The 72,089-nt window shown below is 35.1% G+C and overlaps 6 protein-coding genes across 7 annotated transcripts; 4 read left to right on the plus strand and 2 right to left on the minus strand.

The window, feature by feature from the left end:
* The first annotated feature begins 20,832 nt into the window (after positions 1-20,832).
* On the plus strand, positions 20,833-40,410 carry LOC123557993 (protocadherin-9-like). 2 transcript variants are annotated; one of them, XM_045349843.2, is made up of 7 exons: positions 20,833-20,989; positions 21,157-24,089; positions 32,087-32,263; positions 37,394-37,532; positions 38,442-38,862; positions 39,307-39,400; positions 40,082-40,410. In XM_045349843.2, exons 2-5 carry the CDS (start codon positions 21,390-21,392, stop codon positions 38,843-38,845), a joined length of 3,420 nt encoding a protein of 1,139 aa, XP_045205778.2. In that variant the 5' UTR covers positions 20,833-20,989; positions 21,157-21,389; the 3' UTR covers positions 38,846-38,862; positions 39,307-39,400; positions 40,082-40,410. The 2 variants fall into 2 exon arrangements, with proteins under 2 accessions (XP_045205778.2, XP_045205781.2); XM_045349846.2 differs by lacking the exons at positions 37,394-37,532; positions 39,307-39,400; positions 40,082-40,410 and having other exon boundaries at positions 38,442-38,583.
* Positions 40,411-46,982: 6,572 nt separating this feature from the next.
* On the minus strand, positions 46,983-48,460 carry LOC123559248 (uncharacterized). The gene has a single exon (XM_045351048.2). The coding sequence runs from the start codon at positions 48,373-48,375 to the stop codon at positions 47,491-47,493; it is 885 nt and encodes a 294-aa protein (XP_045206983.2). The 5' UTR covers positions 48,376-48,460; the 3' UTR covers positions 46,983-47,490.
* Positions 48,461-50,054: 1,594 nt separating this feature from the next.
* On the plus strand, positions 50,055-51,494 carry LOC128557521 (uncharacterized). The gene has a single exon (XM_053544913.1). It carries the CDS (start codon positions 50,230-50,232, stop codon positions 51,082-51,084), a length of 855 nt encoding a protein of 284 aa, XP_053400888.1. The 5' UTR covers positions 50,055-50,229; the 3' UTR covers positions 51,085-51,494.
* Positions 51,495-61,819: 10,325 nt separating this feature from the next.
* Positions 61,820-63,014, minus strand: LOC123559249 (uncharacterized). The gene has a single exon (XM_045351049.2). The coding sequence runs from the start codon at positions 62,903-62,905 to the stop codon at positions 62,039-62,041; it is 867 nt and encodes a 288-aa protein (XP_045206984.2). The 5' UTR covers positions 62,906-63,014; the 3' UTR covers positions 61,820-62,038.
* A 457-nt stretch (positions 63,015-63,471) lies between these two features.
* On the plus strand, positions 63,472-66,145 carry LOC123559250 (uncharacterized). The gene has a single exon (XM_045351050.2). It carries the CDS (start codon positions 63,688-63,690, stop codon positions 64,522-64,524), a length of 837 nt encoding a protein of 278 aa, XP_045206985.2. The 5' UTR covers positions 63,472-63,687; the 3' UTR covers positions 64,525-66,145.
* Positions 66,146-68,751: 2,606 nt separating this feature from the next.
* LOC123559251 (EMILIN-1-like) lies at positions 68,752-70,217 on the plus strand. The gene has a single exon (XM_045351051.2). It carries the CDS (start codon positions 68,874-68,876, stop codon positions 69,690-69,692), a length of 819 nt encoding a protein of 272 aa, XP_045206986.2. The 5' UTR covers positions 68,752-68,873; the 3' UTR covers positions 69,693-70,217.
* Positions 70,218-72,089: the final 1,872 nt, after the last annotated feature.

Below are 72,089 nucleotides of genomic sequence, written 5' to 3' on the forward strand. Positions count from 1 at the left end.
GAGTAACCCTCGCGGGTCGCGCCTTTGAAGTGGTGCGGTGGTAACCCTGGCGGAACTCCAATCCGTAATTTCTGGGAAGTATGGATATGTTTTATTAAACACGGCAACTTATGAATGTACTAAATATCCTAAAGAGAATATTCTACATGTAGATTTGTACATGTAGTTATACTGCATTACGGCTCTTTGCCGAAAACTGGTGAACTCATTAAATGTTATGTACGACACTAAATCGACTTACAATGTTAGAAAGACACATTTGTTCATCAACTGTGGTGAAACTATTCACTGTTATTTTCTAGTAGATTAAAAGACAAGCTGGCTCTGATCAATTATTACGTGTTTGTCATAACTTTGCCTTTCTGGCAGCCAACATGTGTTAGTCTGAGGAATTTACGACATTAGTCAAGCATTTCTTTATTGTGCTCAAAGAAAAATAAATATAAAAAATACGCTATTAACTAAGATCATCAGCAGGAGGGAAACATGACATTTTTCCCTCAGCTAAATACAAAACACATCTAAAACAGACTTCATTAACTTAGCTATGCCCCTCGGCAAAGGCAGGTATTCGTAGAATTTCGGCAAGTACATGGGCGGTTCTTGGAAATATGTACGGATCGCGGAATAACAAAAAGCCTGACGCGAATTCTGCGGGGTATGATTTCAACGCCACAAAACTTAATGTCAGTGCATTATTTTAATTGAGACAATTTATTTGGCAGGAATTCAGTATAGAAATAACGGTTCCCACGCTACAGGAGCGAAGTGGAATTTTAATTTGGTATCGCAGTGTTGATTAATACACTATTCTGCTTGGTAGGTCTATATGACACTACATATCAAAGAGTTTGGAAATGAACATGTATTTTATACGAAAGTAGCATTTTTATTGATATTTGTTAATTATAAACTTATTTATACTTTATTATATTTTAATGAAACTTAAGTTTTTTTATATTACACTCTAGTTCCCTCCCTTTGGCAGATGTCAATTACATGCTGACGTTACCAAGCGGGGTTCGAACCAGATTTTCCAAATTAAAATGACACCCATTTACCTCCTTTTTAACCCTGATTTGTCTCTTTGTACTCTTTTGTTCTAAAATTTTCAGCGTATAAACTGATTTTCGTGTGTATCCCTCAATAGTTCACAAGAAACTGGTGGAGTTTTTAGGTTTCTGCATAAATCAAATTTCAATTCATTATCGCTCATTATCTGTGGAAAGAGATCATACATAAAGATAATATTTTCACACTGCAGCTGTCTTTAAATTAAAAATAAATGTGAAAATAAATTCACTTAAACAAGTCTCGGTCTTTAAGTCTGTCATTAAACATTTTAAACGGTAAAATGCATACAAAAATTTCAACTGCGCGGAATGCTCGCGCATGCTGGTCACGTGACAAATTTCTGAGGAAATCTATTATCTTCACTTTGATGGGATAATTGGAGCGATTTAAAAAGTTTTAAAACGTCTTAAATAAGGCATGGGGGGAAATTACTGAGATTAGAGCTCTTGAAGATGGATGCTTGATGGCAGTAATCTTGGTTGATTGACAATTTGTGGACAGCGGTAATGAACAATGAAATGACAGTAATACTCACTTAAAGCTTCGGCGCGAAACGTGCTAATTTCCAATGGTATAATCGTATGTGGTGACAGAATAATGATAAAAACGGTCCATGTCAACTTGATAAGGCATTACTTGAATGATACAAAAATAGTACAACATAACAAAAGAGCTTTAAGTTTCCTGTCGGGCTGCCCAGTTTCTTTCGCTAAGTTTCAGGTTGTTTTTGCTGATAAAAGTGCTTCCAAAGAAACAATGCTATTTTCCAAATGAATAATTTTCACAAGCACAGTGATAAAATTTACTCTCACGATGCCAGCTGCAGTTTCTAGCCTTTAAACATGATTTTTTTTTCTTTTTTTTTTTCATTTACAATTTATAATAAGAGCATGGTGGCAGTGTATTTCCCTTGCCCATCGTAGATGATCGAACCGCAAACTTCAGAATATACTGGCTTTTGACTTGTACAAAATGACACTATATATTAAAAAAGTAATATATATTATAAATTTAAACTTTTGTGGTAATATCGTTCAAGATCTTCAAACGAGGAGAACCATTATGTTTTTAGAATGGGCATCTGACACACTGTGTAGTTAATAGCTATTTTAAGGAGAATTTTTATTTATTTATTTTTGTGAGCAGAAAACTGTCTGTTACAGATTTTGATAATTTTCAGTTACAGTTTATTCAAACAATGGCCATTGTTCTGTTTTATAAAAACAATATACAAATAATAGCAGACTGCTCTAGTAGAACGCATATCAATGTCAGTCTTATAGGCGTGTTTGTATATTTAAGACAAAGAGTTCCTCAAGGAATGACAGTGTTTTGTATACACAGTCATTATAAAGATTCCTTAGTACAGCTGCACTCATTAAAAATACACACTAACTGTCAGCATGCACATTTGTCTGCAATATCAAAAGCTGCAAGTGATGCTGTATGCACATTTGTTGGTAACACTCACAAGTTTCAAGTTGATACGCAGACGACACATTGTGCGTTTTGTTATCAGACGAAATATTCATGCACTTCGTGAATGCGTAATAAAATTTTATCCTGGGCGTTGTTATTGCATGTGTGGGAGTCTCTGGTAAAAGCTAATATTCTATACTGTATTGTTTTCTTTTCTCAGAAACTATTTTTGTATATTTCAACTTGGCAAATATTGCTTACAGTATACAAAATGTATATGTGACGAAGGCGAGGCAGCAATTCGTCTAGAAATGGCGGACTATTTTGGCCGCCGTGGTACCTTCCTGAACCCTAATGGGCCAGTTTATCTTTATCATCTGAAATTTCTTGTTTCATACCAATGATTAAAGACTAAAAAACGTTGTACAAAATCAATATCATATATAGGATATAGTCGTTTATCTATTGAAAAAAAAAACAAAATAAAAACACAAAATGTCAGCGACCCGGGTTTGATTCCCGTTTGCAGTTGATATCATGGCTAGTGTAGGAGCCCAGTAATAGGTGGTTACCTGAACTAATATTGTTTCCAGTAGTATCGGTTTAGATTGAATGCTGGGAAAGCAAATATAGTAGCGGCACCTGCCCTGAGTCCTATATCCTCTTTCAGCATTCATGTTGACTTACATAACCTCTCCGCCAGAACCCAGAGCGATATGGAACGAATTCCCTAAAATCCTCAAAGAAAATCTGCACGTACCCAGATAAACTTTAGATATTGTCTACGTTAATAAAACGTTTTTCTTCGCAGAGGCTTGTTAGTCATGATAGCAAATTGAGCTCTTTAAGATACGACGAAAAGTGATACAATTCGATATAATGAGATGCCTATCTTTAAGATATACTATACTTGATATATCAGATTTTATGCATTTTCTGATAAGATTAAGACATTCTCACAAACGAGTGTTTATGTATTTCTTTATAGGCTTGTTGAACTGTAAGCCCGTAATTCTGTTAACAAGTTGTCATACAAACCAATGAGTTTATATTTTATTTTTCTGGTAAAAAAACTTCCTTATTTACTTATTTAACCAAATTAAGATTATTTTGCGTAACTTCACCCAGCACAAAAGCCTGCATGATTAAGCAAGATACTTTGGTCGCTAAAATGTATACATATTTATGTGTACAAATGTACATATTTTCAATGATCTTATTTTTCAGTCAGTAAACAACTGGTCTAAGATTCCAGTATAGACTAGTTACCATACATTTCCTTTTATTTCATATTTTCTTGTCTTGATTGTTTGTGATGGGTGTTCCGTATTTTCTGAACAGCGTGATTTACGTTGTGTCACAGAGGTCCTGTTAGATTATTATTAAAATATCAGAAAATCCATCCCTGTCTCAAAATAGAAACCCACAGAAACACCAATAACAAAATCCTCGCAGTGTATTTTGACACAATCTAATCGCGTATTTTAAACCGTACATAACATTAAAGTCACGTGGTGTTTTTTCGTTGTTTTCTTTTTTCTTTTCTTTTTTTGGCAAAATCAAACGATATTTTTTCACATAGATTTTACAGTTGATGGAAAAAACGTGCACAATTGATTAATCGGATTAAATTTAGCTACTTTATTCTGCAAATATCTTCAGATACCGTTCGTATTTTTGTCTTTTTCTAATTATTCTCAAACGTTTCAACATATCAGTGAATGTCAAGCAAATTAAAATAAATTGAAATGCCATTTTAATGTATTGGAACCATCTGCGAGCGGCCTATAACCAACTTTGTTGCACGGAAGCCATGACCCCTGTATCTTATCATGTCAATTATTTACTAGAAATGATCTACGACTGCTACTGGTCGTAGTAATTCCTCACTGCAATATCTACTGGCGTTTCCACTCTACTCCCAGCTGTCTGTTTTGTTCAGACTTCATCTTGAATCACCGTTTACATTGCTGAGAAATTGGCTTCCCGCGATTTTCTTACGGTGTCCAGTTTCATATTTAGCGCATTGTATTCTATTGTGGGCGTCCTTTTTTGAAATTTGACCCATGTAGGCAACCGCAGTGCTGAAATCAACTGCAAAAAAGTATTAATGAAATAAGTTCTTCTCAGATTCCACTGTTTTTGAGTTTCAAGACACTCCTTTGTTGTTTAGATAAGTCCTTTGTTTAGGAAAATCAAGGTTTCTTGTAAGCAACGGTAGAAAATACAGAAGTTTAGTTCCAAAGGGATTACTAGTAATTGTCAAACCTACCAATTCCTATGCCCTCGTGTTCTTCATTTGCAATCATTTATACAAGCATGGAGACACTTTTTCCCCAACACGTCGAATCCTTGAATACATAGATAATTTTTTTTTTTATGTTTTCAGCAATGTTAAAAGTTGTTTGTAACCTAGCATCTACAATATTTGTCACTTTCAGGTTGGTGTCCTTCTATAAACAGACGTGTCTTTAATTTTCAAGATAAAATCTACTGTTGACAATGAACGTACCGACATTCGACTTGTCACATGAAGTTTAGAAAATAATTCTGTTTGTGCTAATTCAGGCTACTTTGATTGATTCATCTTAGGAATTGACAGAGCTCAGCAGTCACGTGATATATACACAAGGTCATAAAATAACTGTTATTATACTGTAAGTAAATGTTTTTTAGATAGTATTTTTCCCTTGTTTCTAAATCATTAGTCGTAAATTACATTTAATATATTGCACCGGCTCGACCGTGTCAGGTTTACCCCGAGTGTCTGCTAAAAATTCTGACACCTTTCATACATTATGTTTCCTTTAGCAGCTCCATAGGAAGTGTTGTTAATTACTAAAAAAAAATAATAAAGCACAAGAAAGGAAAAAAAAAGAAACAGAAATTTAACAAGTAATATCTTCTTGTAAAATTTAAGACAACCTGATTAATTAACGAAAATAAATATAAACTAGGTAACGCACCTGGTTTGGTTGATCAGACGAAATACAGTGACATTTGATAAAAACGGAAAAAACAACATCATTATGATTAATGCTGCAATAAAACAACACAGAGGCTTGGTCGTTCCGTCTTATTTCCTCTTTTTTGTTGTTTTTCTCCCGTATTATTTTTAGTTATTATATAAGATAAAAATGCCACGCACGTGCGTTACAGAAGTTGTCTTGTGAGAATATTGATAAGTCACACAGCCAGTTAACATTTATGATTGAGTAATTAATGATTCATTTATCTCAAAGTAAATAAGGCAACATGTTACACGGCTTGTTTGTATTGATGTTATCAGGTCCGGAATATTGCGAACGTGTTTTTCTTTCAGTGCATTAATTGAACGAAACACATGAGGAATGAGATGTGTGTTCAAATGAACGTCCTAGTACGTAGCAAGGTAGATCTCTGTGTAACCGATCGTAGTATTTCAAAAGAAAAATCGTTAATTCGTTTGTCTGCCATATTTGTCTCTGGGGACTCTGAATGGTGTTTGCTATAAGAAATCATGTTTTTCTCTATCATGTTTGACTCTGGGCAGTGAGAACATGTGTCCCGAAGATCGATGGAACATACGTTATTACAATCGTTTTCTGCATGATTTGATTACGGGTCAATAGTGTTATATGAGACATACATTGTTGAGTGTAAAAGTTTCTAACGCAGTGCCACATTAAAAAATAAAATGCGTTCAAAATGCGTAAAAATAAAATGTTTCTTAAGGCAGACCAGTTAAAAGTCGTTTAAAACATAGTAAACACTAAAAGATGTTGGTTTTTCGTTTGGGGAGAGGGGGGCGGGGGCGCACTTTGTGTTGTCCTTGCCTGTCCTGTTTTTGACATAGAACGCACGGTTTCTGACTTGATTGGATGAGTTCATCCCTGTATGATAAGACACATTTTAGGGCCTACTCGAGTTTATGTCATATGTAAGTGATGTTTTACAGGATAATAGTTTGTAAACCAGTAAGATACCTTTTGTATACCATATTAACGTTTCTATTATTGGAATCATATAAGATACCATTTCCTAGCTTGTTCTTCCTACAGACTGAAAAATTACCACGTCCCATACCCAATTACCTCCGTGTCACAACAATATGTCATTTCAAACGTACGCGGGACGAAAATCAAACGCACCTTGCAGTTACAATGTTTTGGCAACCTTGACGTAAATAACACAACATCTTGGCAGCAAATTTTCTCATTCCCTGTGCTCACAGTGCGTTTAATGGCGGGTCCTTGACATAATGTACTTGTAACTGTCAAACATCATCAGCGAATATAATGATTACATCATAACTATACATTACTGTGGTTAGGCTACAGATTCCTGATAAGCCCAATAGGCTTTGTTCTGCTAGGGAAAGGAATTTACTTTGTTTCAAGTTGAACTGGTACCTCAAGATGTACGAGATAGTCATTTAGTGTGTTTTACCAGTACAATACTAGTAGCTTACTTTACCTGTCTCATTTATATCATTAAAATCAAGACTCAGTGTCTATTTCTCCCGTGGCGGAATCTTTTATTGTTTGATAAACACTTAATGTGAAATATTACCTCAATTATATAACAATACCACTAACTTCTGTGAGTAGATTGTACTAACTGTATGATGTAAGGAATAATTTTAGACAACATGTCTTTTTGTATTAATTTTTACTAAATGGTTGCTATATCAACATTTTATCACATTCTTCTAAAAATTATTTATGATTCCTATTTCAAAATATATCTGTAAAGAAACATTTAAAATGTAGTACCAGTATTTTCAGCTCCTTATCAGAATCTTTATAAGAAAGAAAGTGTGAAACATGTAGGAATTGTCAAATAGGTGTAAGTAATTGTTTACTAAGTAAAGAAAGAGTCCCCACCTGCAATAGATGGAACAACTTATTTCAAGATGAGCCCATGATAGATGTCATATTAAGCTCCCCGACATCCGATCTAGGCCGATACTGATGGAAACACTACCAATCCAAGTACATTACTCATCACTACTAGTTCGGAGTATCAGCCGCAACCGGGAATTGAACCCGGATCGCTGTTGTTGTTGTCCAACCTACTTACCACTGCGCCGCAGACTCCTATAACAACATTTAGATACATATAATTATATATACTGAAATTCAATGCGATAAAAATGGTTTCATTGAAAGTTTGGTTTAAGTTTGAATCTAAAAGGATAGTGTTTTTTTACAAATGTGTTTGAATCAAATGTATTTGACCCAGTAAAAAATAGCTGATATTTTGGTGCAGCATGTTTAGAAAGACTTAATTGACATGTCTAAATTTAGATCACTTTCAGCACTTCCTTTTAACTACTGTATGATTTAGACTATAAGAGAAATTGACTTTTGTTTCTTTGCGTGCACAAATTTTGACATTCCTTCTTATCACACTACCCATCAGCGTGTCAGTGATTGTCCAATTTAATCCAATTAAAAGAAATAAAGATCCGATAAAGATAGTCCGTGACCAAATAATTTGTGACTGGCCGAACAAATTTAGTCCTAGGTCCCTGAAATATGATACATTAAAAAAAACACGCGTGATCACGGTTTTCTTTTGCAGTCAAAGGAATTATTTGAGCATGTATTTGATCGTTAAAAGAGCCTCGATTCTCATGGAAAGTATCATCTACCCGGTGTAGCCGGAGATCAGTGCAGTCAAGACTGTTTTGACCGCAATAAATTTCAATTACACCGCAATAAATTTAAATTTTGCTGACCGCTATGACCAAACTTATGATGGTAACAACTCGATTCTCAAACAATGCAAACAAGTCACCACCTTGTCTAATCGAAGTCGAAATCTTCGACAACTAATTTACTGTGCGAACGTGCAAACAGTTCAGGGCAATGATGGCCAAGTTTATTTGACAAAATGACAACAGTGTCCGTGGCCGAAGTAGGAGGTGACCCTTGGCCGAATGCTGTTAATATTTCACATGGTCGCTCTTGACCTGTTTTTGCATAGATACAATGTTATTTATGCTAGTTTTGAAATTGTGAATAAAAGGAATTTCTCTTTTAATACATGACACATGTCACGGATTTTGAAGCATGCACTTTCTTTAATACGGTGTACGAAAACTTTGATCATTTGTTTCTGTACACGATTTTTTCTTTTAAAAATCTGCGCGACTGGTGTCAGTCAAGAAGTGCATCAGTCCGGAAGAGCTATAAGTCTGTGTAATTATTTGTTTAGATTTTCATGCGGTATGCATGTATATGAATTTTAGATAAACAATCAATTAAAATCTAACCCAAAGTCGAAAATGTGTCTACCAAAGGCTTGTTGTATAATTATCAAATAAAACATTGCATGTGGCAGATACCTATATACATATTCAAAAACAAGAAAAGAAACGAGCTTTCATAAGTATCATTCGTCATTTGTAATGAATTTTGAAGTGACATGGAAAAGTTGGTATGTTCTTTTGAGAGAGTTGAGACAAACACGATCTTAAAACGGTTGTCAAATTTATACTTTGATTAATATGCATTTTAGTGGTAGGATACCCTTTCTGAAGAGCGCGGTCATGGTCAAGATTCTTTAAACAGAGAGAACTTGTGGCATTTTGAAAAAGTGAAAGTGGTTTTTGTAATAAAGCATACCTAAGCGCCTGGTGACACTGCTGAAGTTTAGAATGCCACCTATATGTCTTATCTGCGGATCACGAACAATCCATTATAACTAACCGCTGAGCAAATATATTAATTCGCTTTAATGTGTAATAATTTATATAACAAGTGAATTAATGATATTTGCTATGCTAATGAAAGTATTTGTTTTCATAAAATAGATGTAACTACGATAGCGACACAAACGTAATGGTTCAGCCGTTCCACTTTCATTAGTTTAATGTAAGGAGTATAGTGTAAGGAATATGATGAGTGTTTGAGAAGAGTCCCGCGTGGTTCTTGGACAACTTGTGTATGGAAAAAAATTAAACCACCGTCTTACTCTTGCATGATCGTAAAAGGCAACTAATAAGGTCCAAACACTTGGTTTTGCTGTACCTCTGTGATTCCAGCAGGTGTTAAAGTTTTGATTCCATACCAGTTACTATTATTTTGATGTAAATGAGATATGAAACCTAAGTTTCGGTCATGTTTAGCGTCATATAACCTGTACAGTGTTAGTGTGCCGTAAAACCCAAATTAAAGTTTAGAAAAAAGTTTCCATTTGTGAAAAATTACAAGAAACAGACTATAAAGGTCTCGGGACCGCACTCAACATACTACCCGATCCGCCAGCATTACTCAGTGTTGGTACAACGTTAACGTGTCCGAAGGACGTCATGGTATCACGTAAATATTACTGAGGACTATCTTTTGTTTTTACATACATTACATCTGACGGATAATAATTTACAGACTAGACCCGCGGAACTTTCTCAAAGACCAAGAATAATAGGGCTTATCAGTTATTGTACTAAGGTTAGGCATTCATCTAGTTGCCATATCTTCATGAGAACCTATACAAAATGCATTCTGTAAATTGGAAGCGACACAATATTCTTTTTATCATACCATAGACATCAGGCGCAGCGTTTGTCGGCTTTAATCAAATAGTATAGTCGTACACAAAGAACGTTACCCTTTCCAATACTTCTAAGAATGTATCAAGTCACACTTGCTTTATTTCACTTGCTTCAAGGAAAAAACATTTTCAGAATTCCTCGCATGTGTTTTATTATGGAACAAGAATTTTTCTTTTTAGGCTTCCGTCAACGGTCGCATTTCGTAAATTTCAAAACTAAATGAACGAATTTCTGAACCAAATGTGTCATTAGTTATATCGAATCCATTATGGATTTAGCTTGAAGCGCTCTGTAGTACATTTGAATCAATCGTAATCGGGAAAGGAATATGCAATATATGTTTGAGTCTACAGATAATTCGCTTATACTTTTGTATTGATATCGCAGAATTTTGTTATAAATAGTACCAATACGTTTTGATTAGGCCAAAGAAAAAACTTATAATTCTTTTCAAGGAAAATAAACAAAGATAAGTCATTAATACTTAAAAGTCTATTTACTACATACTTCACTTCAGTCTTTTATATCAAGGATAATGGTTTTTGAAGGCTTCATCTAAGAGGGCAGGAGGATCTTTGAATCGAATATATTTTCAAACATTGTGATAAATTCGATATAATTATGTAGATTGGCTTATAGTACATTGATCAAGAGATTGTACTCGGGACTGGCAAACTGTACCAGCGTATTTGTACATAAAGGATGTGGTATGGATGGAAAAATATATATATTGATATAATTCCCGTTACGTTTACTGGTACAAAAGTCAATGTCATTTCTCTTCTTAAAGCATGTAGAAAAGTGGAACTTGTCTAAAGATATCATAAAATATGATAAAACTCAAATACGAATTAACCCATACTCTGCTATATTGTCCATCTTTCAATTTGGAAAGCACCATCAACTGTTAAAAGGGGTGCTTGCCAAAAAGATACTACCTGAATGGCGAACAGTGTAGATCATGATCAGACTGCAAGGATGTGCAGGCTGATCATGATCTACACTGGTCGCAAAGGCAGAATCAATCGTGCCCAGCATAAGGGTTAAACGGAACATTAGAAGAAAGTGCAGAAAAGGACAAATAAAGTTTCAAAGAAACATTGATATTTTGAAATATAGCATATTCCTGATCCCCACTTCTCAAATTAAAATAAACGAGTAAACTAAAATGCAAAATTGCAATATAGCTTCGATTAGGTCTCTGACACACGCAACAAGGAAGAAAGCAGCATTTTTTTGCGTAAATATCCATTGGCTAGAGGCGTTGAAAGGAATGCATCCACTATCTCAACATTACCAGTAGCGGGTGCTTTATGCACATCAAAAGATAGGGTGAATAATATTTACTATAATTCAACCTAGTTTGACCTTTTACTAGTTGGTGGTTGTATGGTAATTATCGTGTAAACAGGGCAGTTACAGGAGTACAACCGTTCATTTCGTACCTCATTTACCACCCATAAATCTTCGCAAACATTTCATATCATTATAATATGTGGGTTAACATTTTGTTAACCACCCTCTTTTTCAGAGTTAATGATCCCCCTGTATCCGAGAAACGATGCTACAAAATGTTTCATTAACATAATTTGTTCATAAAAAAAATTAAAAAGGAAAAGTTGATAGTTTATAGGATATTTTTCTCCTTTCGTGTAAAAGAATACAACGATATGGTCGTTTAGTCGCTTTCATCGTAAGGGTTGAGTTTTAGCTTTTTGCAAATTTTTCTAACAGGAAATGTCAGTAAAGCAATTATTACTTATCAACATAAAGTTTTTATGCAAAAATGAAACGGAATTTCATTCTAAAATGCGCATGCAAAACATTTCGACTATTTATGTGAAGCAAAATAGAAATGGTCTTGGAATAAATTGGTTCTAGCGCAGTCCTATAAATACATGTCACATCCATAGTAATTTGATCATAATTGTGTGTATAATTTAAAGAAAATGGGGAATATTCACCTGACTGTTCAACTAAAATTTCGGTTTCTTGATACGATTCAATTTACAAAATATTCTCTGGTCAAAGATTCCTGTCATACACTAATTAGGGCACGTGCAAATTATGATCAGGTTAACTCGTAAATAAAATTGTCTTCTGAAAAAAGAAAACGAAAACGTCTCTTTGCGAAAGAAGTTAATCATATTTTGCACATGAATGACAGTTTTAATCATTAAGTTCACATCTTAACGTCGCGCCCCAGTATGTCCTTTACAAAATTTTAACCATAACAAATGCGTAAATAAACAATTTTCATTTTATCTTTGTGCTTATTTTACATCTTCCATTTTTATAGCCCGTCACCAATGCCTTTATGGGAATATATTGATTTCGGTTTCCTTTGATATTGACTTGGGTAAGGTTGGAAATGCCTCACATAAATGTCTCTATGAAAACTCATGCGGAAATTGTAAAAAAGCAGTGAATTATTATTTCTACCTCGTTAACGGAATATAAGAAATAATTATGACAGAGTTTCATGGGGAAAACGAGGCGGCTTCTTATTCACACTAGGTGAAGAAAAATATTAAGTCTGCTGAACATTTTATAAATTAGATGGTATCATTGATTTGGGGTCACAGAGAATATTTTTTGGTGTCAAGATCGAAATCTTTATAAGAAAGAAAGTGTTAAAAATGTAGGAATTGTCAAATAGGTGTAAGTAATTGTTTACCAAGTATGTAAGTCATAGACCTTACTCCTCAGCAATGTGTGGTGGTCTTCTGTTATGGGTATATGATAGAGAACATACCAGTTTGGTAGGAAAACAGAGCAGAGTTATGGAACCTTTTATAATATCTTTTCATATGTACGTTCGATCGCTGAGAAGATTTGAACAAGTTATTTTCCAATGTAGAGCTCTACGCCCGGATGTAGTCTCTGTGTTAATTTGATATAAATGCTCGTGTATCAGAATGAATGCGCAGCGTATGACACCTTAGCTTTCTCGTCCATCAAAGGTTCTTCGAAATCCAGCTCAACTATATTGGGAACCATGGTAAACCTCTGGTATGCGAAAATGGTGACATTTTGCCCACTAAAAGAACATTTGGAAACTGCAGTCGCTGTAGCTCCTATATTCATCATGTGTGTTCTGGGTAAGGAATTGGAAGCTATTCTGTATACTCAGTGCCCCAGTAATTTTGATTTAAAAAAAATTCTAAAAATAACTGGTTAAATGGGTCGATTTTATTATTTTATTATTTTATTATTATTAACCTAAAAGGGCTGAGCCACGTTTTCTCAAAATTCCACTTTGCGTTGTCATCTATCTCTTTGGATATTATGTTAATGGATCAGCATTTCCGGATATCATCATCTTGCTATTGTTTCCTACATTTTAGGAAATCCGAATTCAATACCTGTCCGATTACTACTTCAGAAGTGTCCGATACCACAACGTTTGATCTTCGTTCATATAATTGTATCTTAGTGATTGCGGTTCGGATTTAATTCTATCATAAATTCGCTGTTATCATTTAGCAGTATAGTATTATTAGTTATTTAAATACAGCAACCGAGACATGTAGCTTAGCCGAGCGGACTTTCACTACCGTTGCGGTGATAGTTTCAATACCCACACTGTTGTTATTAGATAGCCATATCATATCTTTAGCTTAAAATTGACGAAAATCGTTTTGATTTATGTATCGCTAGAGTTTTAATCAAATTTTGCGGCAAAGTTTGTTTAGATTAAGGCTAATGCTTCTGTAACGTAATTTTCTCACCTCTTGAAAGAGTAAGGGTGGGAAATAGTCAAACAACAAACTGACCTCTGGCCAAAGTAAACTGTTAACAGCTTTTCTAGACTTATACTTTTGAAGTTGACCAATTCCCTTTTCGTATTCTAGCCGTTTTATTTATGTTTCTATTTCGCTAAAATTGTATTCTTCAATGAGAGGCGATATTTCGCCTTTCATAAATTTTAGAACTTTACTTTTCAATTAAGTATATTTAAGTCTTGAAACTTCTTTTGGAACAAGCTTTTCACCGCTCACACTAAATTCTGAAGTCTATTCTAGTATAACTGTAAGTATTGTTGGATAAAGACTGCTTCACGCCTGATGAAAGAAAACAGTGTCTTCTCTACTCGTTTGGAAACGAATTATGCTGGTTCGAAAAAAATTCCCAATATGAAAGCCTCCCGAAATAATTGGGAAATTTTCTTAAAGACAGAATAAGAATGGCAATCATTCCTTGGCCATCAAATAAAGTGAAAGAGGTAAATTTGGCATCATTAAATGACGTCATGGAAATAGTTTCATACTCCAGTCCTTTATAAGTATAAATTGACACTGTATCATATAACTTTCGTTATGAGTTTTACGCTGCGGTATATGGTTTAATTGAATTCATAAAATATCCATGATATTACAATGAAAATATAATGTAATATAATGTTTATGAGTTTCTCACAATTATTGTATTTTAGTGCAAGATTTACGACAACATGTGGGCCCAACCAAGTTTATTGTATACTATTTTATTCAATTTTCTCCTCAGCCCAGCTCGTAAAGCGTAGTCTCTGTGTTAAATGACGCAATTATTTGCGAAATATAAAACTATTTAAGTAAAGGTGCTATGAAATTTTTATCAGATGTTTATCATTTTTATATAAAACCATATCATAACAATAAACTACGGTCTAAAAGGCTGTATGACAATATCCAGGGAAATGACAAGGTCTATGATTTATACATTGTTCATAATTTACGAGATTAACTTCATACTTTCATTTATACAAGGAAATTTCCTAACTGTACATTTTATAACAGTATGAATTATTCAGGTATAAAGTTACCAGTCATACTTTAAAAATAAAAAATCAATATTACTTTATCGGTAGAACTGGTGTCATGACAGATAGATTCGGAGGTTTTAGACGTAAATTTTGAGATTTCTAGAATTCCCTACCTAAGTCTTTAGATCTTTTTTTGCTCAAGTGGTAATATGCTGTGGTTGATACTGCGTATGCGACACGCTATGTTTACGGACTACGCCACTGTAGACAGACAGACAGACAGATACTTTTATTTACAATCAGGTTCTACAGCATGTATACATGAGAACAACATGATTTATTATATTAACAAATGTGGATGTATGTACATAGCAATACTGAAACAAACATTTACATAGTTTTATATATAAATACATATATGGGGGACAGTTTGTAATTTTTAAATAGGTAATAATTCTAGTTTCTATGTGGTGGACAATACAGTTAACGCGGTACACATTCACAAGGGTGATACTGACCTTGAATTTATCGACTAATTTTAGTGGAAAACCCCAAGAAATGGTACTGTTCCCTATCAGTACTACCCAAAGTAGTCACCGTAACACTTTGACATTGGTCTTATTATGGTAGGCAAAAAATGGACAAACATTAATAAGTAACACAAAACCATAATAAACGGAAGTATTATGTGTACCTGATCAGCGGATGATTTATAAGATGTGCGGGCAATATCCATGTTTATTATTCTTATTACATGTGTAATTAAATGTTAAACATGAGTAGTCAAACAGGTGAACAAAAAATAGAAATCGTATTCAATTTCTAAATAACTAGATTGAAATTAAGGAGGAAAACAAGATGGCCGTCAATTAGTCTGATATTAGGCAGATATCAGGTTGAAATTTCTTACACGTTCACGGGGATTTTTGTAACCTTTCAACATTAAGCACACATGTTCAACAATCAAAACATAGAACTTTTTACAAAATTTTAAATTACACGTTTATAAAACGCTTGTAAATATAATTCAAGTTCAAAACTCGCTTGATACGTCCATCAAGTCTGGAAAGAACATAAGAGACGTGTTCTTTGTAGAAGGCATCTATGATCATAGGCAGTTGTGCCACATCAGAAAAGATAACAATGACTGTGAGAAAGCGCAGGATCTATTGCTTGGGCTGGAGCGATACTGAAATTGCAAACTCTTTACTCATAATCTCAATGGTCAGTCCTGAGAAGACGATTAAAAAAGGACACTGGAAAGTCTCCAAAAATAACCTAATCTGTACTAGAAATCATTAATGCAACTTTGCCTTCTTGTCTAAGCATTGCAGAAAGATTTCAATAATACTGTAACGGATCTCTAATAAGATTTTTGTTGCAACAAAATATAGATCTTTGAACATATATTCATGACACCCCTGTCATCCAGTTTACTGGATACTTTGCTGAAATAGGTCAATACTTGTAATATTTTTCGTTGCATGTTTATACAAAATATTTACGCCGTTATATGAAAAAAGTATCCAAGTACTCGAATTACTGCCTATACGGAGCCTGGATCTAGTGTAGCGGAAACAAGCGATTATCATCAAAGTGAGCAATAATGTGTGGGGCAATTAATTTTTGTAATATTTAATTATTTCCACCACTTTTCAGATATCGTTGTCTTTATTTGAGGCATTGCTTTGACACATGAAATCGTTCCATTATAATGTACCTCATTTACCGCTGTATTTTATTTTATGCACGAATATGAAATTTCATTATTCAAAACCTTGATTAATTATAACAAATTTGAAACGTTGTGTCACTTTATTGCAGTGTAATTTGCATGCATGCCATAATATAGATGTAAAACAATTGTTTAGCTGAATTTTCAAATTATTCATGCGTCCGTATATGCTAAAGCATTAAATCATAGTTTGGAATAATTATATCAAAATGCACTTATACATGTCGCTGAAAACGTGAAACGAATTTACGTTATATACTTCATGTACATTATAGAACGACTTTATCTTTCAAATTGTTTTACCAAAGTCATAAAAGATCTGTATCTAATATATGTCGTGAAAGGTAAAATAAAATTATTGCTTGCTTATTCTCCTATAATTGTTAAGACAGTCCCCTTACATAACCAGCCAACGTCTTGTGCTGAATGATAGATTTTTAGATTATCTGCATTATTAAAAGTTTTGTTTTCTGAAAAGATACAAAATGTATGATATTCTGTTAGGACCGTAGTTGTTTTTCTCTTACGCTCTGTAGATGATACACACCGTATTTTCGCACCATCGCACCATACCTTTGCGTTTTCACATCGTGCTATCGCACCATCGCTCTGTCGCCCTACTTATCTGCAGGGCTAAGGGACGGCTCAACGATGGTCCGAATGGGCCACCGTAAAAAAGCGTAATAAAACAGGACTTGAAACTTCTAAATATAAAAATGCACACATTTTGATATATGAAAACAATAATTTTATAAATATTGCAGATTGGAGAATTTCTGTATCTGCCAGCGTTATCGTAACTTAACATATCTATGGCAGAGTGGGCGGTGTTTACGGTTATTTATCTTATTAAAAACATTTAATTTTCCCTGAATTGTTTAAAAACATTTCCTGCGGTTGAATTTTGGTTCCAACCTCCTCCCTAGGTATGAGAATTAAATCTTTCAACCGAACAGCTGTGAGAAAATTTGTAATACGAGGCACAGACGTAAATTTCAATTAGTCTCCTGTATACAAGAATAAATGAAAACGTCTATTTCAATAAAAGACCATTTTTCACAGCAAGTAAAAATCTTACGACATTTGACATTTTGTACAATACTAATGTTACGTCGCTCGACTAATAATTATGAGTTTGTCTCGCGTGTAACAACAGAAAGAAGACAGTGTATATAATGAAACTATAACTGTCAAAAACATGCGAATAGGTACAAGGTAAGACAGCACTCATTTGTTCTTACAAGAAAAAAGTCTGTACCTTTTCATCAAGTAGAAGTTGCGACCTTTTTCACTCATCACATAACAGACGGAAAGTAACTGTGTAAATTTTGTTCTTGTGTATATAATTGATTAAAATTACGTAAAAGGTATGGAATTTGATTTTTTAAGAGGCTGTCATCAGTTTGATATGATATTTTTTTATATTAAGAAGAAATTGAGTGTTTTATTTTTCATTATTTCATTACATTTATTGCAGTAGTGAATTGTGCAGGTGTTGAAAACAAACTTTCTATGTCTTTTATCATTTCAAATTATACAATAAAATAGAAGTGGTAGTTTTGAAAGCCACTATTTGGCTCAAATGGTTCATTCTGTCTGTTTTACAAAAGTCAATGGTACATAGTAAGTTATGGTGGCACTGAAGGGACATGGATATTTTCTTTCGTGTGCGAACACTTTAGTAAACAGCGTCTTTCATATATATAGCAATTCATTGTTCATTTTTTTTCTTGAAGACTATTTGGGATAAAAGATATTTACTTAATGTACAATTACTGTATGTATGTATGTATCTAACATTTAAAACAGGAGATACTGGTGCCCTAAACGAACCTTGCGGCAGCCGTGTTACTATGATACGGTATGGAATTGACGTAAAACGGACAACTGAAAAAAAAGCCACGCTCACGGACACTTAACTAGGATCTGTTTGTTTTTTTCAATTAAGACTTATTTACAAGCAACGATCATGATTAAGATATCAGTTGCTGTATAAACTGTACTTTTTTAGTGTCTTTGCCCTTTATAAATCTGTCAACGTACTGTATTGCGCAATCGCAGCAATTAACGTTGTTTATTTTGACAGATGATGAAGCATAATGAGCTGTGGTAGCGACATCTATCTCGCGCGATATCGTTCTAATCTCGTGCACGAAATGACAAGTGTAAACAAAAAGAAATATACATCTTTATTATCATTATCAGTATTGTAAAATATTGGAATTGAATATTAATATGCAATATAAATCATTTTAATTGGATTTTCATCCTCATTACATTTACTTCTGATATCGTTTTGGGATAAGGTAAGTTTTAGTAAAATCTAGATCGACAGATATATATCTCGCTTTAGGTAAAATGAAGTCTTTCAAGTTCCTTGAAAACATAAAATTACTTGTCAGTTAGTTTCGCTGTACGAAATTTTAACTTAATTTTTGTTCTCATGTGTTTATTCCGGGTTTAAAAACATGCAACCTGCTATCTTTATGGAGTTTTAGACAGTATTATCGTTTGCATATTTCATGAATATCTGTAGATTCAAACCAAAATCTAACATTTGACCTTTTGCATGAAAAGTCAGTTTAATAGAATTTCTCCCTTCTAAACACCAACATCTGAAAGTTGTTCCGCTCATTGGATTTTCTGCTAATTTAGGAAGACTGGTCTCAGCTAATTATCTCATCAGCAAGATTAATCCTTTTTAGATTGGTTCCGTTCAACACTGTCATTGTGTTGTCGTGGTGAATTACTTCCCCTTGGATAGGCAGGCAAAATGGACATATGGCTGGACACCGATTCTGTAACTTTTCACCTAGCACTGAAATAGAGAAACCAATCGTGGTCAAAAGGAAAATAGCCATAATCTAAAGGGATCGATCCGTGTTTATTATCTTAAATTTAATTCTGCCAATATTCGGTATTCATACGACGTATACGGAAGATTTTGATTAGTATTTTCTGCACGTTGAAGTTATAAACTTTACGCCATATCAATTCATTTAAATCAAATTAATACCAATTTCAAATTCAGGGTCATTTGATATATTTACTTTTGACGTATCTGTTGTAAATCTTAATGAAAGAGTTTATTCAGATAGTTGAGCTGTGTCGTGACTCGGTAAATAAGGATAGGACAGGCTGATATGCTGGGTAAGAGGTGGACGGAAGGGAGGGTGGTGGGGAGGGTAGAATGGTGGGGGGGGGGGGGGGGGGGGAGGATGGAACGTTCGACCTTTCTGACTGATTGAACCTAGGAAGGAAGGGAAGGATAGCGGAAGATAGGAGAAGTGATGAGGGGTAAGACAGATGGGGGAATGGATGAGGAGGGGAGGGATAGTGGAAGATGGAAGCAGGGATGAGGAATTGTGGGGGGTAGGTATGGATTATGGTAATAGGGGTGAGAAGGGGAAAGGTAGTGGAAAGTGGGAGAAGACGTTAGGGATTACATATAATCGCAAATCTAATAATTATTCAGTACAACGTTATCATTCATTATTCTGAAGCGAACATAATGATTGAAAAGGTGAATTCGCATTTGTACGAAACAGGTGAAACGATAAACGAGAATGAGGCATATCAGAAAGCAGGGAGTGAGGAATGGGTTTTAACTGTATGGTTCTATAAAAAGTACCAGTCTTTAGTTGGAGAAGGGATAAGGGGGTGGGGGCTATGGAAGGTATTAGATGTTACAATCGCTAACTAAACATCTTTATTATTCACCATTTTGTTGTAGGTGTAACGATTTAATGTCAATAACATGCTTAAAATGTTTCCCTTTATTCAGTGTATATTTCGTAATGAGCAATTTATATCTGCAAACAAAATTTACATCATTTTGACAGAGAAAAAAAAAACATTAATATCTACAATTTAAAAGAGATTTAATCGGACTGAAATCAGTATATCTTTTTTTCTTAATCGACATGGGGTCTACATTTTATACATCATATGTCTTCTTGTTAAACAAACATTTTTTATCACAGAAGCAAAAATTCTAATTGAAAACAAACACCACTGCTGTACGGCTGTCATTTAACCCTTTGAACAACTTTCGCTATCTTCATTTCATTTTGATTTGATATCGATCATTTAGCTTTGATCAAAATGGAAAATCAGTGAATATAAAAAACGCTGAATTATTAAAAAGTAAATAAATATACATGATAACGATAACAGCGTTTGACAGGCGAAATATCAAAGTATAATTTTCGTCAAATGTAGCGTATTGATTCCTATGTTAACAGTAGAGAGAAAATTCCGATATCTTACTGGCTAACGAAGAAGGTGGGCGGAGCTTATGTACGATACGCATCTCCGCTTGACGAAATATTATTATCGGAGAGGAAAATTCTCACATTTATACAACTACTGGTTTTAAAGTGCGCGCATGTTTACTTTTGGATTAAACTTCTATATCTTGACATTTCATTATTTCGAATAGACTGGAAGTGTGAAAACGTTAAAGAAAAATAGAAAGGTGTATGTGTACTTTTATTTGGATTTTGTCTTAAACGATTGAATAATATTGTTGTTGTACTGCACATTGTTGTTTTTTGAGCATCGTTAATATTTTCAAACTAATGGTGTTGCTTATGCAGATTAACCTCTTTGCACAAATAGTTTATATCTACTTTTATTTTGCAGGGATTATACAGTGCGTACAGGAATGCAGATCTCAAAAAGTCATTGTAAAACCTTAAGCATATAAGAAACACTATTGTCATTTTGTGTGAAATTCTGGACGTACATTGTGTATCTGATGATCATGTAATTTCGCGATCAACAGGTGTCAACAGTTATAGCAGTCACAGTGAAAAACATCGACCGAATTTATTCCCACATGGATATATATTAGAAAAGAATTATCACTGTTCGAAATGGCATGGGGAGGGTGTAAGCGCCCAAAGATGGATTTTACGACCACCGTAGGTAGAACTTTATTGCTTCTGATTCTGGTGCTAATTATGGATCTAAGTTGCGGTGCTGAACTGACATATTCAGTAGAGGAAGAAAAAGGCTCGGAATATATCGGTAACGTAGGTGAGGATTATGATCTACGATCTACCATGACACAGGAAGAGTACTCCAACTTAGTGTACCGGATTTTGTCTAGCGGTAATAGTTTTGCCCATTTCTTCAGAATTGAATATACTACAGGAAAACTTTTTACCAAAGAACCCATTGACAGGGATAATTTAACCCACTGCTCCAGGACTTTGAACTGTGTTATCTCCCTTGATATTGCCGTCCAAGCGACGATTGGTGCGTTTTTCCGTAAAATTAACGTAGATATAAACGTAATTGATCTCAACGACAATAGTCCAGTTTTCCCCAAAGGAAGAGATAGTGCAACATTTTTAGAAAACTCCGTCGAAGGGACTTCAGCTTCCATAGATGGTGCTCAAGATAGCGACTCTGGAAATAATACGGTGGTTAGATATTACGTAGATACACCTGACGTGCCTTTTGACGTCATGTTAGAAAAAATGCCGGACGGAAGTTCCACAGTTAAAATTGTTGTGAATGGGAAACTAGATCGGGAAGAAAAGGATTTTTATCAAATAAGACTTGTAGCGGAAGATGGTGGCGATCCGAAGAGAACGGGTGCAATAGTTGTGGATATAAATATTGAAGACATGAACGATAACTCTCCACAATTTGACCGTCCTTTCTACAACGTTACGTTAAATGAAGACATGGCTATAAATACAGTATTTGAGACAATATCGGCTACTGATGATGATGCTGGGCAGAATGGACAGGTTGAGTACAGAATTAGCGCGAATCAAAACGATGCCATCACCAAAACTTATGCCATAGACCCTACATCTGGAGAACTCAGCGTGATCAGTCAGCTTGTATACATTCCAAACGTACTCACCCAAATATTCGTCGATGCTTCTGATAAAGGAGCTCAACCAAGGACCACTCAAATTCCAGTTTATGTTAATATAATAGACTCAAGCAATAATCCGCCAGAAATTAACGTCAATATCCTTCAAGGAAATATTAATGCAAGAATCTCGGAATACGCTAACGTCGGTGCCCCTGTTGCACACATTGCCGTCATAGACGGTGACACGGGACGTAACGGCAAAGTTGAATGTATTGGAATAAGTGATAATTTCGGATTAGAGAGATACGAAACTAATGAATATAAAGCTGTCGTAACTAAGCCCTTAAATAGGGAACTTGTTCAAACCCACGAGGTCACAATAGTATGCAGAGACAGCGGCTCACCACCCCTTAATTCCACAACAAGTTTCTTAGTTGTTGTCGTTGACCAAAATGATAACCCTCCTAGATTTTCACAAGGAACCTATTTCGCGAAAGCTGAAGAAAATAATCTCGTAGGTGATGTAGTAGCAGCCGTTTCAGCGACAGACATTGATACTGGGAACAATTCCAAAATTGAATATAAACTTTTAAGCACGGGTGGATACAGCTTCTGGATCGACCCTGACCTTGGAGAGATAAGAGCAAACTTTAGATTAGATAGAGAAAATGTGACGAAAATAGAAATCATTGTAGAAGCCCAAGATAACGGAAACCCGAAAATGTCTGCCACATCGACTGTTGTTCTATCAGTGACGGATCAAAACGATAACTACCCCATCTTTTCACAACCCAATTACGAATTCTTTGTTTTAGAAGGGGTTCCTCACAATACGACAGTGGATCAGTTAACAGCCACGGACAAAGACTATAGAGAGAACGGTACTGTTTCTTTCTCTTTTGACACTTCACCGCCAGCTAGCTTCCCATTCAGCCTGTACTCGGACGGCACAGTTAAGATGATACGGACTTTAGACAGAGAAAAACAAGGGGTGTACAAGTTCACAGTGGTTGCCTCAGATCAGAGCGACAAACCTTTGAGCAGCTCCGTTACAGTAACGGTTATTGTATTAGACGTGAATGATAATGCACCCGTTTTTGTCTTCCCTGATGTAGATAACAACACGGCAACAATTCCGCTTTCAAGTGCCCCTGATTCGGTAACAATCGTTGTCGTGGCAACTGATATCGACGCAGATAGTAACGGAGAAGTGTCTTATACAATACTAGATAATAACATGACAAGTTTGTTTTATATTGAAAGTGTAAACGGGGTGGGAAATCTTAGGTTACGCCGTGCCCCAGGTGCGTCTGAGCCGTTACAATATACGCTGAGGATAAAAGCCATGGACAATGGGAAGCCTAGTCAATCTTCTATACAACTTTTGACAATAGTGTTTGCAAAAGATGCTGAAGAGCCAAGTAATAGACAAAATTTCCTTATCGCAATATCTCTGGGCTGTGTCACAGTAGTTTTATCAATTGCTATAGTATTGACTATATACCTTATACGGCGCCATGATAGGCTTCGAACGAAGTCCAGTGCTCATTTTAACGACAGGGCTGATATGGAGATAGTTCCGGGAGATATGAAACACAGGGAGGAACTTGGAAGTACGTCCTCAGGGAGCAAGGAAAGTCTGAAGAAAGTTAGTTTTTCAACAGATCATAACTCGAGTCTCGAGTCCGATCCTAACCGAGATGTGTCCCAGTCGCCATTGGTGAATCTTGATAACATGAAGGTAAGGAAACAAAATTTTCTGAAACATTGTAAACAATGTTTTCTATATCTCTTTTACACCGGTCCTTGAGCTCCAAACGGTCCCCTCTCCGAAATGGTCTTTACTTCTATTTAAAAAAAAAATTCATCTTAGTCGTGTTGATGGTCTTGCGGCCTTCTAAACTGTTATATTAATTTGGGCAGTGGTGACAATAATCAAGCATAATGCATATTAACACGGAAATTGGGATAACTATGACACAGCTGTGCTATATTTTTTATCTTTTTTTACATGAATGGGGTGTTGGTTTGCAGGGTTGGTGGGTTTGTGGGAAGGCGGCGCTTAGAAAACTTTGAGCAAGTATTTATATAAGCTGCAATCTTATTTTAGCCAGGAATCGAACCTTTGAAACAAACACTATACATGTATATGTAAAACAATATAGCTTTAGATGTATACATTTTTTGCTAGCGGTTTCCTGTGTTTAAAATCATTGCTTGAATAATTAATGGCCATTATGTACAAAATGGAAGCCTATTGTAGTTATATATTATTTATGAAACAGAAATTATTACACAATTTGTGATTCTATCTCGATAAGTACTAAAATTAGCATACATTAGGTACTGCAATCACTGAATAACGTTTTACTCAATAACTTAATTAATGCACAGTTGTACACATGTAAAAAGCGTTTGGTTAAAACTTAAAAGGCAAGAGTCACGACATTTTTCCCTATCAAAACCACATTTACATGGCATGGAACATTTCACAGGGACATTGGTGACACTACTTTTTTTGTGAATTGAAATTAAAATTTAGCGTGACCAGACCTATTCTATCATAACATAGCGTTTGTATTACGAGTAGAACGTACTTGAGCAAAAAATATGCGGACCTTGAGTTTAGTCAGGGTAGAATTATGAGTGGGGTCAGAGGTTTTCCGTTGAATGACTGTTTGTAACTAAATTGATGTCAAATATGCTTCAGTCATAGAGGAGCGGACACTAAAAGAAATATGATCTGGGGTTAAAAAAGTGTGAAGTATGCACCAGGTTTGTGAAGATTTTGATACAGTCATATCTTATTTCAGCTTCAAAAAAGACAATGAAACCTTTGTGAATACATGTCAGAAAATATATACGGTCATTTTGTAAGTAAGGCTATCTGTGTAGACTGCATCCTACTGTTTTGACACACATTATAGTACATACGTTAAAAAGAATAATATACAGACATAGCGACAGTGTAGTTAGTCATAGACATACGTGAGTCGTCAAGTTAAAAAGCACCATCTGGCTGAATTGGTGCAAGTGTCGGGTCTTTAAAGATTCTTCAGATATTATCTATATCTTCTATGGGGCAATTTATATCTAAAATTGTACTAGCGATCATTTCGAAAAGTACCCACAAGAAGTTTGACAAATTAACTTTCATACCTGCTTATATTTTTGTCAACGAAAGGAGGTGGTCCCTTTTAACGTGACGACGCTCATATTGTATTTATTTATAAAACTGATTCCACATTTGAAACATCGGCGGAATACATAATTTATCAAGGACAAATTTGAGCGATAATTATCTTGAGCATTCATGAATTTCTAATTTAGGCTTCTAAGTGCGTTTTGAATAGACACCACACAATGTTAGTGTATTTAAGTTATTTTAAAGTAGAAACTCAAATGTTTAATGATACCTTAAAGGAAGTTTTTGAAGGGCTCTTGTACCTTAAGCTTGGCTTTTTCACGAACACACCGGACACTGCTAACAATCAGAGTTTCTAAAGCTTATTTGACTTCTGTCTACTTCATATTTGGCCAATTTAAAAAAGATTAGTATAACTCGGACGCAGTTTATTGTATGATTTTTTCAACAAAATTTATTTAGTTATAAAAATATTTAAACACAGAATTGAATGGAATAGATATATTCAATTCAAACGGTTCAGTCATTGTCAGCGAGCCTGATTTTAATACTAATATGCGGTGCAAGTCATCAAAGTTTAACTTTGTTCGAGGTGTAGCCAAAAGTACGATTATTCCAAATGTTTTATGTCCTAAAATAAACATGATGAATCGAACTTTGATTTATTTATTCTGTAGTATTTGAAAATGACCAGAAAGTCGCGACACTTCTTGTTCAACCTTTACATATGACGAGAAAACCCCAGACTTCTCAAAATCGTGGTTGGAGCAAATTGAAAAGCTCGAGTTAATCAGGCGTCCTTGATAAATGACTGTACTGGCAGTAAAGATAAATCAAAATGTGGACAAAATAACTTTAAAGTTACTCTATTGTTACAATGTATAATCATTAGAAATGAGTAATTCGGTTAACACAAAATAACATTATTTAACCAGGCATTGTTGCACCCTTTTGCATCACACAATCAATTAAGAAGCCAAAAGGGTAGTCTGTAGAATTTCAAAAGCACAAATTACTTATTTTAACTTTTTAAGACTTACATATAATGTTCAGCTAAATTAACTTAGTTTACGTCAACTTTCTACTGCACCGCTAACGCAGTACCTAAACAAATCTTGCGGCACGCCTATTCAGTCCTAAGTTATTTTTGAATAGTTAATTTTAAGGAACAGTCTTCATATAAACACTTCCATAAGTTTGGGCGGCTTTATCATAATTATGTGACTGTAAAGGCCGAATTGTTTTGACCAATGAATGGATGTACTGAAAATTGATGGTTTATCTGTAATAATAACGAGTACAGTTTATTCAGTTCAAAAGCAAAGCCAAATTTTAATCCTATTTTTTGCTGCAAAAACATTAAAGGTTTTAACAAGTTGAAAGTTTTATGGTTATCAACTTTACGTCTTACACGCTTTTCCTACAAAACAGATGAAAGGTTGTAAAGGTGTCATCACGTTGTCTGTTAAATCCTTATTATAATGGGCGCATTGAGCGATACAATAGTACAATTTTTGCATAATCATGGGAGATTGTATCACAATGTTTCTATTCTTCAATCTTTTAAAATATCTACTTGTTTCCTGTCAGTAACATACATTTTAAAACATGTTTTACTTTTATTATCAAGGCCTCGGGGCTTTTTATTTTTTTAGAGTTTATCTTGTCATGTGTTAAATAATTATCATCCAAGTGTACCATTTTTGACCGCCCCGGGTGAAATCAGCGTCATGCGCCATTCTTCTTAATGAAAATATTGCTTCATTTGACCAAATATAAAAGATTCCATTTACATATTTCAGAATATGTAGAGATGCTTTCATTTTTCGCATCAGTGTCTTTATCTGCGCGGAACAATACAACAATCTACGTTTTTCTTTTAACTCCTTCCGGCAATAAAATCGCCATAATAAGTAGTTCCTTTTTCGAAACTTTTGAGTGTAAGTTTTAACGGTTATTTAAACATTGAATAAGAATAAAATAGATTTGTATACAAGCTCGACCTGTTTATATAAATAATGAAAAGTAATGAAAAGAGGGTCACTCGAACGTAGATATTATTTTTAAATTAAGACCTCATTGTTGTATTAGCACCAGTGTTTAAACAGATTTAGAAGAAACATTTCTACAGTATGGGTCACACTGTATCTTTCGCATGAAAATAACAAAATCTATACACAAATACAATAAAGTAAAATATAAACCAGAGTGTCAATAAGGCCAAACTGACACTTGTCTTGGTTTTGACTCTTAAAAAGCTTAAATGGTTCTTTTGTGGTACTGTTCCTTCCATTTAGAGCAAATTACAATGTGCCCAGACATATATATATATAATTATAATCTTAAAAAATGTTTAAAGACAATGAGACCTTGATTTTTTTCTCGTGTTTTAGAATGCATTTTCACGATATTGCTTGCCATTTATCCAGAAAGTTGGTACAAACAACTTGTCAGTCTAAAGATATAAATAATAGGAGAACTGTGAAAAACGCGGAGTGGCATGGTATTTATTGCAATTGAAACTACGTGTATCACAGTATACCAGTGTGGTGAAGGAAAGTTTATTCCACTATTAATTTAATATCGTGATACCCACAGTTAGGGGTCTTTAAAAAGAAACACTTGTTTGAAACGCCCTGTGTAGAAACAGGTCAAATTTTACAAGAAAAATATCGTTAAATAACATCACTCCACTAACACAAATATTCCACTCGTGCAAAGAGGAACAGAAAACTGAATCAACCCGGTCCATGTCTTTAACTGTAATAATGTGTTCAGACTAAAGTTATGTCATCTTGATTAGACGAGCAGTATAACTCACTATGACTTAAATATGCATATACTTATGCAATGTCATTTCGAAATAGGAGCGTTTATCTTAAATTTCGGTAATATCGAATCTTCAAAAAATGAATGACGTTTTGTGTTATTATGGCTCAAACTTACTCGAAAATAAAATCAGAAAACAGCATCGATTTTCATCGATTTTATTTGCGCCTTGTTAGGATATGTACTTAACAGATGTATTAACTTGCAAATTAGTTTACAATATCCCGGTTTATTTCAAATCAATATACTTAATGAACCAGTAAAATGTAATTTACAACATAACGGAACACTATAAATTTTTAAATCGTCTTGGACACTTTAAACAAAGCAAAATGGCATTGGAAGCGCTTGAAAAATGTTTACTGTTTTTCTTGTCATGTTTTTTTAATGTATTAAATGTTATATTTCTGGGGCGCTGGTAATTGAATGGAGTTTATCCTGATGCTGAAAGTTAGGCGATTGTCCTGTGATAAGTCACAACTTCATGACCCACATCCCAACAAAATGTACCTTACGTGTCTTATTTAGAAATTATGTTTGTTTTCGCTATTTTATTGACGTTACGAATACATTGAAATAGAAAGACGCTATTATTTGTTACAGACGACATGTTTTGGGCATCAATTATGACCTCATGAAGTTATATTTTAAACGACATTTGTCGTAAAATGATTCAAATTGTAACGGAGTTTGTCTTTTTGTGGATTCGACTAAAGCTAACGTTAGATGCAAATATTACTAATCATACGTATGCACTTTGTTACTTTCTTCACTCGTTAAGTAAGTTCTAAGATTGAAGGAATGTAAGTTCTAAGAATAAAGGAATGACTAGCCTGTTGAATTACGTTCTGTAACTTTGTTTTATCTGTTTGACAATACGATTATGAAGGTTGTTTATTTCTACGAGTTATTTGATGAACACATGGTTTCAGTTTCCGATGCAATCACAAAACTACTTTCACTCAAGTACATTGTCTCGTTTACCGCCAAATGCTTTATGATGTGTATATGTTCAGTAGAAGTGACGTGAGCACGTACAGTACCTTGAAGCATCATATCAACTATAATTAAAGACACGAGATAACGTGCGCATCACTTTGGCATCGGGTCATACAGCTTATAGGATGGGAAGTGATACCAACATAGCCCGTCGTTTATTAGTCGGGCTACCGACTAGATAATCTTTTTCTTTTTTTTTTTTTAAATCTGTTTTATATTCTGACTTCATCAGTCTTGGCTCTGATTATCCAGTGTTTTGAGATGAGAAGGGACATACCTATACAAAATTTGGATAGCCTCAGGGGTTATCTACTGTAAACAAAATACAGGGTCTGAACTCAGACTAGTCGTTCATCTGTTTAGTATGCTATTTGACTGCTTATGATAGGGAAAGAAAATACATATTTGCCTACAGAGTTTTTTATTTTTCTTTCCTAAGGTCTTAGACCGGCCTCTTGCAGTTTTGACAAGCTTAATGAAATCTTTGATGTTTTGAAAGAAAATTGGACGTTACACTTACTGACGGGATTTATATATCATATATCAAATTATAGTGACAGTTACTTATAAAACAAGGTTTTGAAACTTCCTTAAATGTTTTTGAATCTATAGTTCATTTACGACTTGAGACTCCAAATGATGTACTCACAAGACATGGACGCACGTTTCTTAATGAATATGTCTGCTATTATTGAAAGTTTCCAATATTTTCTACCAAACATTCATTAACATGACAATGCGTGCTGTTTGAAGCAGAGGCGAAGATCCAAATGACCAAATTTAATAGGCATTGGCAATAATTAACGGATAAAAGAACCCAACGAGCTTGTATGATTCCTATTATGACGAAAATGAGCGGAAAGACATATAAATACGTTAATGGGGCTTTATGGTATTCATTATAATGAGATTGAAGCCACGTTATGATATTGGATCAGAGATTTACTTGCCATGCAAATCTTCTTCAAATCCCATAACTAGGTTCTGATGTATCGTGGAAACCCCACTCGCCATTGAAAGAAACTAATTGGAATTTTTATGTCCTTAAAGCCCCCCATATCACTAGCAGTAATCCCAACCACTTTGGACAAGGAGTGAAATCGAAAAATTTTGAAAATTATCATGGCATGGTATTAGTTTACGTCAAAGAGTGCTCTTTCCTTAGTTGATAAGAGGAAAGTTTTATTGCGTTAAAATCTGCCGGATTTGAAAAAGGAAAAAACGAACAAGATATCCCTGTTAAAGAAAATCTATTTTGTGCTTGAAAGTGTCAGCTAACGAGGGTTTAAATGCTATTCGTTTCCGATATTAGACAAAAACATTTAATTTGTCACCATGATAAGTGCAATGCAAACAAAACAACAGAATGATGTTTACGTTATCTTAAGCAGTTTCATGCGAGAATGCAAGAACTCAACAAAAACAGTAAATTAGCAAAACAACTGAGTAGCATATAGAGATAATAGACCTAATTGTATGAATTTATCTTGAGAGATTTTGGCATGGTGAACTGCCATAAAATTTCTATAAACTGAAACATAAAAAAGTTTTATATAACTTTTGTGAAATATCATGTAGCCCCGGACATTTTATGTCGTTAGTATGCGCAGTGCATGGTGCATGCATGATGAAGGGACACGCCTCAAGATTTGCGTCATGTTGTTTTGTTTAATTCAATAAAGAAGGCATTTAGTAGTATTTTATACCGACCTCGCACTGTATCAACTTAACAGTATTTATTTATGTTCTTTACACTCAGTAGACATTTTTATAAGTTTAAAAATGAATATGATGCTCAGGCTTCATATAGAAGTCCAGTCCCCCTTTAACGCCCAGTTAAGAAAAAAACGCATTTAGTATATCGGCTAAAAGCTGTCATTTTCATAAACACACAAATATTTTCCAATTATGGCCTTCAATAGTGGGTAAAGTGTCCATGAATAACTTCAAAACTTAGACACGAAATGAGTTTTGATTATTTATTTTAAAATTGAATATGTATAAAACCAAGGTGCGTTTTAGTGTCACAGTTTATAATGGGTTAAGCAAATAGTTTGGTTATTTGATATAATGGGTTAAATTTCTAACGAAAACGAGCTGTAATTATGTTATCTAATGTCTGTTTATTTGACAAATCAAGACATCCCTCGTTTGACAGATACTATTAGGCGTGCGCTTCAATAGAAAATTAATTTTGAAGATGTATAATGTTTCGATCTTAGTCATTTTTTCGGCCCCATGCATTTAACTCCTTTGCCTAATGGGTTCTTAATTTCGACTCATTACGTCTCGTCTCTAATGCATAGACATACTGTAAACATCTTTTCATTATCGAAAATACACTTAAAATTTTGAACAGCCACATCCTGCGTTTTAATTGCTTTATGTTTTATGTATTATTAATACTGAAGGTAATTACAAATTGTACATAATAATACCAAGGTATTAACCTAAAAGCGGCATTTATCAAGTCATACAAATTAGGACTTTAGTCTGTTTTTTTCCCCAAATATTTCCAAGTCATATTTTTGTATGAGGTTGTCAAAGCAAAATTTAATTTTTACAGACACGTAAAGGTATAGGTTATAAGTAAATTGGATATTTATAAGAGAAAACAGAGATTATTCAATCTGTATCTAATGTAAAGACTATACATTTACTTCCGTCTCACATACACAAACCTCTCCCATACCTTTACATTCATAGAGCCGTTGTTTCATGATTGTCCCAAAGTTCACATCTTACAGATATATATTTTTTTTCAGAATATATTAGTGGAGAATGGAAGAGTTCCTAGCTCAGCGTCCAGCCCTCGTAGTTACTCTTCTAGTCAACAAGACCCGGATATGCAGAGGCTCGATCCCTCTACAGTTCTACAAATTCATAGGTCACTTTTACAGTCACATGATCAGTTATGGACCAATCACAGAGACGGACACACAGTAAGTATTATTTTTCCACCAATGACGCACATTCTTTCTCAGCTTCTTTCTCCAAACTTCTGTAGATCCAGGGGATGGCAGTGCGCACGTAAGTTCTGTTGTCTCGTAGTGATCTTCAGTCTCCCTTTCAGATGTAATGAAACTGACACCAGTGACCTAAAAGTGTTAAGATTTCAATACAGTTTGGCGTCTTAGTCAGCTGCCTAATTCAATTAGTATTTACTTTAAGTTTCAAGAACCGGCGATTATTACAAAAAGGTGACCGTCTAGGTGATGGCTAAATTGAAATCGCCTACCTATTGGTGGGTGCTTTTTGCCTTGCGTCAGTCTAACCAAAATTTATTTGACTACCAACCAAAGGACTTCAGGTTCAGACTCATTACATCGTGAAATTTAGGTTCCTGGTATTTCTGTTTTTTTTTATTGGTCCATTTTATTTCTGTAGTCTCCTTTGACACTCTGTGAAGTAGTTTCTGGTTAAGGGTGGCATGTTTTATCCTGATGTGTTTTCACTTATCTCACCGAAGTGAAGTTCTACTGTATCACTTAGTTTTATTTCACTTCTTTATGTCACTCACCTGAAATACGTATGTCTCACAGACTGAGAGTCTCATTTTTAGAAATAATAGACTCTTAGTTCTAATATAGAAAAATGTTTATATCACATTTTTAGACGTCTGTATGGGTTACAATAAAAATGTGCATTTTGCCTGAAGCATTAAAGTCTTTTTATTGACCATCTAAGGGAGAAAGTAACTTATATCTTTGGATATATATTGATTCCCAGCTATTGTATATACTGTCTTTATAGACTGTACATAGATTGGTTCCTAGCTATTGTGTATTGCTTGCTCTGGCTTACGTTTGTGTCTTATTTCATCGCATATTTCTTACATCCGTGTAACGTCACGTTAAAAGGTCATCAAGTGAAACCTACGACGTTTACGAACCTTCTGTTTTTAGATAACGTCATTTTTTGCTTGATGTTCCTTTTTAACTTGGCGGTTCACATATATTCCCGGATGAATATAACAAGGAAATAAATGATATATTTTAAAGTGTGATAATACCTGTTTTAATATTAATAGGTTAAACAAAAGTCCCCATCAATTTTCAGCGTGAATGTAAATTGCATCTATCTCTCTTGATACAATATCTAAATAATGATAATGGTTATAAATCGGTCTTTTAGTGATATACCAAAAAAAAAAAAAAAAAAAAAAAAAAAAAAACTAAATATATTACACAAATGTGATGTTAGGAGCGGTTCTCATTTATTCGTATTCACTATGTCAAGAAAATGTAATAGATTAGATTGTTTAACACGATGGGAATATTCCTATTTTAGTATTAATAAGTTTAAACAAAAACCTCATTACTAGCATTAAAGGGGTGTAATTCAATTTATTCATTTGAAAGCGATGTGAAAAAAATCGATAAAATTCAGTTTTCTGCTTCATTATTTTTTCGATGAGTATATTGCGTTAAAAGTAAAACATCTGTCAAAGTACGTAAGAAAAATGGCAAAAAATCTCCGAACAAAACAAAAAACTACAAGGTGATACATTGATTCTTTTATTTTAATTATTTTAATTAATCATGCCCTTGATCGATCCGTATCATGTACTTACTGTTTTATTTGATTCGAAGATATATTAGGTAATAAACTTGACAAACAAATTCCGTGCTGACAGAAGTTTCAGTCAATAACGTCCGTAACAGCCATAAAACCATCAGACTTATGTCACCAGCGATCTTATAATTGATAAAATATCGATTAGAACAACATCTTCTATGCATGGCACACCAGATAATGTAATGTAAACATCATCGCAATTATACCATCTTTTAACGATCGTTGGAAATTTAAAACTTGTTTTACAAGACATGTCGATTTTTAATACACGTTAATTGAAAACTTGTAATGTAAAGACAACTATCATATGGAAGATCAATACAGAAATTAAAAGAAAAAAGGAAACAAAGGGAAAATATCAAGAAAGAAAGAAGAAAAATAGAAGAAAGCAATACAAATCGAGAAAAAATATAAACAGAATGATAAAAAGGGAGACGGTAAATGAAAATTTGAAACATAATGAGACAGACAGACAGACAGACATGGATATAAGAATACCGACTCTTTTTGTATATTTTGTATCGCGTGCAAACATTAATGAATCCGTATCTAGTACGGAAGCGGACATTACCACCTGAACGCCGTATAAGCCCGCATTGTGCACATGAATGCGTTATATCGATAATTTCTCGAATATGACATCGATATGTCAATTGATGATAGAGATAATCGTGCAATCTTTAATTTCAGACCTAACAGCCGGCTTCCTGATAAACCAGTTTGAATAATTAGAACAAAGGCAGTTATGACACTCATTACACGATGATCTGACTTTATTGATTTTATTTATTGGCTCTTAATCTTAGAGTAGCAGAATTTAATGCCTGCGCACTTTAATCTGACTTTTCATATTGATTTTACACAATACTGACAATTGGTGTGAAACATCCTATTCCTGCATATATTTATGCAAACATACAATCATGCTAACATACATTTCATTAAGAAAATGAATTTGTGTCGAGAGATCATGATACATGAATATGTATTAACGGAAACGTTCAAATCGAAACATGGCATTAAACTACGTAAAAGAACTGTTCTTATATCGTGGAAGTCAGTTTATTTTACACGTGAATTGAACAGGGTCTCGAAACTCGAAAATTTGCGACAGAAGGTTATTTGAATTTTTCAAAAAGGTTGCTTCCTTTCTTTTCGTTTATTATATAGTTACATAAACTGCAAAGATTGGTTTCTGTATCTATGGCATTGGTATTTAATCAAATCGCACATTCACCTTGTTTTGTAAAGATTAGAATAAAAAAAACTTTGTTTTCCGTATTATGAAGGTCTTCTATGTAAGAGGTAAAGTAAAAATAGCGTTAGTGAGATATCAATCGTTTTAGCGGGCAATTTGTTTGATATAAAGACTTAAACGTGAAAAAAACCCTGAAAATTACACCTCATTATTGCTGTAAAGTTTTCAGTCATGTGACAATGTCAAGGGTCAAGAGAAAAATAAGCGGTAGTTTGTATCCTTACGATCGTCCTATTATGCAAAATGACATGTGTTTCAATTGATATCTATTTAACTATCTGTTTAACAAACGTTTTGAAATAAATACGACGTATTTCCATTTATAAATGCTACGTTTTAAAAGCCCTGAATGCAAATATTTGCACATTTTATTCAATGATTGTATCACTTTAAGGTGTTTTTCTGTGTTTAGAGCTGAACAAATTGGTATCAGTGTCTCTCATCTTCTGTAAATGATTAAACTTTCGACCGAAATACTGACGAACCCCGATAACACAGCATTTCTCGACCAAAGTTTTGTCAAAAAAGTATCTTTGGAATAAATAAGAATTCTTTCACTCACACAATGTGAGGTCATTTACAATGTACAAGTATATAGAACGTTTTCTCAAACATATATGACAGGCCATATTCAACGAGTCACTGAAATGAACGTTCAGTACAGTGTGTTTATATATTTGAAGGATTGGACATTCGTGAACTACCCCTAGTCGCTTGGAAAACTTTCTTTTTGCGATGGTTTGAACGTTCTTAATTATAGAGTTTGTACAGTTCAAAATCGCCTAAATCCCGACCTTGTCTGTCATTATACCAAAATCCACCAGTCAGTACTTCTGCCTAACTGGACGCTTGATGGACAGGTCAGGAGGGACGCTTGTATTTAATGACCATATGCATGAACAGCAAATTAGTGGTTTCGGTTTAATTAGGTACTAAACGGTAGCGGGTTTTAAGGTCAGTGAGATATCTGCATACATGTCCACACCTTACTGTCTCTCTTAATGCATTCCAGTAGAGCTTGATAAAATCCATGTGCATAGTTCTTATATAATTTGCGGTCGTCTGCTTTTAATGGTGTCTGGTAGAAAGATGTGTTAGCTTGCTCCTGTTTAGCTGTGGTGAATTCATTTTTACGGACATCCTGAATTTAACGACATGTTATTCATCATATTAATTATGTCATCGAGTGTTGCGTGCAGATGAAGTCTTTATAAGTAGCATCCATTAACAGCAGGACATTTAGTGGCCTTCTACCACAGTTCATGCAGCTAATCAGGTTCTGTAAACGCTTAAAACGCATATATCAATACAGAGACAGAAAAACAAATATCAAAAATTTAACAAGCCCATATGAGTCAGGGGCAAGATGTTTTCACAATGTATACAAAACTGGGAGACACGAATCTGTTTTTTCTTTGATAAATTACATCTACAAAATCAATCTTCATTTACCATTTTGTGGCTAGAGTAACGATTTCATTTTCAATTTCATGGTCATGTTGTTTTGTACAATTCAGCGTTTCGCTGTCTCAAATTCACGAGTACATCTCTTAAACATTTCAATTAGCTCGTACGAAATTCTTCAATTTAAAAGTAAATAATTACTATTTAAGGGACTCTTGAACACGTTAAATACCCGTATGAAACGTCACACCCAATAGACGCTTTCCTTACATTTGTAACATATAAGTTTGACATGTGCACTGATTTTATGCCTAAATTTTAAGTTTTTTTACCACAAAAAGTATTTTCGTCGATTTAAATTTATAACAACATTTCTATTCTTCTATTTGTATAAATTATATACTTAGTACAAATGCATACTGATTCTTCAATAATTTCAACCAGGCTGAAGTAATGTTGTGTTTCTCGGGTCTTATCATATGTCATGTTTATTATTTATGATGATATTTATAGTGATATGTTAATATCTTAAAACTGAGTTTCATTTCACACACCAGTCATACTCATTGTAAGAACAGCCCTTCTCTTTTCAAAATGAAAGCAGATTCAGATCTATTAGTATATATTGTACACCAGTTAGGCGACTGGCAACATGTCTGCAAAAATTAAATGACCCGAGGAACATAAATTCATTTCTTAGCCTCTAAGCTTTTTATCACAGAGCTTCATACATAAGAGCTTTATATCAGTCTTTTGTTATTGTCTATATTTGCGTCAATATTTGCTTGGTGTATCCGCTTGCTTACCGTGTGATATTTTTCTGTCTTACCAGCCACCCTTAACCAAAGACCTTCTAAAACATCACGAAGATAACGGTTCTGAGTCCTCTGGCGAAACGGCCACGTATGACAGCGGCCGAGGGGGTAGTGAGTCCGATATTCAAACGTCCATGTCACAGTCACATGACAATGGTAAGTTATGATGTCATTTATTACGGCATCCGCCGTACCGATAGTACGGTAATCATTATAAGAATTTATCAGGACAACTCTGTATTGGAACTAGAAAAATCCAGTAAGTTATGTTTAGGCTATAGTGTTGTTCAAACTTGTATATTTGGTTATCAAGACATGGGTAAAAAAGAAGGATTCTTTTACTGAGAAAGCTAATATTGTTCATGGTAAAATATCCAGTGATTTTGCGAAGTCTTCCTGTAGCAAGAATATTTGAAATGACAAGGAATCTCGTTTTAATGGAGTTTAAAGAAATAAAGCAAGAAACAAAACCACTTTACTAAACAAACTCACGAGTCTATCTTTACTTGTTTTATAATTAACGCATGTTGTTTTACAGTGTCTTAACAAAATATTGTTTTTCGAGTGCGTCCTGTTTTGCAAATATACATAAAATAAGTACTAAAAGAATGCCGCGATACTGTAATGGGTGCCAAACAATTATGGCGGGAATTTTTGGTGTTTTGTTCCTTCTCTTAAATGTCTTTATCAGTGTTTCGTGGCACGTGACACTTTATTATCGTCTGCAGAAAGTGACACATACTGTTCATATCATTAGTTTGTTCTTTTAGTGTTTGCCAAAAACACTTTTAACGTTAATGTGTTAATTGTCGAAACTATTTTTTGACAGGAACTGAATAAGGTTGTATTTTTATGTTTCCCGTTTTTCAGTTTTTGCGAGCGTTATAAACAATTTAAGAAGTAAAAGTGATACGGCAATTTTGGCCATTCAGTTTTAGTTATAGCATTGTAATGTTCTTGCAGCACTTTGGAATAAAAAAAGAAGAAAAAAAAAACACCAAAGATACAGTTGCTCCTCCGTTTTCGTTTGTTAAACTACTACATATCTTTTGTTTATCATTTCAGATCATATAAAGACAGTTACATTCGCCAATAAACCTATGTTACATCATTTTACTAAAGACAATCAATGGAGAGACGCCAGTGACTTTCCATATAATAATAATCCTCATCATCATCTTAAATTCCCTTATCCGCCGCCTAAACCTCCGCACAGTAAACCCATGCTGCCCGTGAGGGACTATGTTCGGTCTCCTTCCACATCATCTAGTCATTCACAACAAAGTGTGCCCAAATATGGGAACAAACTTTCACCAATCAACGACGGATCCAGTCATATGACGTCATATGATGATGATGACGACACGACTACGTCAGGAAGTTACACAATTGACAATGATCATGAATGGATGAACGATACTCAGCCTCCAAGGTCATACTTCCTGTCTCATAACGAGGCTTACTGCTAATTATCTGTGATAAAAAAGTAAGTATGCATAAAAGTGTAAATAGTCACGTAAAAGGGACCATTCGGCTAAATTTCTGGGTTTTTTTTCACAGCTTCATAAAATACAATGTGTAAATGGGATCAAGTACCTTACAATGAAATGAAGTTTTGGACTGCTAAGCAACACGAATGTTAAGTAATGATGTTTTGATCTGTGGTCCCTTTTACCATGACATCTCGCATCCATATTCGCTTTATGTTCTAGGTAACAAGAGTTCGTGGAAAGGCCTTTTAATCGTAAAGCATTTTGGAAATGATACTGACAAAGAACGTTAGTGTGTTCATAATTAATTTATATCATATAGATCTATTTAAAATATAAGAAAGCAATTTAATGATTTCAAAATGCGAAGATATATTGTACTTTTTACAGGAATTTCATACATTTAAAAATTTATTAACGTTTGAAATACTTTTTTTCAGCAAAAATTTGTATCCACTCTAAGTGCAATATATGCAGGGCAAGCTATATACAAATGAAAATATGGCGAACAGTGAGGACGAACTCAATAAAAATGTAAGTATGATCGAATTACTTTCATTTTAAGAAGTTTGTGTATTGTATAGACTAGCCCCAATATAGGCAGTGATATATAACATCCAATATTTATCCTGTGTCTATTACCAAAACCCCATTCGTTTGAGAAATATCTAGGACAGACTGGCTTTAATTTTTATGACATGGTATTCTTGCACACCGGACATGCGTTTCTGAGGATTTTACCCATGTCGGCAAAACCCATCTGGCCTTTGCTGGTGCTATGCAGAACGTATTTCGTTTTGCTTTATTCATTCTAAAATTCATAAAATGCGATATGCAAGAGAAATAATCTGTCACTGTTTGAAGCTGCAGATTTGGATACCCGCCTCTCAGGCAGAGCTGCCGAACGGTTACTGGCAAAACTGTTACCATCGAACCGGATATTCCCACTTGCATCAACAACCAGTGAAATTTAACGTACGAAAAAGATTTGTCATAATCGACAAATTTTGAAATTGGAAAAAAATCTTAATTTTGATGATAGCGAAAATGATGGTTAGATGAGAAAAATGATATTATAATTTTTTTTTCAATTACCACGTTTGTGAGAACTTCTGTTTTTCATATCAGGGAATATAATTTCTCAAAACAACAAATCATATATTTATAAATCAATATGACACGTATGCTTATAATTTTCTTTCTTTTATTTTTCAGATGCTTTCCCTGGCGGTATTCCGGAGAATTTTCTGCGTCTTCCATAAGATTGTTTTTTAAATGAAATCCATTGTGTTTTTGTGATCTCAAAGATCAACATTAAACATTATTTTGATCTCATGCTATAACGTGTTGACTCAAAATTGCAATTGTGTGTACGTCAATGTTTCGCGAATTGATTGATAAGTTGTTATCATTTGCATGTATCTAAAATCAACTGTATAAACATATGAAAATGTGATATTTGAAATATTTGAGTATATTTATGAATACGGCATTAAGGTGCTATCTTATTACAAAATATTAAAAAATATATGAAACAAAGTATATATTGTTTGTTTTTATTCTTTGGTAAAATACATAGAAATAATTCCTGCAAAAAGAGGGTGCTTGTATTTGATTGGCTCACTATCAGCAAACTTTTGACCAATGGCAAGGTTGTAGTCTGAAACTAAGGTCCGTGCAAATAAATATTTTCATTTTACTGCAACTTTTTTTTATAGTTTATCTATACTTTACATATTTTGCAGATGCATAGTATGATTGCTAAAAAGTTTTTTTCCTACAACGTTTCATCGGCCAATAAAAGTAAAATGGAGCAACCGAACATTATTTTTTTTTGCAATTTTGATGGAAATTTACGATGAAGTCTTGAAGCGTTGCCGAAGGAGTTCCGATTCACCGCCATATTTCTTCTGACAAAGGTTGCTTTTTAGTCTCAAATTAAACATTATAAGTTTTTACCAGAACTTGACGTTATTTTAACCGGTATATATCTGTTCAACAATGATGGCAAATATTACCCTGATTCTGATTACACTTAACCAAAATCTTCGAAAGGTTATTCAGCTGTCAATACTGTCTCTCTATTCAGTAGGCAAACTTTGATCTAGATCGGTACCAGATGGCGGACAAGGTCCGTCTGAAATCTACCAGGCATGTCTAGATTTTACATGATCTTACGGACAAAGATTGCAGAAATAATTCTAGCAGAAAAAAAATCGTTCCACTTTGTTCACTAAGTTCTATAGATATTAGCTAGGATGAAGTCTCCAAATACGAATCTGCCACATTTTTTGACAACATTTAATAACTCCGCGTGTGTCTGATTAAATTTCAACCCTGACTTACCTGTTCCCCTTTTAATCAAACTTTTAGCTAACTCCCCGATGACTGGAAATTTCAATCTGATTACTAGTACTATTTTAACGACTTTGTTCAAGCAATATAGGTTGCTATGGAAGACCACTCGGCTATATCAACATTAAAAGCTAAGTTCGAACCGTCATTGGAATGGAGTACTATTCAAACTAATTATTAATAAAGGTTTCTTGTTTAGAGTGCGTAGTCGTCGAAAGTCTCCACATGGAATGGATAGAACAACTTATATCCCAACCCAGCAGTGTCATATTTACCTCCCCAGCCAGCCTAGGCCGATATCGAAACTGGATCGCTGGCGTTGTAGTCCATCCTGCTAACCACTGCGCCACTGACTACCTTCAGATGTTTAAATTTTCTTTTCCACATGACACATTACAAACATTCACTATTTGGCAACTTACATTTTCACTTGTTACAATAAACGAAACACACCGTATATAAACGAGTGGGATATATTAGGCATTGACACACCAGTCTCAAAAAGGCAAGAACATGTACCAACAATATTTTTCCTGAATCTACCAATAATTGCCACACTACAGATTTTTTTAAACTTTCCCTAACCGCTTCTGTCAAATGTCAAAGTTGCAACACCAAAGTAGTTTTGCCCATGACAAAGTAATAACTAAAGTTGTCTTACTAATATTTAGACACCTTCTATGAGCCTTACTTAGCGCTAGAAAAAGTTATCTGACATTTTTCAAACAGAAACACCGTTTATAGTCTGTAATTATTACGGCCGAACTTTCTAGATACGAATTTTGTGACTAACGCGTGACTGTATACGACGAAAAATTAAGAAAGTGTACATGTTTTGCCTCCACGCATAACAGTATCTTTCATTCTCGGATTGAAACTATACAGTACCGCCGCAGCATCAGGACAAGACCGAACTGGTACAATAACGCAAGACATTTTTTTTTGCCAAGTAAAGGGAAGTCACCGCAAAAAGAAATGATGGTTTCATTTAAAGTAGTTGCTTCCCTTGCCAGTAGTCGACATCAAATCATTCCAAAATGATGGACTGAACATTAAAAAAAAATATATCCACAAACAATTGTTTCCTAGAGGGTTCTATAACCACAGTGGCTGTGCACGGTCATTCACGGCCATGTACTGATCACAAGTTTGTTTTTGTTTGTTTTGGGTTTAACGCCGTTTTTCAACAGTATTCCAGTCATGTAACGGCGGGCAGTTAACCTAACCAGTGTTCCTGGATTCTGTACCAGTACAAACCTGTTCTCCGCAAGTAACTGCCAACTTCCCCACATGATCTGATCACAAGTACTAACCCGCCACATATTTGCATTCCTAGGGCTGAGGTGGAGAAATAACTAAGTAAATATACAAATAAAAAGTTGTACTTTTCTCACTTTCCCATTTAATTTTGTTTATCTTTCAAACATGAAGATGAACCATCCGCCATTCATGAGGCAATTTTGTGGTTCTCTCAAATAAAGAGAACCAAACTGGGACTCGAACTTAAAGAGGTGAAAGGTAGGTGAAAATAATGCAAACATCAGAATGACGGATAGGCTGCTTTTGATCTTTAACTTTTGAATGTAAGTTGTATTCAATTTTGTTAAATTTGGTTCTTCGGCGTATTCATATCGCAGCCCTTTTTGAAGTACAAAGGTCATTAGACTTGACCTACAAGTATTTTTAGGCACTGGGTTTCATTTATTCGGTACAAAATACACGATTGTAACAACGTTCTAACATTTAATACAGCAAACAGTGATGATACTCAAGTTTAGACTTAATACTTTTCATTTTACCTCTTCATAGAAGGTATACACGAACATTTCCTTCACATGAAAATAAGAAAAAGGACGTTTCTCTATAGTGATATTTTATAGTTAATTTATAAAACTGTCATTAATCTCGTTATTTCAAAATTATCGCGTTAATATTACGTCTTAGAGAGTCTTTCAGACCAGTGCAACTTCCTCGGCCATTTTGATATCACTTATAATTAGTAACACTTTATTATAAATGAAAACGGTTGTATTTCAATTATGGCCATGTAATATATCCTAGGCCAAAATGTACATGCCATGAGAATCAAAATGCTGTATTATCAGAGAGCATTGATGCGGAAAAGGGCAACCCGGCCCCGTCAAATAATGTAAAAGCATGCATGAAAATGCTTGGGCAGGAACGAAAGCTATTGGACTGATTTATTGTAGTCAGGTAGGGTTTTATATTATTGACGCGGAAACAGAGAAGGAAAATTAAGCACTATTTTAATCAAAGTATCCTTCAAACTCTAAAATTACAAACTGTATTGAAAAAAAAAAAAACACTTTCATTTCAGAAACAAAAATACGTCTACTGTCATCTCCTCTAAAGTTAATAGTGCAAACTTGGGCCTGTTCATGCACTCATGAAGGATTTTCAGGGTAGAACAGAAACCCGGAAAACGAGCAAAGACGGTATTTGTCGCTGGACGCTGCTTCACCGCTAACATCATACACTTCAACAAGAACTGTCTGGCCGATTCCAACATGTATGATAACGGTATTGCCACTCATACTTTCCCTATCGTGTGTGCCGGTGTGTGGATTAGCCACGGCATCCACGATGTTGACACCATCTACGGTAAGACGTACGAACGTATGCACACGGGAGTGGAAATGAAACGTAAACAGGTATGTTCCAGAAATCACCCAAATATGGATTATAGCCATGTCCTTCATTCAGTAAGACGTGGTCAAATTTGATCGCCTGTCCTGGAGACAAACCGGAATGTGTGTGTGTAAGATAAGCAGAAAACGCAATTCGTCGTGTTGGAGTTGGTGTAGGTATAACTTCCCGCTTTGATCTCTGCAAAGTCTCCATTCTGGAATTATCTGTTTGTAAAGCATTACTCTTCCAAGCACGACATTTATTTAGCAATTCTTGTGAGGTCTTTATAGTTACATTTTGAGTGCGTCCACTATCATTCATTGCCATCATTTCAACAATTGTATTCATGTTGTTTCTGCAGAGAACATATATTTAGGTCTTTGTCCCTTCGTTCCTGCTCCTGTCTATCCTTTGTTCAAGATGAATATGTTGGTTCTTAAGTTCGTCTATTTCTTTCAATAGCGCCACAGTTTTGATATTCTATCCGGTATGTCCGTCACTGAGAATATTTCGAACCGCTTCTGTTAGAACCGCTTGAAGGTTGCTGCTGTCTAAATTCACATACGCTCCACTAGCACAAGTAACAATAGCCAACAAAATAACTTTTGTAATAAACATATTTATTCGACCAAAGTCAATTAACAACCTTAAAAGATTAAAATTATTTGATACAAAATATTAGTCCATGTAGATGAACGCAGTTATCTAACTGTTTGTGAATGACCATTTGTATCATTGGCCTATATTTGTACCCAGTGTTTGCGGCATGTGATGCGCAACTTTATGACTGTTTAAACCAGAACAAGAGTGTTCTAAATGATTAAGGAATATTTTCAGTAGTGCACGTGCTAACTAATTCTTATCCTCTTAATATGAAATCTGTTACAGCAGAATTTCAAAAACAATAAAAACGCATTTCTTTGTCGATTGCTTTAACGTTTGGTTTAGATTTTTGAAATCTAATTTATCATTGAAAACAGAATTTGAAAAATAAACCATAAAAAACCCAATAAAACGCGTTTTAAATATTGATTTAACATTTGAAATAAATTTATAACTATTTATGAAAAAGCAAGAAGAAAAAAACTATCAAATAATTTGAAAGGAATTCCCCTTCTGTTGGACAGTTTCATTTCCGACTTATAGTGTATCTATACTTTACATATTTTGCAGATGCATAGTATGGTTGCTAAAAAGTTTTTTTCCTACAGCGTTTCATCGACCAATATAAGTAAAATAGAGCAACCGAACGTTTTTTGCAATTATGATGGAAATTTACGATGAAGTCTTGAAGCGTTGCCGAAGGAGTTCCAATTCACCGCCATATTTCTTCTGACAAAGGTTGCTTTTTGGTCTCAAATAAAACATTATAAGTCTTTACCAGAACTTGACGTTATTTTAACCGGTATATATCTGTTCAACAAGGATGACAAATATTACCCTGATTCTGATTACCCTTAACCTAAATCTTCGAAAGGTTATTCAGCTGTCATACTGTCTCTCAATTCAGAATGCAAACTTTGATCTAGATCGGTACCAGATGGCGGACAAGGTCCGTCTGAAATCTACCAGGCATGTATAGATTTTGCGTGCCCTTACAACAAAGATAGCAAAAATAAATTTAGCAGAAAAAAAAAATCGTCCAACTTCGTTCATTAACTAGTGTAGTTATGCCAATTGTTTGACAACATTTAATAACACCACATATGTCTGCGTAAATTTCCTCTCTGGCTAACTTATTCCCCCCTTAAATCAAACTTTCAGCTAACTCCCTGATAACTAGAAATAGCAATCTGATTATTATTTTAACGACTTTGTTCAAACCATATAAGTTGCTTAGGAAGACACCTGGCTATATCAACACGAAAAGCACTTACATATTATTAAGTTCGAACCGTCATTGAAACGGAGTACTTTTCAAACTAATCGTTGATAAAGCTTTCTGGTTTAGTGAGGATAGTCGACGAACGTCTTCACCTGGAATGGACAGAACAACTTATTTCCAGTCGCACCCCCAGCAGGCATCATATTTACCTCCCCAGAGTCCAGCCTAGACCGATACTGATGGTAACAATCACCCAGCACTGAACACTAATCGAGATATAAGCCGGGCATCGAACCAGGGTCGCTGGCGTTGTAGTGCAACCTGCTAACAAATGCGCAACTGACTCCCTTTAAACGTTTAAATTATCTTTCACACATGACACGCTACAAAAATCCAGTTTGATTTGTTCTTACAATCTAATGAAACACGCCGGTATAGAAGCGAATGGGATAGGTTTAGCATTGACACACCAGGTGCCAACAATATTTTGCCTGTCTCCACCAACAATTGCCACACTACAGTAATTTTACCCCGACAAATTACTTTGTTTTTAACCTTTCCCTACCCGCTTTTGTCAAATGTCAAAGTTGTTGCAACAAAGAAATTATGCCCCGCAAAAAGTAATTTGCTTTTTAGAAAGTTGTCCTATCAATATTTGGGCACCTTCTACGAGCCTTACTCAGCTCTAAAAAGTTGATCTGACATTCTCACAAATGCCGCTTGCTAGATATGACCTTTTATGGCTGTAACACGACGGAAAACTAAGAAAGTGTACGTTTTCGTTTTCCACGCGGTACCGTAGCTAGGATAGGTTGTGTGCCAAGTAAAGGGAAGTCACTTCAAAAAGAAGTGATGATTTCATTTAAAGTAGTTGCTTCCTTTGCAGTAGTTGACAACTTGTCTATCATTCAATTTATCGCAGCCCTATTTGAAGTAAAAAGGTCATTAGACTTGACCCACAAGTATGCTTTAGGCATTGGGTTTCATTTATTCGGTACAAAAATACCCGATTGTAACAACGTTCTAACATTTAATACAGCAAACATGATACACAAGTTTAGACTTTATATCTTCATAGAAAGTATACACGAACTTTTCCTTCAAATGAAAATAAGAAAAAGGAAGTCTTTCTCTAAAGTGATATTTTATAGTTAATTTATAAAACTGTCAATGATCTAGTGATTTCAAAATGACCGAGTTATTACACGATATCACTTATATAGTAACACTTTATTAAAAATGAAAACGGTTGTATTTCAGTCATGGCCATGTAATATATCCTAGGCCAATACGACCGACCGATTGAAGATCTATAACCGGACCATCTAGAATATACATGTTTTATTTTGACAATTTTATTTACACTATCGCTTTAAAATATTACTACTTTTACGGGTCACGAATTCTTCCATAATTCGCAAGCAAGCTCCTTTAAAGCCGATTAGATAATTTATTTATTGTGTCGTAAAATGTACATGTCATGAGAATCAAAATGCTGTATTATCAGAGAGCAATATGCAGAAAAGGGCAACCCGGTCCCGTCAAATAATGTAAAAGCATGTATGAAAATGCTTGGGCAGGAACGAAAGCTATTGGACTGGCATCATTATAGTCCAGTAAGGCTTTACATAATTGACAAGGCGACAGAGAAGGAACATTAAGAATTATTTTAATCAAAATATTCAGCTAACGTTAAAGTTACAAACTGTATTAAAAACACTTATTTCTGTAACATAAAAATGTATCTACTGTCATTTTTAAAATTAATAGGGCATACTTTGGCCTGTTCATGCACTCATGAAGGATTTTCTGGGTACAACAGAAACCCAGAAAACGAGCAAAGACGATATTTGTCGCTGGAAGCTGCTTCACCGCTAACATCATACACTTCAACAAGAACTGCCTGGCCAATTCCAACATGTATGATAACCGTATTGCCACTCATACTTTCCTTATCGTGTGTGCCGGTGTGTGGATTAGCCACGGCATCCACGATGTTGACACCATCTACGGTAAGACGGACGAACGTGTGCACACGTGAGTGGAAATGAAATGTAAACAGGTATGTTCCAGATATAGGTGCAACGAAATCACCCAAATATGGATTATAGCCATGTCCTTCATTCAGTAAGACGTGGTCAAATTTGATCGCCTGTCCTGGAGACAAACCGGAATGTGTGTGTGTAAGGTAAGCAGAAAACGCAATTCTTCGTGCTGGGGCTTGTGTTGGTATCACCTCCCGCTTTTTCCTCTGTAAAGTCTCTATTCTGGAATTTTCTGTCGGGAAAACATTACTCTTCCAAGCACGACATTTATTTAGCAATTCATGTGACGTATGTATAGTTAAATTTTGAGCGCGTATACTGTCATTTCTTGCTATCATTTCCACAAGTGTATTCATGTTGTTCTGCAGGGAGCATATATTCGTGTCTTTGTCCCTTTGTTCTTGCTCCAGCATGTCTATCCTTTGTTCAAGACGAATATGTTGATTCTTAAGTTCGTTTATTTCTTTCAATAGCGCCACAGTTTTGATATTCTCTCCGGAATGTCCGTCACTGAGAATATTTCGAACCACTTCTGTCACAATTGCTTGAAGGTTGCTGCTGTCTAAATTCACAGACGCCCCACTAGCACAAGTAACAATAGCCAACAAAATAACTTTTGTAATAAACATATTCATTCGGCCAAGTCAATTAACAACGTTAGTATATTAAAATTATTTGATACAAAATATTAGTCCATGTTGATGAACGCAGTTATCTAACTGTTTGTGAATGACCATTTATATCATTGGCCTATATTTGTACCCAGTGTTTGTGGCATGTGATGCGCAACTTCATGACTGTTTAAACCAGAACAAAAGTGTCCTAAATGATTAAGGAATATTTTCAGTACTGCACGTGCTATCTAATTTTTATCCTCTTAATATGAAATGTGTTACAGCAGAATTTTAAAAACAATAAAAATGCATTCTTTGTCGATTGATTTAACGTTTGGTTTAGATATTTGAAATCTAATTTATAAAGCAGAATTTGAAAAAATAAACCACAAAAAAACACAGTAAAACACGTTTTAAATATTGATTTAACATTTGGTTTTAATTTTGAAATAAATTAATACCTATTTACGAAAAAGCAAGAAGAAAAAAAAACTATCAAATAATTTGAAAGGAATTCCCCCCCTTCTATTGGACAGTTTCATTTCCGACTTTTAATTTCTTGTTATTCTTGGTATTCATACAACAATATTTAACAAAAATGAAAATTAAATGGTAAGAGTATATGTTTCCCGAAAGCTGAAAGCACAGCAAACATGGTCAGAGCCATGCATAGCAAAAGAAAATTGAAAAGATATAGCAGATGTATTGTTTCAAAAAGCCAACTTATATTCAAGATACAACAAATGGGTATGGTTATGAGAAATGGGTGGTGGTGATCGGACAAGACAGTGGAAAAACAAGGATGAACGTTCAACAGTGAAGCAAAAAACTAGACCGTAAACCACGCTAGTATAAACATGGACGCACAAAAAAAGCACACACACTCATAGACAAAGCATAACAAACAAGCACGATAAAACAACACTGTGTGGCACCGCTCAGGGACAAACGGTGGCAAAAAACCCAGTTGGGAGCTCCAGCCAGTATATGGTAGGTACCTTACCGCGCTCTTAGTAATAGGAGAGATGGGGGCGTAAAAGTACGGGGCGGGGGTGTGTGTTGCAGGAAAGTAAGTCCAACCGACAACAAACAATACGACATACATAACTTATGAAACGAAACGGATAAAAAGCAAGTTGGAAATTGGGGTATCACCTTAGAATGGTCAGCGGGGCCGCCGTGGCCGAGTAGTAAAGGTCGCTGACTTCAAATCACTTGCCCCTGATCGATGTGGCTTCGAGCCTCAGCCGGGGCGTTAAATTCTTCATGTGAGGAAGCTATCCAGCTGGCTTACGGAAGGTCGGCGGTTCTACCCAGGTGCCCGCTCGTGATGAAATAATGCACGGAGGGGAACCTGGGGTCTTCCTCCACTATTAAAGCCATATGACCTAAAATTGTGTCGGTGCGACGTTAAACCAAACAAAATAAATAAATTATAATGGTCAGTAACCTATGTAATGTAAACTAGGGGCTTAAGGGGTTAAACGCGTTTAGGGTATGTCACTCTTTTATGAAACAGGTTTATAATCATATCTGAACCAAATAGGCATTTAGTACTAATCAGTCATACCTTTAATGTTAACATATATAAACATGATATAGTTTCGTTACCTGTATATCATACGGTATCTAATTTGCTATTACTACATTTGGTCACACAAGTATGTCCTAATTTATTATCACATATGCGGCTTATTGAAAGCACGATGTAATATCTGTTGATATTCAAAATAAAATAAGAACGTTTCCTTTCTATATGAACGTCCGTAAATTATAAAGATTTGAGAAAATATATTAAATCAACTTTCAACAATAATTGTAAAGCGTAAAGACACTTTTTTTAAAGTCGGAATTAAGATTTAAGGACTGCTAAAAATGGATCAGTTTCTACTTTCGTTTATTGTAGCGTTCGCATTGCTTTGTGTCGTGTCGTCCACATCAGAGAAGGGAGACGATTCTGTTGACCTAACCGGAACAATCAGGACGTTTGTTGAAACCCTACTGAACGATAACAAAAGGAAAGATAATACAGACAATAATGACGAAGACTTGAGGGAAAGAGTCGAATACCTTGAAAACAAAGTGACAGCTATGGATACAAAGCTAGTGGAGCAAATCAATACTATTGCTGATTTACAAAATGTTATACAAATGCTGCATAAAAATAGAAAAGTGAACCTTGGAATGGAAACTAAAGGTATTACCGAGAATATAACTGAAGACAACTTCAGAAAAGCTGAAAACAATAATGCGATAGAAAGAGGATCTCTACCTGCAGACAGATTATTACAAAGTGAACGAAGAGTAAAAAGAGCAGTAGGCAACGTGGCGTTTTCAGCATACATGACGCACACAAACTTTCATACGATAGTTGGACAAGCGTTTAAATTTGACCAAGTTTTACTCAATGACGGAATCGGCTATAGCAAAAGCACGGGGAAATTCACAGTACCTCTAACTGGAGTTTATCTCTTCGCTTTCCACATCGACGCAAGAAATTTGATGTTTGTTAGACTGGTTGTGAACGGAGTGAATCAAGTCGATGCCGTAGCGAACGCACACACCAACACGGACAGTCGTCGTTCATATTCAATGGGTGGAAATACCGCCATTATTCACGTGCGTCACGGTCAAGCGGTATGGGTGGAGACGTACGAAATTCAGGATGGTATAACGGCATCAAGTAATACATTTAGAATTTGCACGTTTTCTGGAGTACTCCTGTATTAACAACAACGATTCCGGCGCATTTCAGCTATGTTTGAAAATGGTTGTAAAATCCAAGCCTTCTGATTAAATAAATTGAATATATTCGTGCGCTATAATCTATGTTATATGATTGCTTGTTTTCAGACCAATGTCATTTTGATAATATGGCGACAATCCGTGGATGATAACCTAACGTGCCGAGGTAGAACTGTGCGAACGAAATATAGGACAAGAGAGATGATGATAATTTTCATGTGATCAAAATTTTGCAACATCTTATAACGCTTACTTTTAAGGGCTCCACGATTTGCCATATGATTGCCCTTGTTTGCTTCTGTAAGCTATGGTTTTACCATGCAATTTTACCTATGATAGTTGTTAGTTATGTTTAACTTAATGGATTCACCTTGCGGAAAGTCTTGTAGTTGAGTTTTGTAATGTATCCCTATCAGCCGTTTACAAGTTCATTAGTCGATCGTATAGTGGAATTTTTTAGTACATAAAACATAAGGTACAGGGTTCTTTAAACATGATGCATTCAATTCAAAGCCCGAAATTATCCTGAATAAATTAATACATAAAATCTCTCTCTAGGCGCACATTAAAAATGAATAATCTATCTGTCATTAATTAATTTACCCATAGTTCAGAAATTTAAAAATAATAATTTAAAATAGTAAATGCCAAAATCGAGAGACACCCATGATCTTACAACTCTGTCCGGAAGCTAAGGCGCTCTGCAGCTAAAGCCTTGAAAAGGTTATCAAGCTGCGACAAAAATAATGTTAAGATGTATCTACCAAAAATTTGAGTTTCTGGCATTCAACAGAACATTTACTGACAGTGCTAACACTAACATGTCTGACCCTGTAGGTATTTCAATTCATTTTTTAAGTACTTCTTATCAGCACAAGTCTCACAGAATCTGTTATTATTTAGATTGTTTTTACATCCAAAGAATGTTTTCAGACCTTATTACACAGCAAAATTACCGACCAGTCATTACATAGCATTGTGTTATTCCACCTCACTTTTGTCTACAATGATAAAACCCCATTACCCGAGAAAGAGATATTTTGATTATCAGAAACATGTTAAACCTGTCTGACACGTGACCAAGCGAAAGTGACTGTCAGGTCATGTGACCGGTGATATTTTGAATGTCATAAAAGGGCAAATAACTGCTTTAACTTTTTAGCCAAACCATGACGTGATTGCCTCCCTTGTACACATACAGTAGTGACGTAACTATTCAATGTGTACACAGGAAATTTAGACGACAGTAAACTGTCAGAAAGTAAACAAAAAAAAGTCAAGGTTTGCATGTATTTCTGAAGATGATTAAGACTCTTGGTGGACAGAATAAAAAGTTCTAAGCGTGTCTCTGTTTCGTGAATTTCTCGGCAAAAACTGTGAATTGGAAGGATTTTCCAGCGAGGAATTAAACAAATCTCTTCGAGCATTCTTTGCAAGACAGATGGGTCGGAATTAAAGACATCATCACTGACATCAATTAAGTGCGGAATTTGTAAATATCTGAAAGATGAGTGTAAAATTCATGTGTACAATGACAATTCATTTTCGTCATGTCTTACCTCATTTAAGAGCAAAGAGACATATCTGAAAAAGAAGGGTAAAGGATCTATAAAACACAAAAAAGAAATTTCCTCTGAGGATCTTCAAAAACTTTTCAGTAGCGAAAATATTGCATTTGACATTGACACACCATGTGGGTTACAGAAAAATGTCTGGTATGAAATTATGTACTTTCTTTGCCAGAGAGGTCAGGAAAATTTGAGAGAAATCAAAAAGACACCTTTGCTGTTGCTGTCAATGCTGCCGGTTGGAGTTATGTGTGCCAGATGATGGATGAAGCTGATGGGTAAGAAACAAATTTATAAAAAAATTGCTAAAACTTCACTGCTATATAATCACACTGTGACAGTTGCAACACTGCGGTAATAATCTTTAAAATTCAGATTACACGTGTCGGTCAAAAGCTATAGGCTACATAGCTTATGTTAATACCAGGCCCGTAGCTACACTGAGGCACAGGGAGGCCGGTGCCTCCCCGTTTTAACGCTTATTTAAATATCTGCTTACATATATTTGTAAAAAAAAAAATAAAGATCTGATTACGCCATGTCCTTCTACACTTACTAATGTTTGCAATATGTACAAGTACGATTTTATTCGAACATATATTAAAAAGTAACATAGTTAATAAAGTTCCGTCATAAAAGAATAAATATAAGTCGACATTGATAATATCAAAGTCTGAGATTTCATTTAGAAAAAATAGCAGGTATATTTGAAAAAAAAATGGCTATATCAAAAATAGATTTAAAAGAAACTAACACGTATATATTTTAAACCAAGAAAGGAAAATGGATAAATTATTTCTTCGCTTCAAACAGATGAAAGGATCTGAAATCAAAAGTTTTCTTTTCAAATATTTAAATGTTCCAATTCTTTAGAAGAGCATATTTCTTGGCATAGATTTATGATAATCAGTTGTAAAGAAGCGTATACATACCTAAACAATAGATATTATATGCACAGAACAATATTCCTAGTGATGTGTTCGCAAGCTAAGTTACATCCTAATTTGCATTTTTTGACGTATATTGTCAATTTAAAAGCGTAGTTTTGCTGTTTAAGGCAGTAATAATAATTCTTCGTTTAATTTTTAATTATCATTGTTGTATGTTATAAGAGGAGACGATTGAAATTTTAGCATTCAGAAAAAAAAATGCTATTTTGATTTCAGTCTAGGACCCAAAGTATACGGGTTATAAAACGTTTGACTTTCTGTACAAAAGTGTACTTTAATCAAGACAAAGATTAACACAAACAACATCAACAACATGACCTGTCAAAAATGGACCCGGCTTTTATCATATTCTGTTCGAGCCTATATATCCTCATGTATTTATAAATGCAATGAATTTAAAAGTATCTATCTATAAGATTAGCATGAAAGCCGGGAACATGTTTTGACAGGTCAATTAAATAGCACAGTAGTCAACTATCGTATCAAAATGTATAAGATTTTTTGTAAATCATAATGAATATTTAAGTTCGCAAAGTAGTCGTGCGGGAAATTGTGCTTTCATGTGGTGTTGCGCAGGTAAAATGGGTAAAAGCTTGATGAAACATGAAATGAAAAGGAACATGTGTTTTGTTTTACATGTTAGACTAAGATAATAATTATATTCCATTCATAATCATCAGATCGTTCGACACTAGTGCAATTATTGCACATGGTTATTTCTCGATGCAATATATTTCGATCTTAACTCAAAACAATATCATTATTTAATAAATACAATTGTTACTAAGTAATATTTGCTGCAAAGCTATGATAATTTTCGTAGTTATACGAGTATAAAGTGGGAAATATTTTGCTTCCTCTCTGTCAATACAGAGCTATTCAATCTTTCCGAAGAAATACAAATTATGTTTGGTGCAGCTGACTCGGTAAATGCCAGGAATCGCTCTTGTAAGAAAAAAGATGTCATCCTGGTGCTTTTTATTTATTTTTTTTTTTTTTTTATTTTGTCAACACTTTCTGATATAATTCGATTACGACTACAGATGATAAATAATTTATACACTGCAATAACTTGCAATTATCTAAAGATGTTAATATAAAACAGAAGTGTACATTGCGTTAGTCGAATAATTTCATTGGAATAATTGGATTTATAAAGGACTGTCGGTCACATTGTCCTGACTAGCGGATTTCGCAAATGGCCATTCTGTGACTCTGTTCAGACATTACGTTTAGCTGAACAATAGTGCCCGATTGCAATTTAAAATTGTTTCTTTATGCCCCAAAAAGCAATTTGAAAATAAAAAAGGTAAAGTTCGTAAATAAATATTACGAACCTAATTATTAAAATACCCGGTAGTCATTAATTAAACGAGTCAATCATCTATTAAATGACATTATATTTCATCTCGGCTGCCTATAGTTTGTATGAATAAGATTTCTTCCATTTTCCAAATACTAGAAGTAAATTAAAATAACCTCTACGACAGATGGACATATACACATTCTGACCGAATGAGAGATGGACTAGCAGACATAACCATGAACTTGTCAGAACCAAACAACTTTTTAAATCGTTTTGAATGTTATGAAACTCTTCAATATTCCCCTTGTTGGTGACAACAAACAACCACATGCCATCCACATATTTTCTTATTCAACTGGTTTATCTACATTATCAATTCTAATTGTTCTATGTTGTAGATCTATTGTCAGATACCGTATTTACTCGAGATGCTTCTTTGCAAAACTTGCGATAAAATAGTTTTGATCCCGTAAACGAAACCACGCAAATACATTACCTTCCATAAAAAATCGGTTTGAAGTCGATATAACTGCGCAGTATGGTCTTCATGAAACAAGAGAATACAAAATAATACTTAAAAGGACATAACCTACAGTCTACATAATGATAAATTACACAAAGAAATTAGTATCAGCAGTAAAGTCGGACGGCTTAAATTGCGTACTGTAATTTCATGAAAAGAATTAACCTTTATGCAAATAATAACTAATAGTACAATTCTATCAACGGCAACATCGCTTCTATTGCATCCTGAAACACAGATAACATAAGATAAAAGGAACTTATCTGCCTGATATCTTTACTTTAGTTAAGGTGAAAATTTAAGTAAGTTATTTAAAAAGTATCTGATAGTATCATACGTAAACTGATACAGTGCGTAAAACTATATTTAGGTAAAGTATTCTTAATACTACCTGCATTATACCTGGTCATATAAGTCGCATTGCAAACCCGCCTTAATGACATTGCGTTGAAGTTAAAAAGCCTTGAATTTGAAAGTAATGGGATTCAACTCAGGACATAGCGTTTGATTAAGTCTCAGTGTTGCATTTTCCATTACTGCTCATGAACAGACACAATCAAACCGAGTCTGCAATTTTCAGTCTTTGCATTGTTCTCGGTGCTTCCGAGAGATCTACTTTCCAGATTTTATTTACTTCACAACAGCGGGTGTTAAGTGCTGTGTGGCGGCCGTAAAAAGTCGCCCCAACTTCTTCTCAATGTTGTTATATTTTCTGGTCCTTCGGGATCATTGATTTCAATTCATTTAGATTTGAAGATTGAATACTGCTTAAGCCGGTGCTAGGGGACGTGGGCAGTGTTGCATTTTCCATTACTGCTCATGAACAGACACAATCAAACCGAATCTGCAATTTTCACTCTTTGCATTGTTCTCGGTGCTTCCGAGGGATCTCCTTTTCAGATTTTATTTATCATAGTGCATTTTAAACGATCTGGCGGGGCGGGGTTTCGCGGCGGTCCACTGCATTATTGTGCAGGATATGTTTGTATATTCGGCAACCTGATTTTTTATTTACTTGCCATCTAACTTATACTGGAACCATTGTAGCTCCACCTATTTTGCTCGCATTTTAAGATTACCATTATTTGTATCAGCCAGGGATTAACTTCATCCGGTCAGGTCAATTTTTCTTCTTCTTCGTTCACGACAATACTGTTTGACCAGTAGCCTCTATGAAACTTGTGATCTTCCGCAGATCCTCAATGCCTCCATATAGATTTTGGCGGATTGAGGTTACCGTATCTATCGGCCAAATTGACAAGTTGGTGATGGTGCCAGTCTGTTTTTCTTGTACATGTGAGCATTGAGCTTGTTGTGCACTGAGCGATGCCGGACCAGCATCACTTGTTCAGACCGATCAAGGAGATGGAAAGCATCTTCCTCAATCCTTGGTCTCGTTAGTGCCTTGATGATGGTGACTTTCTCTTTATAGCTCACTGGTGCTGTTGGTTGTTCTGACTGAGCTCCTAGCCTAGCCAGATGGTGTGCCTCTTCATTGCCTGCAAGTCCACAATGGGATGGAATCCACTAAAGTGCTACTTTGCAGGTTATAGTCAGGCTCTCTATTTTCCTGGCTAGCTGCGGAGCTTTATTGTTTATCAGAGCTTCCATGACAGACAGTGCATCTGTGAGAAAGGCGACTGAGCAGCTTTCTTCTGCCGAGCCTTCAACCACTGAGACAGTCTTCATAAATGCTTTACTCTCGTCCTGGTTATTGCTGCAGTGTTTTCCTGTGGCTGCATGTAGTGTTTCTCTCTTGCCAGATGGGTTGAATAAAAACTCCTGCTTCTCCATCTTTGATGGCGCATGTGACTACTCCATCTGTGTAGACATGAGTCCATGTTTTATCGGAGGATAGTCTTCATTGATCATAGCAAGTGTGAGGCTCTTCCGAATGCCTTCATCCTCTTGCTTCCCGCGGTCAAAAAAAAAAAATCAAGTCTCACAATCGCTGAAAACAAATCATTCGTTAGTAGGTTTATAATGTCTTCACTACCTAGGAGAGTCGTTGGTATGTGCAGCTCAGTTTAAAACTCTCGACTGAGTTTCTTTGCCTCGTGAACGAAGCTGCTACGTTTGAGCCGATATTTGGTGTAGCCTTCAACATTGGCTTCATGTGATGGCCTTGAAAAGACCTGAACTTCTCTGCTTGAAGTAGGACCTTTGCATGTCTCATGTCCTGTAACGGATGTACTTTTTAGCTTCTCCATGAAGGAGATTGGTATAAACTTTGTTGCACCTGTCATGATCCGCAATGCTTGGTTTTGAACCTTGTCTAGAACCTATTGGTTAGGTATAGAAGTAATGGACCAGGCAGTTGAGCTATACTCTAAATAAGGTCTCACCGTTCCCTGATATACTGTCTTCAGTATTTGCTCATTTGCTCCCCACGTTGTTCCAGCAAGTTTATTCATCATGGCCAGCTTCCTACGTGCCTTCCTTCTGTTTGACTAATGTGGGGTTTCCAGGTTAGCCGTTTGTCAAAGGTTTCTCGGAACTCACTCCAAGGTATTGTGCCTCGTCTGCTACAGTCAGCGAAGTATTTCCCATCTTGATTTTCCCCGCCCTCTGCTTTGACGATAGGGAGAATAGTGTAGTGGACGATTTCTTTGCATTGATCGAGACACACCAATCTTCAGCCAAGCTGAAAGCTTGTTGATGGCTTCTTGCATCCTGTGTGTGGCTGTTTTTGTCATGTTCTTCCTTACACCATAATATCAGGTCATCAGCGTAAAGTGCGGCCTAAACTCCTTTCGGTAGTCCAGATCATTGATGAAAAGTAGGAAGAGTGAAGGGACAAGACTCCGCCAGCCCTGTGGGACACCAAGACGTAACAGGAACTTCCTACTACTGGCATTATGTATTAAGTACATTTATAATTACATATCTGTATTGTATTTGTATATGCATAAACTATGTTGCTTCTTTCAAATTTTCATTTCATGTCAATCATGCTAAAAGTTTATAAGTGGACATACATTTACTAAACAGAAGATGTAAGAACCAAGCAAACATGACCATATGCCTTTAAAAGAGCATTTTAGAGTGACAATAATCGCAAATACTTTTGCTATTTCAAAATTCCTATTTTTCTTCAAAACTGTATGCGAATCTTTTAAATGTCATTTATTTTCTTCCAAAATAGATATCTTAAAAGTAACAAAAACATGTTTGAAATGCAGGAAAATGCACTAAATGGCACCCTCGAAACAAGACGGCCATGATGGCCCTATATCGCTCACCTGAGTAAAGTTGCTTGCTTGAACAAATTTCTTTGCTAAAGCTTCAAAAACAAGAAAGTAGGTCAGTCGGTCATATTCATGGTCGTTTTTCCCCATATAATTCTATGTAAAACTTGGGACCCCAGGGCAGGACCTCTTTTCATCCCAGGGAAATAATTTGAACAATCTTGGTAGAGAACCACAAGGCAATGCTACAAACCAAATATCAAAAGCCTAGGTCTTGTGGTTTTAGACAAGAAGATTTTTAAAGTTTTTTTCTCTATACCTAGTGACACCCTGGGCGGAGTATATTTCCTCCTAGGGGAATCATTTGAATAATCTAGGTAGAGGTCCACTATATGATGCTACATACCAAATATCAAAGCCCTAGGACCTTTTGTTTTTGACAAGAAGATTTTCAAAGTTTTTCCCTATATAATCATAAGTCTATAGAAACAATGTGACGCCCCAGGGCGGGGCCGTATTATATCCTAGGGGGATAATTTGAATACTTTTTGTAGAGGCCAACTAGTTGATGCTACATACAAATATCAAAGGACTTATGGTTTTGGACAAGAATATTTTCACAGTTTTTCCCTATATAAGTCTATATAAACAATGTGAACCCCAGGGTGGGGCCATATTTGACACTAGGGAGATAATTTGAACAATCTTTGTAGAGACCCACTAGATGATGCTACCAAATATCAAAGCCCTAGGCCTTGCGGTTTTGGACAAGAAGATTTTCAAACTTTTTCCTTTATGAGTTATGTACGGAATTCAATTCTTTGAACATTTTCTTAACGAAGACCATCCAAGGATCATCTCTGTAAAGTTTTATCAAAATCGGTTTGGTGGTTTAGGAGGAGATGTTGTTTAAAGGAAAGTGTGGACGGACGGACGACGGACGGACGGACGGACGGAAGCCGGAAGGTGAGCGATCACAAAATCTCACTCTGAGCCTTTGGCTCAGGTGAGCTTAAAAACTTTCTTGGGGAAGCATGCCCCCGGACATCCCTAGAAAGTGCCTCCCTATTTTCTTACCTCTGCCTACGGGCCTGAATACTGTTATATTATCTACCGACAATAAATAAATATTGACTTGACTTGACTTGATGCTAATTTTCAGGTAATTTACAAATAAAAATATAGTTTTCTCAAAACATTTCTCTTTTTTTTCAGTTGGGAGTCGAGCTGTGCTGAAACCATTGGCGAGGGGAAAATGTACGAGCTTCCTGCTGATGTCAGTTGTCCGGTGGCTTCGTTTGAAAAGTATCTCATCAAACGGCATCCTAGGATTGACTGCTGATGGCAGCGACCGCTTGATATCTTCGAACTTGATGGGCCAATTTGGTACTGTATGGTTCCCTTAGGAAAGGGAAAACTAGCTGGAATGATGGGGGATATTTCGAACTTGGCACATTTGTCTAAACGGTACACAAACCATTGCATTCGAGCCACATCAATGTCCGAACTCGATAGAAATGGAATCGCGGCTCTACACCTAGTACAAGTGTCTGGACACAAATCTGAAATGCCTATTCGTAGCTACTTGAGGCGTTTTTGTGACGAAAAACAGCAGCAAATTTCTGACACACTGACTAAAGCCCTGAAGAAGCCAAAATGTGACAAATACAAATCAACAGGCTCCAATGAATCAACAGGCTCCTAATGAAACAGCTTCTTCTGGGGTTGACATTAGCGATCTTGACTTTCTTGATGAAATTTTTTAGTGAGGATAATGTATTCATTGAATTAGACAACACTGGGAAGGAGAATCGTCCGCCCAAATGTGCAGCCATATGTTAGTGGCAAACCCGTTGTCACACAGGAGAGTACAAACATTGCATTGCAACCAGTGATAACTACTCAGGCATCATCAGCCGCTAATAGTGTATTTCAGCAAGTCCATGATCATGTAGGAACTATGAACAATCACATGCCTGCTCCCCAAATCATAAACACCCAATTTAAACAAGCAATGCCACCTGTCATGTACAACATCAATCCAAATCTAAGTAACTGTGGTCAAGTATATTTCCGTTTTCATAGAAAATGAACTGTCAAGTACAATAAAAAAAACCCAACAGTTTTTGATGGAATTTTCTCATAGTTAACAGTGAATTTTAATTTTGTTCTATGTTGATATATGTGATATTTTGTTTACCTTGTAAAACTTGTTGAATTAAATGAATTTAAAAAAGTTTAAGTTTTTTTTTTGTGTACTAAATTTTGTTCGGTATAATGAAATGAATATCATATGGCAGCGTATGTGACATTGATATTGTCAACCCTCGAAACAGAATGTCGCCACTCGGCTTTCGCCTCGGGTTGCATTCTGTCCTCGGGTTGACAATATCAATGTCACACAGGATGCCATATGATATTTATATATTGTTTGTAGGAATGCAACTTTCTGCTATTGTACTGTTCCTTTCTGGGGTATGCTGCGGTCTGAAACAGATCTACGATGCAGGAGCCTGAAAAAAAAAACAAATGAAAAGACAACCGTACATTGTTAAATTCATTGCTTTAGAAGAATGCCAACTATAATGTCTTCAGGATGATAACCTCATGTTTATTACAATTAACAATAATATTTAGGAGGACTTGTACTAATAGACAATATAATGAAAATATTGAACGTTATCTCTAACATACTTTCTCAAAACAAGAGTTTAATTTTCTGGACTTTTAGACAGAAGGACTTAGTTATTTTTATTAACACAAGTAGTCAAACTGTCGTGTAGGTCGGGCAAAAAAATACATGACAATAAAAAAGTCCTTGCACGAAATTGTTTATACATTTATACTTCGGACCTTTATTTGTTGTTCTTTTGTGTGTGAAATTGGCCAAGTTGTGCTACAATGGTGTTGTGTATTCGCACTGGTCACAAAACAACTCGACAGGACAGAATCTACCACCCTAATTGAGAGGACATTCTTACAATAATATATAACTGCTTTCTTATGAAAGAATGTGTTTATTTATTTCATTATTTTCATAATATTGCTTTGTAATACATCCAATGTATGTTGTATTGGCCACATACAAATTCATGCTGGCATAATGATACATATCTTAATAGAGCAAACGAATTTGCTGTCACACCGTTTTTCAACCAAAAGGGATACAAAATGTTCAAACTTCCTAAATTTCACTTTATTTTATTTCGTTTATTTCATATAAGAAAGAGTGACATCTATCGTAATTTGCTGTATATTGTTTTATGTGAAAGATAATCAATTTATATTACATATTAATCGTATATGCATTTAACTCATGCATGCAGCAACACTGTACTTAGCTGGTACCAAACTTTTATTTCTTATATCCATAAGGTCTGTTCTCATAGAGTATAAAATGTTCATTAAGACGGGTGTTCTGGATATAGAAACACACCAGAGAACGAAGACAGACGATATTTATCGCTGGACGCTACTTCACCGCTCACATCATACACTTCTACAAGAACTGCCTGGCCGATTCCAACATGTATGATAACTGTGTTACCACTCATACTTTCTCTGTCCTGCGTGTTTGTGTGTGGATTAGCTACGGCATCCACTATGTTGACTCCATCTACGGTAAGACGGACGAACGTATGCACACGGGAGTCGAAATGAAACGTAAACAAGTACGTTCCAGATATAGGTGCGGTGAAAGCGCCAGTATAAGGATTGTACACGGCTCTTTCATTCAGCAACACGTGGTTGAATTTAATGGCTTGTCCTGGAGTCATGCTAGAATCAGTACGAGTAAGATAAGCAGAAAATGCTATATTGTGAGGTGACACGATGTTCCGGTTTGTTCTCACTAAAGTTTCCATTCCAGAATTTTGCTTTTCAGATATCCCGCTCTTCCAGTCTCGACACTTATTAAGCAACTCATCTGAATTCTTTACAGGTACATTTTGAGCAATTCGACTGTCATTTCTTGATATCATTTCTACGATTGTATTTAAACAGGTCTGCAAAGAACATATACTCTTGTCCTTGTCCCTGTTTTCCTGCTCCAGGTTGTTTATTCTTTGTTCAAGACGAATATTCTTGTTCTTCAGCTCGTTAATTTCTTTCAATATCGCCATAGTTGTCATGTTTTCTCCGCTATTTCCGTCACTGAGTATATGTCGAACCGCTTCTGTCACCATTGCTTGAAGGTTATTACTGTCTAAATTCGCGGATGCTCCACTAGCATGGGCAATAACAGCCAATATAATAACTTTCGCAATGTACATATTTATACGACCACAGTCAAGTAAATATTCATATAAAATGTTATTTATCCAAGGTATAGTCTATGTGTATGAACGCAGTTTTATCGTGGGCTATTTTTATGCTCGGCGATTGTGGCATGTGATACGTAATATCATTGCAACCATGACTTGTCCCAATTATTAAAACGAAGCTATGACTCTATCTTGTACACATTTTCAATAGCTAAACAGAATATCTAAAACAATTAAACCAACCAAAGCAAATATTTATCAATAGATTATTTTACTGTTTGGTTTACATTTCGAAATAACGAACGAAATAAAACATTTTGAATATTTCGTTTTTTTTCCACACTGGAGCCTAGACATCTTTCGGTCGGCTATTTATCAAGATCATATTTTAACCATAAATAAACTTTTCACATTTAAACCAGAAAAGTAAAGAGGTTAATCAGTATTAATTGCATTATTAGAATAACTGTAAATAAACCACACGATTTGTTTTCTTGACCTATATTTCATGTGATATCTACAATGTACTCACTTTATTTTAGTCGCACAATTATGTTCTAGATAATTATAAACAAGAGGGCTCATATTTTGAAAGACCATATCTAATGTAACCTGCTGACATTCCAAATAAAATAAGAACACTTTTGTTTTCTATCCTTGTTATCAAGTACATATGTACTGGAATTTCTATGACATATATAAAGCTGTGATTGGAAGTATTATATAAACAGTCAGGAGTATTTGTAAGGAGCAAAACATTTTTTTCAGTTAAAAAACTTTTGGATTTAACAATGCACAAGTTTAGTTTCACAGTTTTTATGACATTAATGGCGTTTTGTATCGTGTCTTCAAAGTCAGTTCAAGAAGCACAGTCTGTTGAACTGAATGAAAAAATTAGGATTATTGTCGAAAACATTCTGAAGGAAAGGGAACGTAAGACTAGTGCAGAAAATAGTGACATATACTTACAAAATAGAGTTGAATACCTTGAAACTAAAGTGAAAACTATGGAAGCAAAGCTGGTGGAGCAAAAAGAGACTATTGCTGACTTACAGAATGAGATACGAGGGATACATGATATTGCTGAAGCAATTTTTGAAATGAAAACGGAAAACATTATCGAGAATTCGACAAAAGTTGAAAGAAGTAGTTCTATAAGAAGACAATACCACGGAATAACAGAAAATGGCCGAAGAGTTAGAAGAGCGGCTGCTGTTGGTAACGTGGCCTTTTCAGCGTATCTGACAAATACAAACTCTCATACAGTGATTGGACAGGCGATCAAGTTTGACCAAGTTTTACTCAATAACGGAAGTGGTTATAATGCATACACGGGTGCATTCACAGCACCTGTGACTGGGGTCTATCTCTTCTCGTTCCATTTCGACACAAGAAAACTAACGTTTATTCGTCTCGTAGTAAACGGAGTGAACCAAGTCGATGCCGTAGCGAACCCACATACAAACGCACAGAGCCGTCAATCACAGTCGATGGGAGGAAATACCGCCATTGTTCATGTGAAACATGGTCAAGCTGTCTTGGTAGAAGCCTACGAAATTCCTGATGCCGAGACGGCATCAAGCGATACATTTAGACTCTGCACATTTTCTGGAGTTCTTCTTTACTGACGTTTATACACTTTAAATTGTTCAGAATTTGATTCAAGTAACTAGCTGTATATTGGATATCGTAGTGTTTATTGTACAGTATGAATTGGCATATATAGCAAACTTGCAAATCAGGCTGTTAAATTTCTTCGAGATCAATGTAAAATCATTTGTATAGCAAAGACGTCCATTTTCAGTCTCTGGACGTAACCTATATAGTACTATGTTGTGTTTACATACAAGCTATCTACACAGTTTTTTTTATATATTTCTTGATAAATATCTATGATTGACAACATTATACATAGTATTATGCCAATGGTATGGTAGTGGACTCGTAATGCCATTCGATCACATTTTCTCCGCATGTAATTTTAGTGTTTTCCAGTGATCACCGATTCGTTGCATTTATGTCCTAAATTACCGAAATTAACAGACGATTTCATAATCGTATGGACATTGCCGAATGCCTCTACTGGTCCACCATGTTAAGAAAATGAGTATTTTTCTATTTAAATCGTTACAGCAGTGTTTGCTTCTTTATGCTTGAATCTTCCTAGCTCGTAGCGTTTAAATACGGAAACAAATAAAGCAGTTACTAAAAATGGTGTTGTTTATGTAACATAGAAGTTGTTTTGTCTCGTATATGCAACATGACAGTGTAACTGATAACAATCTTCATGCAACATTAAATTTGACGAGAAATTTGCATTTTCTCTTTTTTATTCTGCAGTGTTATTCTCTTGTTTACATGTACATCGGTTTTTCTCTATTGAAAATATTTGAACATGTAGAACATGTTCTGATATTGTGCCATTCATGGTGACCATGCAAATTTTTCAGTCGCAGAAGAATTTGATAAAAAACTGCCGGCTTATTTCACTTCATCACTGTTAAAAAATTAATTATCATGTGTTTTATAGTACTGGCGTTGATTTACAACGGTCATAACATTTTGACTCGATAGACCCTGGAGAGATATTGTTCAACTCGACTGATAAAAAGAACTGAAAGAAAATTGAACTGGAGGAAATTCACAGTACCTCTAACTGGGGTGTATCTGTTCGCCTTCCATTTCGACCCAAGAATGTTGACATTTGTTAGTCTGGTTGTGAACAGGTCAGGATGGTGAAACGGCATCAAGCAGTACATTTAGACTATGCATGTTTTCCGAAGTACTTCTGTATTAACAATAACCATTCCGACTCATTTTAGCTCTGTTTCAAAATGAATGTGAAATATAACTTAAATTAATTGAATGTATATGTACGTTATAACCTATATAATATGATTGTTTGTATCTACATCAGACCAACGTATTTTTGGTAAGAGGGTGACTATCCGAGGATGATAACCTAACGTGCCCATTTCTCCAGAAGGTAGAACTATGCATACGAAAATATATGACAAGAGAAATGATGACAAATTTTATCTGATCTTTTTTTTTTCACATCGGCAGAAATGTACCTGTACAAGATTTTCCAGATGATTATCCTTGTTTGTTTTTGTGCTCTAGCTTCTATTGAGTAGTTCTAAAATTCATTTTAGGTAGAAGTTAGTTAAGGGATTAACCTGTAATTAAAGTAGATGGTTGAGTTTTGTAACTTACAAGAAGTCGTTTAAAAATAAAACGTAGAAGTTGTTATAAGGTTGTTATAATATTCAAAATGGTCCTTTAAAATACTCGTATGTATTAAGTTCTTCTAACTTTTCTTTTCCCATCACAGTTTACCCCAAAGAAAGTGTCAATAGATATAATCAAAGATATTATCAACCTTCAGTGTTATTATATTTTCTGGTCCTTTGGAATCACGGAGTCCATGCAACAGATATGTAATAGAGTTCTGTTTAAGCCGGTACTATGGGGCGTGAGAGGAGTTGCACATTTCACTTCCACTTACGAACGGACTCAATCAAACCGAGTCTGCTATTATTTTTCTTTGTTGCATTCTATGCTTCCAAAAGTTTCACTAACTATCACAAAAGCAATCTTTAAGTGCCGTGTGGCGGCTGTAAAATGTCTCCCCAAACTTGGATTTAGTGTTGTTATATTTTCTGGTGCTTTGTGATTATGGGGTCCATTCAACAGATATGTAATATATTTAATATATAATAAATCTGCTTAAGCCGGTGCTAGAGGGCGTAAGAGGAGTTGAGCATTTCATTACGTCTCATGGACAGACTCGTTCAAAATCGAGTCTGCTGTTATTTTTCTTTGTTGTATTCTCATGTTTACAAAGGATCTTTTTACAGATTTTATTGTCTTATGCAGCCATAATCCGGCTGCGTACGACAGGTCTGTAAGATTCTTTCTCATACTAGTACACAGAACTTTCCTGATACACGTAACTGTCATATATATGGAATAAAATTGACAGTTTACGGTGAAAGAGTGTTAGATGCCGATGCCGATGCCGACATTCAATGAAGATGACCCGCTTGACAAAAGTCAGAAGAAACAATATTCAATCAAAGAATGAGACATAAATTGATACTGAAACAATCTGTATTTTTTTACTGTGTTCTGTAGCGGCTCAGCAGGGGTGTGGAAATCCCAATATTTTTCACTTGTCCACGGACAAATGAGACTTAAAAATCTACTTTTCCGCAGTCAAAACTTACTTGCCCGGATTTTCAACATTTTAGCATGCAAATAATTCTTTATTTTGGACAATAATCTACAAGTAGTAACAAAAGCAAACATAATACAGTGTAAAACTGTAGCTGTTTCAAAACATAAGCATTCGACACTTTAGCTTGCGTTCGTCCGCGAGGCCGTGGGACATTTAACACTGGAAATACCTAAAAGCCTGCCCATCATGCCATGCGAAGCCATGTGAGATTAAGCATGAAACTTTCTGACTGTTAGAAAACATGAAACTTTCTGACTTGTACTAGCGAGCTCTTTGTACTTTGAGTGTTGACTTCCATTTTTGATGGCAGACGAAGTTTTAACAACGAATTTGTCCAAAACTTTGTGATAATTGTTTACGTTTCCAGTTTCTATCCGCCGAGTTATCGTGTACAAAAATCACGCGAGATCGTGACAGGGAACCAATCAGAACACAGAGAAAGAGAGGCTAACTTTAGACGCGGTATGGTTTTCCCAAAACTGGAGAAATCGTGAGGCCCTCGGCAGGTGAAACATCCGTTTCAGATGCAAATTCTTTTATAAACTCCATAAACTTTAAGCACTATTCAGCGTTTCTAAATTGTTCTTACCTTTTTCTTTCATTTCAAACCAGAAAATTTGTGCTTATCCGCGGACAAACGGAATGTGAAAACGTCCCGAGTCGGACAAGTCGGACATAGTAATTCAACACTCCGATACAATATTTTAACGAATTGTGACACATGATTACACCATCATATATAGGAATTATGTTTTGACATCAGATGAATACTCCAGTTGAAATAAATATGTCTTACCTGTGATAGTGCTATATGAAAAATTTTCTTTTTAATTTTGTTTGGATTTGCCATCAGACATTTTATCTGTTAACAGCCGAATCATTGTGAGTTGCATGTTTTGGTAGCTTAAATACTAGTACCATAACGGAACAGACGATATGTGCACAAAGATTGTCCTCCGGATGATAACATCATGTTAATTACAATGCATGATAACATTTAGGAATAAATTGAGGATAAAAAATAAAATGTTACTTATCCAAGGTATAGTCTATAAAAATGCAGTTTTATCGTGGGCTATATATTTTTTTTGCTCGGCGATTGTAGCATGTGATACGTAATATCTTTGCAACAATGACTATTACGCCAGCGTGAATTGGTTCATTTCCGATTAAAACGAATCTATGCGACTCTATCTTGTACACATTTTCAATAGCTAAACAGAATATCTAAAACAATTAAACCAATCAAAGAAATATTTATTAATAGATTATTTTACTGTTTGCTTTTTATTTCGAAATAACGAACGAAATAAAACATTTTGAATATTTCGATTTTTGTTTTCACACTGGAGCCTAGACATCTTTCAGTCGACTATTTATCAAGATATTTTTAACCATAAATGAACTTTGCACATTTAAACCGGAAAAGTAAAGAGGTTAATCAGTATTAATTGCATTATTAGAATAACTGTAAACAAACCACATGATTTGTTTCCGTGGCATATAATTCATGTGATATCTATTATGTAATCACGTTCTTTAGTCACACAAGTATGCCCTAGATTATAGACAGGATTGCTCATATTTTGAAAGACCTGCTAACATTCCGGCCGAATGTTATCAAGTACATTTGTACTGGCCTGTCTTTGAGATATATAAAGCTGTGATCTGAAGTATAATTAACAAAGTCAAGAGTCCTTGTAAGGAGCAAACCATTTTTGTTCAGATAGAAAACTTATGGATTTAACAATGCAAACGTTTATTTTCATAGCTGTCATTACATTAATGGCGTTTTGTATCGTGTCTTCAAAGTCAGTTCAAGAGACACAGTCTGCTGAATTGGATCAAAAGATTAGGATTATTGTTGAAAACATTCTGAAGGAGGAGAAAAGTAAGATTAGGCCAGAAAAAAGTGACGTATACTTACAAAATAGAGTTGAATACCTTGAAAATAAAGTGAAAACTATGGAAGCAAAGCTGGTGGAGCAAACTGAGACTATTGCTGACTTACAGAATGAGATACGAGGGCTACATGATATTGCTGATGCGAATATCGGACTGGAAACGGAAAACATGATCAAGAATTCGAATAAAGTAGAAAGAATAACAGAAAATGGCCAAAGAGGAAGAAGAGCGGCTGCTGTTGCTAACGTGGCCTTTTCAGCGTATCTGTCACATACAAACTCTCATACAGTAATTGGAAAGGCGATCAGGTTTGACAAAGTTTTACTCAACGACGGAAGTGGTTATAATAATTACACGGGGGCATTCACAGCACCTGTGACTGGTGTCTATCTCTTCACGTTCAATTTTGACACAAAAAAACTAACATTTATTCGTCTCGTAGTAAATGGAGTGAACCAAGTCGATGCCGTAGCGAACCCACATACAAACGCACAGAGCCGTCAGGCAATTTCGATGGGAGCAAATACCGCCATTGTTCATGTGCAACATGGTCAGGCTGTCTTGGTGGAAGCATACGAAGTTCCTGATGGCGAGGTGACATCAAGCGATTTATTTAGACTCTGCACATTTTCTGGAGTTCTTCTTTACTGACGTGTATGTACTTTAAATTGTTCAGAATTTGATTCACATAACTATCTGTGTATTGAATATCATAGTGCTTATTGTATACCATATATAGTAAACTCTTGCAAATCAGGCTGCAACTGCATTTTTTTGTTAAATTTCTTCGAGATCAATGTAAAATCATTGGTATAGCAAAGACGTTCATTTTCAGTCTCTGGACATGATATAGTACTATGTATGTGTTTGAGCAAACGGACTAGCTTTACATACAAGCTGGCTACACACTTAATTTATATTTCTCTATTGATAAATATCAATAATTGAAATTCTACTTAGTAAAAATGCAAAATTTAAGGGAGTAGACCTGTAACACCAACCGCTAATTTCCGTTCTATTACGTAATCTCCGAATTTCGGCATTTTCCGGTGGTCACCGAAGTCAAAGAAACTGCAATTATGACCTAAATTACTGCTGGTGAATTCCGAAATGTACGGAAAAGAATTACGTAATCGTACGGAAATTGTCGAATGCTACTACAGGTCCACTGCCTTGAGAAAATGTGTTTTTTTTTCTATTTTGAATTGTTATAGCTGTGTTTGCTTCTTTAAGCTTGAATCATCCCAGCTTGTAGCGTTTAGATACGGAAACAAATAAAACAAAATTTTACTGCAAAAATGGTGTTTGTTTATATAACGTTATAGACGTTATTTTGTCTGTGTATCCATTAAATTATCTTTTAAAATAACGTACATTATACAAAAAAGTAAAACAATAGCAGCCTCGGTTCGATTTGGCTGCGTTTAATGCTTCTATGGAATCTTCTTTTATTTTATTGTCTTTTTATGAGAGGTTCAATTATAATAATGCATCTGCCATCAAAAATATTGAATTGTTTCCATTGTCCCAAAAACTAACAACACAATTTCAAAGATAGTTATGATGCAGATGTTCGGAAAGTATAAAATCATACTCGTCAATTACATTTTTGGTAAAATAACGATACTTTTCATGCAAGTAAGTGACAGTCTCTATCAATTCCAAAAATGCACGAGATATCAATGCACAAGCAAGCACGTGATTTTCGCTTTTTCCCAGGTTACGCTTCAATTGTAAGGTAAAGCAACTGTTTTCATTGGCTTAAATAATCACTCAAAGACGCACTACAAAATAACTGTATTCTTTTGTCTTTCCATGATGGCAATTATACATTCTTTGCATGAAGAAAATGAAACATATTAAGTATCTAGTTACAAATTGATAGTGTCATATAAAAGGCCAAGACAATGTGTTTTTAATGTCTTAACATGCTCTTGAATTAATGTAGCAATATGTACATAAATCAGTGTATAATTTAGTTAAAATTTCAATCTCATTTTCTTTCTACAATGTAAGATAGTAATTCCTCTATATTCTTAAAACTATGTTGAAAAGAGATTGACTGAGTAAGTGTTTGGTCGCGGGTTTACCCCGCTGCCAAAGTTACAAGTGAATTTCTGACAATCATATAGCATCTTTAATTTATTCTTAATCACACCTGAAGGATGTTCATGTGCTACACAAAATAGTCCCATTAATAAACAATGCGGATGAATTATCAATGGTCAAGCAGTTCTAATTCAACCTCTATCCATTCACACTGACTATTTAGATTATATAAGATATATCAATGATAAGGTATTCCAGCCCATGCTTACATCACTGATTTCCAGCTGGCAATTTAGATAAGCTTATGTAAGGTCAGGCAGAGTTCATTTTAGATATTTGTATTTGTTTCGCATACATGTATATTTACAGATTGGCATTTGCTTTGTTGCAAGTAGATTGTAACCAACAGATCAGGTATACTATAGTAAGTAAGTAAGTAAGTAAGTAAGTAAGTAAATTCTTTATTTATAGAGGGTAACCCATTTAGCAAAGCTAGTACAATTTCTTGTCCAAAGTATTCCTCAGCAATCACTGGCTGGAATTCCTTTAAACTTCCCTCCCAATAGGAAATGCACATATTATCTTCATGTTTCCTTACGCAATAATGCATATTTTGGGGAGCATCCATCAGTTTTACTAATATTTTCTTGTTTCATAAAGTTACATTTTGTACAGGTGACATTACATTTTTACTGTGATAGAAGAATGTAAATGCAAATGCTCTCTGCTTTGTCCTAGCTGTAAATGAAAGGCACTGAGGAACACAACAGTTGCCATTAAACAGAAAATAAATCTACCAAAACCCGCAATCACCAGACGTTTCAAGGCTTTATTTAGATGAAGTTGTGAAAACACATTTATTCAGGAAGGACCTAAATTGCCCACCTGAAAACTTGAAGTATAGTTATCGTATTGCCAATTTACATTGGGACTATAAATAGATACCTGCCGCGGGAAAGGAGACGTTTTCTTCAGGAAGCTGCATGTTATGATATAACA

This window comes from Mercenaria mercenaria, chromosome 5 (assembly GCF_021730395.1).
Source record: "Mercenaria mercenaria strain notata chromosome 5, MADL_Memer_1, whole genome shotgun sequence".
Lineage (NCBI taxonomy): Eukaryota > Metazoa > Mollusca > Bivalvia > Venerida > Veneridae > Mercenaria > Mercenaria mercenaria.

Excerpts from the sequence above, each read along its gene's own strand:
- LOC123557993 (XM_045349843.2), top strand. The coding sequence starts at position 21,390 with ATGGCATGGGGAGGGTGTAAGCGCCCAAAGATGGATTTTACGACCACC. Across the intron at positions 24,090-32,086 it reads TGAATCTTGATAACATGAAG|AATATATTAGTGGAGAATGG; the intron begins GTAAGGAAACAA and ends ATTTTTTTTCAG. Across the intron at positions 32,264-37,393 it reads ATCACAGAGACGGACACACA|CCACCCTTAACCAAAGACCT; the intron begins GTAAGTATTATT and ends CTGTCTTACCAG.
- LOC123559248 (XM_045351048.2), bottom strand. The coding sequence starts at position 48,375 with ATGAATATGTTTATTACAAAAGTTATTTTGTTGGCTATTGTTACTTGT.
- LOC128557521 (XM_053544913.1), top strand. The coding sequence starts at position 50,230 with ATGGATCAGTTTCTACTTTCGTTTATTGTAGCGTTCGCATTGCTTTGT.
- LOC123559249 (XM_045351049.2), bottom strand. The coding sequence starts at position 62,905 with ATGTACATTGCGAAAGTTATTATATTGGCTGTTATTGCCCATGCTAGT.
- LOC123559250 (XM_045351050.2), top strand. The coding sequence starts at position 63,688 with ATGCACAAGTTTAGTTTCACAGTTTTTATGACATTAATGGCGTTTTGT.
- LOC123559251 (XM_045351051.2), top strand. The coding sequence starts at position 68,874 with ATGGATTTAACAATGCAAACGTTTATTTTCATAGCTGTCATTACATTA.